Here is a 72,089-nt window from a genome sequence, read left to right on the forward strand (position 1 = left end):
TAGAGAAGGGAGGGTCTAGTAGATTTAGTAGGGTGATTAGGCTTTAAGATAACTTTAGAGTTGTTTATTTGCATGCCTAAGTTGTGATTAGTTTGGAGTGTTGGCACATTAGTATCATGCATTGCCACGTCAGTTGAGGGAGTGTCCAGGTGGCTTTGTGAATGGGGAATTATTGGGTTATTTTCTTTTTCTTTGAGGTTATTATTATCCAAAACCGTGTGCTTCTCCTCTTGTAAGGAAAAGTGGTTTTGAATCAAGATGGGATTCTTCCCAGAATCTTTACTAGTATTAGAATTTTTCTGGGATTCCTTAGATATGTATTAAGAGTTTGTGTATCAATGTACTTACCAGTATTTGCATTAAAGAGTTTTATGGAAATACCTGGTCCTTGGGCCTTATCCTTAGGCGAAGAGTTGCTTACTGGATGTGTATTCACCCATGGCTTCTTACTTCTATTTTTGTTGAAAGAAACCATTTGCCATTCGCCTTGTTGATTTGTCTCTGACTTACATTGTTTCGTAGGTGCATTTTTGTGATGTTGTTGTGCATTCTCCGACTGAAAAGTGCATTGGTGGCATGGGTGTCTCAGACTTCCACATTTGATGCATAGTAGGCCTTCCCCCTCATAATGGATGGCTTGATTGTTGTTGCCTATGAGGATGAAGGATTCAACTGGGGTATTAAGTGGAATTTCTATGCATAATCGTGCATAACGACCCCTAACTGTAGTTGATGTGCAAACATCTATTTTTAATAGTCGTCCGATGGAGTTCCCAGTCTTTTGTAAAATCTTTCCATCATAGAACTCGGTTGGCAATTGTGGAAACCTAATCCATATAGCTGTGGAAGTTAGTTTCTCCGTGGAGGCTACGAAATTGGGCTTCCATTTAATGACAAATAGATGGTATCTACTGATAAACCATGGACCTTGGTGGAGTGCCCTTTCCATGTTTTCATTTTTTGTAAGCTTTATGATAAAGAAATCCTCCCCTAGATCAATTAAGGAGAAAGTTTCCGATGGTTTCCATAATTCCTGTATTTTCCTTTTCAAATATTGGTGTAGCATACGTTTTCCGAAGAGTTTCACAATGATCAAAAATTTCCAAGGCTCATAAATTCTGATTTTATCTTCTTCCGTTAAGTTAATCCATTTAAAGCCTTGGTTTGGAGGTTGTAATAAATTGGACATTGGGATCACTTCCTCTGAACATGTTTCGTTCAACTCGATGTTGCATTGATTTCTTCCTGGGGAGAAGGTCAGATTAGTTGAAGTTGTAACCATGTCCCTATAGGACCGTTTACCTTCTTCTCCTTCATTGATGGATTGAGAAACCAGCTTGATGTCAGGCGGTTTAGGAGGAATAGTTGTGTGTGTTTCATAGGGTTGGGGTTCCATTCAAGCTCGCTTTTCGGTTAGAAAATTATTCACGAGTTCTTTACATACACTATTATTTCATTAAAATATCCATGTAAAAATACATATATTTTCTCAACTTCTAATTTTCCTAATCTCATATAATGAGTAAAAATTTTCGTTTTCTTAAAATGGTAAAAATATAACCTTCTTTTCTTGTGAGAAAATAATTTATATCTTTACAATAAAGAATTTTTTTTTGTACTACAAATTCTCAAAGCGGAAAAAGGATAATTTTTCTTATGATAAAATACTAACTACTCTTATAATAAATAAAACCTCATTTGTAAACTCCCACATGTCATGTATTTAATTTAAAAAATTTCACAACCATATAAAATCGTATCTATAAACTTTATCGAAAATGGTTTACTTTAAAGAAAATACATATCAAGCCAATATATAGTAGTTCCGAAATTCTTCAAACTTATAGGGTCTTACATCCCTATCTTTATGTATAACCTTAATCCCTTCCAACTCATATGCTATTATTTCGACGAATTCTAATGTTAAAGTAGGGGATGTAACAATGAATGTGTGGAATATGAGATACGGCCATGGTTCCATGAATGAAGAATCATATGTATGGTCAAGAGAGCCAATGAAATAATGATATTATGAGTAGTTGAAAGAACTAGTGAAGCTATATGTGGTATGGAAGGTTATGAGATGAATGTATTTGTTTTTCTGTTTCCTTTGCGTGGGATGACGTCCAAGTCCACTACTAAAAAGTAAATGGACACGGTCGCTTACAATATAATTTACCCAAATATGAGTCGGGGTCGAATCCCACAGACAACAATATGTAGGTGATTAGGAATGTAAGAGAATTATCACTTATCGCGCAATGCCAAACACTAAGAATTGATTTGAGAAAATGTTTTATACCTAAATGCGGAAATGTAAACTAACCTAGAAAGCAAGTAAAATAAGCGATGGCTACAAGTATGGATGCATCGGGAATTACACTCAAGTAACAATCCAATGTATTTTACGATTTTACAAGTATGAGCGAGTTTATGTTAATTAGCCACGGATAATAATTCTTAATTAGCTTCTTCCAAAGACTAACAAGACTTCCTACTTGAATTACCCCTAAAACAATTAAGAGATTAAGCACACCCGGAATGGCTACAAGTAGTTCAATCCTATCCCTAGGTAGAATCTATAAAATGAGGGTTAAAACCTCAAGTTTTTGTTAATTAATCTTTCCCAACCCCAAACTATCTTTTCCAAAATTAATTCGGAGTTAATGGGTGAGTCCTAGGGTTAGTTAATCCCTTTGGAAACATTAAAGAACAAGAATAATTAAAGAAACAACAACTCACTTCATAAATAAATGAAAAATCATTCAATACATAAGCACAACAAAGTATTTAATCCACACTTTAAACATAAATATTTCCATAAACAATATTCAAGTGTTGAATAAAATACTACACACTTAGATATACAATACAAAACAAGGAAAAGAAGAAAGAAACATAAATGGATAAGAAATCCTTAACCACAAGCTTGAAATCTTCAAAACCCAAGTGTGTGTGCAAACCCTAGCTTCAAGACTTGTTCTCTCTAGTCTCTTGGAACTGAAAATAAGCCAAAGATATACCAAAGATGTTTTACAAATGAGCCTAGTTGGGTATTAAATGGTTTGGGGCCAAAAAATGTGAAATTCCATAATTGCCCACGCCTGAGGCTCGATTCTCGCATTTGCGAACAAAGGTTCGCATTTGCGAAGTATGGCTATATTGTACACTTTCGCATTTGCGAAGAGGACTTCGCATTTGCGAAGTTTGACTCCCCTAGTTGACTTCGCATTTGCGAAGTCTTTTTTGCATTTGCGGTTACTGCCTAGATCATGTTCCTTCGCAATTCCCATACTTCCCTCGCAATACCCAAGCCTGTAATCTTCGCAATTCTCAGACTTATGTCGCAATTGCGACCACTGAGGGCATTGCCCATATTTTTCTCTTTTTTGCTTCTTTTTGACTTGTTCGACTTGGTTTCTTCAACATCACTTCCAAATCACATAAAACCTATAATATAGAAGTAAATGGCATTAAATACATGATTTTATCACATCAATCATAGCTAAAATACAATCTTAAAGACAAGATAAGTAGGTAAAATACCAACTTATCAGCGTGCAAAATAAAAATGTTTTTGGGAGTATCATTAGAGAGCCGAGGAAGGGTGGGTTGTAATGGCCCACACCTGAAACTACACGTGCTGGTGTAGGGATGGATTGAGATTATTCCTCTTGAATGGGATGAGATTGATGTGTTGAGATTATTCCCCTTAATTGGGATGATATTGATGTTAGCCGTGGATTGGAAGTCAACCCACACAGCATATGTGGGGAGATGACCTAGCCGATCAGGTGGAGATCAGGTGTCATGTCGCGTGCACGGTGGTTCCTACTCTTGGTATCACCTTTTATTTGCATCACCATGTCGATCCACATTGATACGTGGAGAGATGTCTCAGCCGATCGAGTTTGTGATTGGACTTCATGCCTCGTGTATGATGTGATGATCGGATGTTAATGATCTCCCAACTAAAAATATTAATTTGTTATTTTGAAAATTTTTACATTTTAACTTTGCATTTGGGTATCATTGGTTGTCACTTGTTGCTTTCATGATTATTCCCTTTTTTATATTGGCATTATATTTCATGAGAGGATATTTAGCTTTACATGCTAGTACTATTCCATATATATTAATGTCCCTTTTGCCAGGGGCGCTGCATATCTAATGGATGCAAATGGTTCATCAGCGCACAACTTTGATCCTCGTTAGCAATTAATCTCTATTCAGCAGGTTTTGGTTAGCCCTATTCTATTCTGGGCCTTATGTCACATGACATTGTACATTGTTTTTTGAGGTATAGCTAGGGCCTTGTCGCTGACACTTCCATACTACTCTTCTATTGTACTTAAAGGCTCCATAGATATGTTGTGGCTGGTGTTCGATGTTGGGTTGTGAACTAGAAGTGTTGATATTTGGCAAACATATTTCTCCCTCGTAATTATGAAATGGTAATATTTTTTTGGAAATTGTAACTGAAACTCTTTTGAGAAATGGAAAAAGAATGTGGAACACATTACTCTTCTCATGTCTATCTCTTGTTACTAATGCTTATATTGTTCATGGGTAAGGTTAGGTAGAAGGCATCAAGTAGGCTTGCCTGGCCGAGCTATCTCAGTTGAGTTCCGATCGTGCTCCCCGAGGTCGAGGTGTGATAGACAAATCTTCTGAATGTGCGATTGAACCAGATATTGGTAGCAATAGAATACACCTACGTCCAAATTCCCATCTGATTCCCATATGAATTATTCCCGAGGCCCTTGGGACCCCGTCCAAATACACCAAAAGATCCTAAAACATGATACTAACTTAGTTGAGGCCTCAAATCACATCAAACATAAAAAATACGAATCACACCCCAGTTCAAGCTTAATGAAAACTAAGGAATTCCAACTTCTACCATCAGTGCCGAAACCTATCAAATTGTGATGACCCAGCCAGTCCTCTCATGATTTAACGCTCTATTTCCCCCATTTATTCTTCTTATTGCTTTGTCTATCGGTTCTATATGTGATCGGGTTAGTTGGCTCGAGTTCAAAAAGGATTCGGTAAGGTTTGAGACACTTAGTCTCTTTTGAGGAAGCTTAAGTTGGAAAAGTCAACCAGATATTGACTTATGTGTTAGAGGGCTCGGATGTGAATTCTGATGGTTCAGATAGCTTCAGGAGATGATTTGGGACTTAGGAGTGTGATCGGAATGAGTTTTGGAGGTTTGGAGTAGATTTAGGCTTGAATTGGCGAAATTGGATTTTTGGCGTTTTCTGATTGATAGGTGAGATTTTGATATAGGGATCAGAATGGAATTCCGAGAGTTTCAGTAGTTCCGTTTTGTCATTTTGGTTTTGTGTGCAAAATTTTAGGTCATTCGGACGTGGTTTGGTTGGGTTTTTTATCAAAAGCAGAATTCGGAAGATTTTTGGAAACTTAGGCTTGAATCCGATGTGTTTTGGTTGATTCGATGTTGTTTGAGGTGTTTTGAAGGTTGGTATAAGTTTGAATAAGGTTATAGGGTATGTTTGTATTTTTGGTTGAGGTCCCGGGGGCCTCGAGGTGATTTCGGATAGTTGACAGAGAGTTTGGGAGTTTGGAGGAGCTGCAAATTTTTGTTGCTTCTGTTGTTTCCGCACCTGCGGATTGGGGACCGCATGTGCGACGCCACAAATGCAGAAGATTTGGTCGCAGAAGCAGAAGATGATGAAGTTGGCAGGAACCGCAGAAGCGGTTGTGGGACCGCACCTGCGATGACACAGGTGCGACTTGTGCATCGCAGATACGGAAAGTGGGACTTAAGTGAGGACCGCAGATGCAGTGGTCTTTACCGTAGAAGCAGTACCGCAGAAGCGGGAGTTGGGCTACAGATGTGAAATCCCTGGGCCAGAACATATAAATTGTTTCCTTTACGATTTTTGAGCTATTCCACCATTTTTAAGTCGGCTTTGGAGCTTTTTGGACGATTTTGAAGAAGGATTTCAAGGGAACTTCATTGAGGTAAGGATTTTGCACCTAAAACTAGTTCTTATGGTATTATTTCACGGATTAGAGCTATAATTAATGGAGTTGAAGGGTTAAAATTGGGGAAACTAGGGCTCGGTATTGGAGACCTAGACTTGAGGATTTGAGGGACCATTTGTGGTCGGATTTTGGTACTTTTGATATGTATGAACTCGTGGGGAGATGAGGAATCTATTGATGTGAATTTTATCAAATTCCGAGACATAGGCCCAGGGTCGGGTTTTGGCAATTTCGGGATTTAAGTTGTAAATTGATTATTTTCGCTTGGGCTTCGTTCCCTTAGCATATTTTGACGTTGTAATTCTGATTTTGGATAGATTCGACGTGAGTGGAGGCCGATTCGAGGTCAAAGTCATCACAGGCTAGAGATTTGATCGGATTGAGGTGAGTAATGATTGTAAATGATGTTCTGAGGGTATGAAACCCTAGATTGCACATTGTTGTTCTATATTGAGGTGATGCACATGCTAGATGATGAGCGTGGGGTCGTGCACTATTGGAGATTGTGACTTAGTCCATCCCGAATGATTGTTTTACCGCGTATTTGACTGAAAACTATTTGCTATCATCATGTTTTGGGTTGAATGTCATATTTGGGCTTCGTGCCAACTATTTGAACCCTTAGGGGATTTTAATTGATATTTCCTCACTGTTTTGACTTTATACTTGAACTCAGTCATGCTATATTCTATTGTTTTTCATAACTCAACCATGTTTACTCTGCTTTAACACTTAAATGATGTTTTAAATGATATTTTGGGCTGAGCACTATGTCTTACTGTTGCCTGAGTGGCTGTGAGGTTCTGACTGAGTAAGGTCGAGGGCTTATGTTGTGAGGAAACACTTATTATAATTATGAGACCGAGGGCCTGAGATTTATACGCCACGAGATGGCTTGTTGATATGAGGCCGATAGCCTAGTGATGATGCCACGAGATGACTTGATATTGTGCTTGGGCCGTAAGGGGCCCTCCAGGAGTCTGCACATCCCTAGTGAGCGCGGGTACCCATTGTGATGTGAGATATTGCCCGAGGGGCTGGTATTGTTGACATTGTGCCTGAGGGGCAATCCTTTATGTGCTTATCTGTCTTATTTGTCTGTCATTTACCTGCTTAATTGTTAAAAAGGCCCTTTTATGAAGTTTAGACTAAACTGAAGTGATTTTTACATATCTTTACCGATTCACTATTTTACTGGCTTTTTTACTGCTTCATTATAGCCTGTAATGTGCCTTATGTGATTTCTTGCTTTCAGTTTTTATTTATGATTATTACTCACTGATTTGGAGTACTCACTTTACTCCCTACACCTTGTGTGCAGATTCAGGCATTGCTAATCCTGCTAGCAAGAGTTGAGAGCTCTCGGCAGATTTCGGAGTTCACGAGGTAGCTGTTTGGCGTCTGCAGTCCCGTGTTCCCCCCCATCTCATTTCTTTTCCATTATTAGTGGTTTTGTAATAGCTTTGTAGACTTTTCAGACTTGTGTTAGAATTGGTAGATGCTCATACCTAGTGACACCCCGGTATCGGGAACTGCTTACTTTTGGACTATTTATTACGTTTTAGACTTAATTCTTATTGTTAATTGTTTAAAACTGAAATGGGGAAGTGTCGATTGTCCTTGTCTTCACGAGAGGCACCATCACGACCGGGTCCGGGTTTAGGGTCGTGACACAAATCAACTCAAATTTTGCACACAAGTAAATGACACAACAGACCGATTCCAACTTCCAGAACCAAAATCCAAGACCGGCAACCACAAAGTCAACTCTCGGTCAAACTTCTCAACTCTCTAAACTTATAATTTCTAATTTTTCGCCATTTCAAGCAAAAATCACCTACGGACCTCCAAATCAATATTCGGACACATTCCAAAGTCCAAGATTACCATACGGAGCTATCGGAACTATCAAAACTCTATTTCGGAGTCATTTACATATAAGTCAACATCCGGTAAATTTTTTCAATTTAAGCTTCCAACCTTGGGACTAAGTGTCCCAATTCATTCCAAAACATCTCTGAAACTAAACCAATTACCCCCGGCAAGTCAAATAACAACAATTGAGTATACAATAAGTAGTAAATGGGGGAACGATGCTACAACACTCAAAACAACATGTTGGGTCGTTATATGTTCAGGAGTATGAAACCTGACATTCATTTATCATGCCCATTTATTCTTGTATTATCTACTTCCATTGTAATTGTGAGTCTGCCTCTATCTCGGACGGATTGAGATATTGGCATGTGAGTTGTACGTGCGCTGGTGATTGAAAATGTGGGCATGAGTGATGGTAGGCTATAATCTCGTATATTAGTCACTTATTGCACTCTAATTCACTGCGCTTTACTTGTATTGAGCTTTCATTGGTCGTATTTTGCAGTTATTACATAATTTATGCCTTGTAAGAATGATTTTAAGTCATATAGATGTTGTGGAGCTAAATCAAATAATTGGAGCTTTGAAGTCTGAGTAAAAGCATAAGGGATTAAGCCGAGATCATGTTCGGGGGTCGAGGATCACTTCTGGATGTCAAAAATCAAGGAAGAAGCAACACTCTGAAGAAATGCATTAATGCGACGCATCATGCACAGCATAATGCGACGCATCAGTGCATATGTGCGTCAGAAATTTGAGAAGTTCAAAGACTTGTAACTTTTGGGTCTGGCAGAAAAATACACTAATGCTAGGGATAGTGTGTGGCATAGTGCATAGCATCCATACAACATTTTGTCAGACAAGCCAAGTTCAATGAGTTTACAACCGAGAAAATTGCATTAATGCTACGCACCCTGCGTAGCATAGTGCGATGCATGTAAAGTAATAAGTTTGCAAGTTTTCTTATTTCGGCTAGGAAAGGGACGTTTCATCTGGGCCCGACCCTTCTTGGTATAAATACATGGAAAAACATTATTTTTTGGAATTTTGACATACTTTAGATCTAAGGAAGCTAAGGAGGAGATGGAAGAACACAAGCATAAGGATTTCATCATTCCTTCCTCACTCTAGACCCGAGTTTTATTGAATTTATGTTTTTCTATACTTTGATCATATTTGTGATGAATTACTCCATGTCTATGGAGTAGTTCCTTTTAGGGTTTGATGGATCTGGTGTATTGATATTTGTTTTTGGATTATAACTCTAGTTTTATGTATTGATCGTTTTTGGATGATTTAGTTGTTGCATCTATATTCACTTGTGCATGTAATCGAGAGAGGCATAATTGTGATATCTTTGCAGTATATTGTTGGTTGAGTTCATTAGTTCTTCTTAATAATCGGAAAAGGCTAGTTGAATCATTGATTAAACCTAGTTAGGAGGATAATTGAGAGAGGTTCTCCTAAAGACCAATCCACTATGCATTCTTGCATATCTTCACAATGTTTAAATTGGTTCATCTCGTGAGGTTGAGACTAAATCGAGAGAGGAGTTTCTAGTAAATGTTTGAACTAATAATTGAGTGAATTCGATAGACTCACTTGAACATTAGAAGTGATTCAACTAGAGTTAGATCCCGAACAATTATCTTGCACCTATCCTATAAAAACCCTATTTCCTCCTACTGACAACTTTCTTTGCTAATTCCGTTTTTCGATAGTCATTAGTCAATAACTTTAGATTTTTAGTTAATTGTAGTATTAATCATATAAATCTCAACTTTTGATCATCTTGGATAGCAATCAAGCTAGAAACTATGAGAATATTGTTTAACTCAAATCCCTGTAGATACGATATTATATTATAATATCTTTTATTAGCGAGCATAATTTAAGTGTGTATTTTGGACTCGTCAAATTTTGGTGTCATTGTCGGGGATTGGAAATTAATAGCGTTTGAAATCATTTTTGGTGCTAATTCAGGAATTAGGTTTTAATTTATTTCTTTTTTGTTTCCTTTTTTATTTTATTTTTGTTATTAATTAACTTCTTTTCAAGATTTATTTGTAGTTCCTAACAAGTTGGAGAAGATATTGTAGTTATTGAACTGTGAATACTGTGAAGATGGAGTACAACCAGCCTAAGAAAATGGTTGAAGAGTTAGCAGTTGAACATTATCAGTACTCTGTGGTTTAAATACGGTGGAAATCATCTATGGGTTGACTGTCAAGCAGGTATGTATTCTTCCCATGGTTCGTATTTTGAACAGTCTCACTCGGTTTCTAGTTCGTACAGGTATGAGGATTCATATGGGCAAAATTCTGACTCTAGTTGGGATGAATATCCTTATTACGACTGGAATGACAGCAAAGCGAGACAATCACCTCAAGAGGACAATGGTAGTTTAGAAGCGCTTATGCATAGGTTCATGAATAGTGTTGAAGAAAGGTTTATGCAAAGTTATGAAGCCATTAAGAACCTAACAATGCAAGTGAGTCGAATAGTAAGTATACTTTCAGAAAGCTGATGGTATTGTGAGAGGGAATATATGGAGGATATACCATGCGAGAATGAGCCTACCCAAGAGGATGAGCGTCTGCATAGGGAGATTTTCTCGATACAATAGAACTCTGATTCAACTGAGATGATTGAAAATAAGGTTTTGGTTGAGTGTGAAGCAAGGGAAGAAGAGTTCAGACCCCCACACACCTTTCCACATTTGCAACCTTTAGTAGAAGAGAATAAGAAATAAATGGTCTTGGACATACTAAAGGAATATTCACTTGACCTTTTATTTTTGTTTTTTTATTCTAACCTTAATCATGTGGATTTTATTTTTGGGGATTTATGAGAATATGTATGGATTGATCCCGTGAAAGAATGCAGAAACAAGTTAAGGATCACCATGAACGAGAAACTCAACTGCTAAAGATGAGGACAAGAAAGAAAGAAAAGAGTAGGTCTTGCAGGTATCCTCAGAAGAATTGGGCATAATGAACTCCACAAAGAATCTCAAGGAATGAAAACAAGGAATAATTCAGAATTAGGGGTGGAGTTCATAAGATTTTCTTTACCTTATACTTTTTAATTGTGTGTCATGGAGACATGACATAACTTAAAGTGTGGGGTGGGGAATATTTGTATGTTGTATGTATATGTGTTTCTTTTTGATAGTTTTAGTAGTTAGAGATTGAAAAATTGGAAAAAAACATAAAATTTTAAAAAAAATTTATTTTTCCCGACTATGGATATCATCGATAGGTTTCTTGAGGGATTAAAGTCAAAAGAAAAAAAGATTTTATTTTGTTAGGTAGTGTAATAATTCCCTCTTAGTTTTCTTTGTGTCACGATTCTTTTCCAAGTATAGTTAGTTTTTATTTTTGTTAGGAGTAGGAAATCTTGTGCTATGTAAATTAAAGGCAATATCTCTTGACTTTATTATACCTTGATAATAATGAGTGCTTTAGTTGTGACACTTAGGTTCACTTTTTGACCTTATATAAGTGCCTTGAATTGTATGATCTTAACTTTGCTTAACTGTTTTGACTAGAGCGTCTTGATGAGTCCAATCCTGAGTGAGTTATGTGCCATGTGTGTGTGAGGTTTTGGGTATTCTGTGCATTGCAGTTGATGTCTAGAACTTGCCCTGTGTGTTTGCAAAGGGAAGTAGTAGTTTTATTCAGTCTTGGAAGTGATATAGGCATTTCTTTGTTGAGCCAGATATATATTTAACCCACCTAATTATTATGTATCTTAGTTAACCCCTTTGATCATGTAATCCTGTTTCTTTAGAAACCACATTACAAGCCTTACCCATTTGTTTGAATTGACCATCTATTTGAACCTTTTACCTCTCGTGAGCACTTGAATTTGTTATGAATTTTGTAAAAGTTAAAGTGTGGGGTGTAGGGTTGGCTTTTGAGTGGAACTATTAAAATAGGAGAATGGTGCATTGTTTTGAAAAAGTAAGAGCAACTTGAATTGAATAAGAAAAGAAAAATGTATTGTTGTGAAAAATATTCCTTGATAGTGGTAACTCCTGATGTATTTGTGCTTAAAGAAGTAGGAGTTGATGTATATTGATGTGAAGGTGGAGTTATAGTTTGACATAAGTATGGGGTTCTAAACGAGTAATTATGTATTAAAATGCTTAGGAAGGTATAGTCACTCTTATATCTAAATGTCTCATACCCTTCCTGCAGCCTATATTACAAACAATTAAAGTCCTACTTGATCCTTGACTGAATAAGCTCAATTAGTAGAGTAGTACGCTATGGGCAAGCCTATGATATGTCTTTTATGGCATATGAATGTTCTTTCTGAGAGTGAGTGAATTCTTTCTATCTTAAGTTCTTGATTGTTCTTAAATTTGATTGTGTGTGGAACTACTCTCTATTGTTGTGTGAGGGAACTTGATTCACGAAGGAAAGGTAATGTCGTTGACCTCTATGTTAGAGTAAGTGAGCGAGTTGTGAAAAATGTGTGGTGCTTTTGAGTCAAATCTTGAGGTAATGATATTACATTATAGTGCTTAATCTGTTTTAATTATTCTTGGTGTGATGAGTTAGGAGAGTTGTTTAAAAAGGCCGTGTCTATATGAAGTGTAGTTTGATTGCTTGATGACGAGCAATGGTTTAAGTATGGGGTGTTGATGGTACGCTATAATCTCGTGTTTTAATTGCTTATTGCATTCTAATTCACTGTACTTTACTTGTGTTGAGATTTAATTAGTAGTATTTTGTACTTATTCCGTATTTTATGCCTTGTAGGAATGATTCCAAGTTATGTAGATGTTGTGGAGCTAAATCAAATAATTGGAGTTTTGAAGTTTGAGTAAAAGCCCAAGGGATTAAGTCGGGATTGTGTTCGGGGGTCGAGGATCACTTCTGGACGTCAAAAATCAAGGAAGAAGCAACACTCTGAGGAAATTCACTAATGCGATGCACCATGCATAGCACCGTGCGACGCATCAGTGCAAATGTGCATCAGAAATTTGAGAAGTTCAAAGACTTGTAACTTTTGGGCATGACAGAAAAATACGCTAATGCTAGGCATAGTGCGTGGCATAGTGCGTAGCATCAGTACAAAATTTTGTTAGACAAGCTAAGTTCAGAGAGTTTACAATCGAGAAATTTGCACTAAGCACCCTGCGTAGCATAGTGTGACGCATGAAAGTAATAAGTTTGCAAGTTTTCCTATTTCGGCTAGGAAAGGGAGGTTTCGTCTGGGCCCGGCCCTACTTGATATAAATACATGAAAAATATTATTTTCTTGACTTTTGACATACTTTAGATCTAAGGAAGCTAAGAAGGAGTTGGAAGAACACAAGCACAAGGATTTCATCATTCCTTTCTCACTCAAGACCCGAGTTTGGATTGAATTTATGTTTTCCTATACTTTGATCATATTTGTGATGAATTACTCCTTGTATATGGAGTAGTTCCCTTTAGGATTTGATGGATTTGGTGTATTGATATTTGCTATTGGATTATAACTCCAGTTTTATATATTGAATTATTTTTGGATGATTTAATTGTTGCATCTATATTCACTTGTGCGTGTAATGGAGGGAGGCATAACTTGTTATATCTTTGCAGTATATCGTTGATTGAGTTCATTAGTTCTTCTTAGTAATCGGAAGATGCTAGTTGAATCATTTATTAAACCTAGTTATGAGGATAATCGAGAGGGGTTCTCCTAAAGACCAATCCACTATGCATTCTTGCATATATATACATAGCTTAAATTGGTTCATCTCGTGAGGTTGAGACTTAATCGAGAGAGGAGTTTCTTCTAAATGTTTGAATTAATAATTGAGTGAATTCGAGAGAGTCACTTGAACATTAGAAGTGAATCAACTAGAGTTAGACCCGAATAATTATCTTGCACATATCCTATCAAAACCCTTTCCTCCCACTGATAACCTTCTTTGTTAATTTCTTGTTTCGATAGTCATTAGTCAATAAATTTGGATAGCAATCAAGCTAGAAACTATGAGAATACTATTTAACTCCAACCCATGTGGATACGATATTATACTATATTATATTTGATTAGCGAGCATAATTTAAGTGTGTGTTTTATGCTCATCAACGAGGTGTCGTGAGCGTATGATTCCTGATTTGGGACTCGTGACTTGTAATTATGAGATGAGGTATCTCGGAGTAAATTCATTGTGAAACTTATGTTAGTACAACTTGATTAATTGGTTTTTATTTGTTTTCATTATTCAGTTTCAATGGTACTTTAACAGTGTTCTTATTACTTTACTGTTTATATCACATGTTGATTCTTGTTGCCATTTACTGATTCTTGCTTTAATTATTAGCTTTATACTTCTAAATTGCACAAGTTATTTTGACTAGTAGGTGTCTTGACTTGTACCTTGTCAATACTCCACGGAGGTTAGTCTTGATACTAACTGCGCATTGACCTCAGTGTATTCATACTACACTTCTGCATATTTTTTTTCAGATCCAGGTATTGGAGATATCAAACTCAACAGAGTTAGCTTATTGATCACGAGGATTCAAGGTAGAGCTACTTGGCTATCATAGTCCCTTGGAGTCCTTTCTTTTTTATTGTATTGTCAGCCTTTTATTCGAACAATATTATATTTTGAGTTTTGAGATATTTTTATGTATTCAGTTAGAGTTTTTGACTCTGTATTGCCTAGTCTTGGGAGGTTGTTGTGATATTGTCGTGTAGGCTTGTTCACCTTTATTTCGGTTTTTATATTAAACTTTGTTTTAAAATATCATTGTTAAACTGGCTTAAATTGTTGTAAGTAATCGGCTTAACTAGTCTTAGAGAATAGGTGTCATCACAATGCCTAAGGGGGGACTTTGGACAGCTAGCTATCTTGAAACAATAAAAGATAACAACTATTAAAAATCCCCATTGACAACCATTAAAAATCTTTGAGCTTTGAATTTGTGACGACCCGGCTAATCATCTCATGAGTTACTGCTATGTTTCCCCCATTTCTGCTTCTTTGTGCTTTGTGTATCCGTGTTATGTGGTATCGGATTGGTCGGATCGAATCCGGAATGATTTTGGTAAGGTTTGAGACACTTAGTCTCTTTTGAGGAAGCTTAAGTTGGAAAAGTCAATCGGATGTTGACTTATGTGTTAGAGGCCTTGTATGTGAGTTTCGATGGTTCGGATAGCTTCATGAGGTGATTTGGCACTTAGGAGCGCGATCGGAATGAGTTTTCGAGGTTCAGAGTAGATTTAGGCTTGAATTGGCGAAGTTGATATTTTAGCGATTTCCGGTTGGTAGGCGAGATTTTGATATAGGGGTCAGAATGGAATTCCAAGAGTTGTAGTAGTTCTGCTGTGTCATTTGGGATGTGTGTGCAAAATTTCAGGTCATTCGAACATGATTTAATTAGGTTTTTGATCAAAAGCGTAATTTAGAAGATTTTGGAATTCTTAGGCTTGAATCAGTTGTGAATTTGGTGCTTCGATGTTGTTTTGAGCGTTCCGAAGGTTGGAACAAGTTTGAATGAGGTTATGGGATATGTTGGTATATTTGGTTGAGGTCCGGGGGGGCTCGGGTGAGTTTCGGGTGGTCAATCAGACCATTTTATGAAGTTTGGAATTGCAGAAATCCGCTGCTCAGTGTTGCAGACAATTGACCTTCGCGTTCGCAAGAGGGGAGCCGTGATCACGAAGGGTTAGCTGGAGAAGGCTGAGACTTTAGCCTTCGTGTTTGCGAGGGAGTCTCCGAGTTTGTGAAGGGCTGGGAAGCGATTCATCACGTTCGCGAGGTAAGCTCCATGTTCGCATAGAGGAAATTGGCCAGCTGGGTATTGAGCTGTTTTCTTCATCACGTTCGCGGGTGAGGGAGCGCGTTTGCGAAGGGTCAATCTGAGGAGCTATCGTGTTCGCGATGGGCATGTCGCATTCGCGTAGAGAATTTTCGGTCAAAGTCATTTTTGTGCTTCACGAATGCGAGGCGTTGACCGCGTTCGCGAAAAAGGAATTAAGGCCTGGGCAGAATGTTTAAATACTCGTCTTGTCCGCGATTTTGGGGTTTATTTCTTCCATTGTTGGTCATTTTTGGAGCTTTTTGAAGGGGATTGAAGAGGGATTCAAGGGGAATCACTTAGAGGTAAGATTCTTGGACTTAAAACTCGATTCTAATGTGAATTCCACCTAAATAATCATGGAAATTAAGCCAAAAATTTAAGAACTAGGGCTTGGAAATTTAGACCTTTGATTGAGGATTTGAAGGACCATTTGAGGTCGGATTTTAGAACTTTTGATATGTGTGAACTCGTGGGGAGATAAGGAATCTATTGATGTAAAAATTATTGAATTCCGAGACGTGGGCCCGGGGGTCAGGTTTTGGTAATTTCGAGATTTATGTTGTAAATTGATTATTGTTGCTTGGGCTTTGTTCCCTTAGCATATTTTGACGTCCTCGTTCTGATTTTGGATAGATTTGACGCGAGTAGAGGCCGATTCGAGGGCAAAGGCGTCGCGAGCTAGAGATTTGACCGGTTTGAGGTGAGTAATGATTGTAAATGATGTTCTGAGGGTATGAAACCCTGGACTTGCACATCGTTGTGCTATATTTTGGTGACGCACACGCTTGATGGCGAGTGTGGGGTCACGCACTATTGGGGATTGTAACTTAATACGTCCTGAATGACTATTTTACCGCGTATTCGACTGAAATCTATTTGCTATCATCATGAATTGGGCTGAATGCCATATTTGGGCCTGGTGCCAACTATTTGAACCCTTCGGGGATTTTTACTGGTATTTCCTCAATGTTTTGACTTTATACTTGAACTCAGTCATGTTATATTTCACTATTTTTCATACTCAGCCATGTTTACTCTGTTTTAACATTTACATGATCTTTTAAATGATATTTTTGGGCTGAGAATCATGTTTCACTATTGCCTGAGTGGCATTAGGGATTTAAAACCCTAAACTGAACTTTTTCCCTTTAGTCAGCATTAGGGTTTTAAACCCTAAACTGAACTCTTTCCTTTAGTCAGCATTAGGGTTTTAAACCCTAAACTAAACTTTTTCCATTCAGTCAGCATTAGGGTTTTAAACCCTAAACTGAACTTTTTTCCATTCAATCAGCATTAGGGTTTTAAACCCTAAACTGAACTTTTTCCAGCCAGTCAGTATTAGGGTTTTAAACCCTAAACTGAACTTTCCCTTTAGTCAGCATTAGGGTTTTAAACCCTAAACTAAACTCTTTCCAGCCAGTCAGTATTAGGGTTTTAAACCCTAAACTGAACTTTCCCTTTAGTCAGCATTAGGGTTTTTAACTCTAAACTGAACTCTTTCCTTCAGTCAGTATTAGGGTTTTAAACCCTAAACTGAACTTTTTCCATTCAGTCAACATTAGGGTTTTAAACCCTAAACTGAACTCTTTCCAGCCAGTCAGTATTAGGGTTTTAAACCCTAAACTGAACTTTTCCTTTAGTCAGCGAGTCATTAATTTTACTCTCATCATTGCATCCTTCATTAGCATCGCAGGTGATTTATAGTTTTGTTAACACTCATAGATGTTCCCAATATCAAACTGGGGCAGGAAAATTTCTTTGTTTTGTCTGTTTTGTTGTAATCAGGCGCCCACCTGGAGAACAAGGGAAGACAACTCAAGTTTCTAGGGAAAGCAGTGTCGAAGGAAGACAACTCAAGTTTCACGGGAAAGCAGTTTCGAAGGAAGACAATTCAAGTTTCAAGGGAAAATGGTTCAAGGTGCAAGGGAAAATAGTGTCAAGTAACAAGAGAAGATGGTTCAAGTTCAGCAATCAGGCTCCCACCTGGAAAAAAAAGGGAATTCAATTCAGAATGTAATTCAGGTCAGCAACAAAAGAAGCTCGCATCAAGAATGCGAGTCAGAAGTCCTAGATGATCAACAGAAGTTAGTCACAATCCAGAATAACAAGAAAAAAAAAACAAAAAGAAAGACAAGAAGTGAATCCAAATACAGAAGTTAATGAAAGATGTGAGCTGCTCAAGATAGGGCTGAGGTCACAAGCTCTGCATGTCCCGTCTTGGTTTGAAAAGCTGAAGAAGATTGAACCAATACCTGCGACTAATAATCATCAAGATTCAGATCAGGGTCCGCATGAAGAACCAACCAAGACTCAAGATCAAGCTTCAGAAGACTCATAGATAGGTATCTTGTAACTCGTAGCTGATAGGCTTAATTTGTCTTTTTCATTTTTGATTTTGATGCAATAACGGGACCGTGGACCGAAACCTCAGCGGAACGGCACCTCGACCGACTCTCCACCTCGGTACTCCATCACCTCATTCACTTCTGAACTACATGTAACCTGATTCCTTTATAGCCAAAGATATGTAAGCAGCTCAGATACCAGGGCTCGGTCACATTCTCCTTTCTCTTAGTTTTTGGTCTCCTTAAATAAAAGTCGGGTCAAAAAACCTGTCTAATCGTTCTTTGTCTGAAAACTCTTCATGTTTCCAGTCAAAGAGGGGACAGCTGTAGGCATGTGATTTTTGATCGTCCCCAAGATTTTTTATATTTTAGCATGTAAATATTTAATTTAGGCCTAATATAGCTATTTTAATTAATTTGACTCTTTTACTTTATTTTATTACAAGAAAATAAAAATTACAAAAAAATAGTTTCATTAATATTTTTTGTAGTCATTTTTAATCTTGAAAATAGTTTTTGCTTTAACGGTCAGTCTTTTTTCTTTAATAATTTTTTTTTACTTAAGTAAGGCTAATTAATATTTTTGATAGTATTTTTTGTTAAGTAAGCTAATTTGAAGCATAGCTAGTCATAAAGGCCCAAGTTTCTAGCCCATTCCTTAAGCCCAATACCCAATACCTATTAAGCTAATCCTAGGGACCCTTCTAGACTCTTCTTGTGAACAAAAGATAAATAAAAAAACCTAGGGACCTAATACACAAAAGAACTAGGGACTAATTGGCAAAATACACAAATAATTAACCTAAATCTAGACTCTACATATAGAGTAATGCCTAAGAGTTGAAAGGGAGAGGAATCAGAAACGAAGAGGGGAGTAGAAACTCCTAAGAAAATTAGTTGTACTCCTCTTCTTCCTCATCAAGTCACCATCATCTTCACAACACCAAAAATAGATAAAATTTATCTTCTTCCCTACTCATTCTCACCATAAAAATGTAGCAGATCCATCACCAAAATTTCAGCCCGAAATCCCCCCAAAACACCCCAAATTCCAGCTCAAAAGTGACCTCAACAAAGCCCCATAGCTGCTGCAAAATCAGCCATGAAACAACCTTGAAACCAACTACTTTTCCTCCACGAAATCTAACCTATTCTAACCAAAACGGAATAGATCGAGTGAAGCTTTCTGTTAAGCCCAGTTTTTGATTTTCGAGAGCTTCGTTTGAGTTTGTCGACGAGGCTGTCCGGTCAAGTGTTGAAGAAAGATCCATGGCCTTTATTTTCGTTGTATTACACATCCATCAATAAAGGTCCGATTTCTCCATATTTATCCCTTTGTTACGAGTTCCTTTAAGTTGTTCTACTTTTGACCTTGAACAGATGAAACTCTTACTTTGAGTGTTTATTTCGATTTGTATTTGTACCGTCTTTGATTGATGAGTCATTTATTTGTGAATTTTTAGTTATATAGATGAACTTTTTTGTCTTATATGAATACTTTCTGTCGATTTTAAAATTCATGTAGTATACAAAGTTTTTTCTTGGTTTTGAGTCTTAACTTCTTGAAGTAAAAAAAATAATATTTTCCTTATTGTGGCAAGAATCTGAAACTGTTAACTTGGGCCACGGGATTTGCAATTAACTTGGTCTAGTCTGCTTTTCAGCAAGCTGCCTTCTACAATAATAACTTGTCACTCTTCATTTGTGTTTAATGAACAAATTATATATGGTTTGATCTTGTTGGTGATAAATTTATATGATATTCGGATGCTTGAAGTAGCCTCTGGTTACCATTTTGGATTCCAGGAATAATTGGATCTATTATGTGGATCGGTATGGATGTTCTTTGCCATTTCTTGCCATGAAATGTTTTAGTATCTCTCGTTATATGGTTGCTATTTGAAAGATTGAGTCTAATTCAAGATAAACCCTCGAGTGGTAACAATAAGTACATAGATATTAAATAGTGTGTCTTCTCTGTAAAAAGTTTACATAATTTGGGTTGTTAGATAAGAATTAATATGCCATCAGAACTAATGTTGTTGCAAGCCTTCCCATATTCCTTCCATAAATAATATTTAGATAACTCAAATGCGCTAGTTACTTTAAGCGCGTTAATTAAATAAATTATCATGGCTACGGGTACGGTTCCCGTGACGTAGTTGTGATTTGTAATTGCTAAAATTCGGGTGTGCATTTATGTGACCCAAAATCCAAATCTCAATAACGTTAGATAAAATGTGTCGTGGACCGCGGGTGCATTTATGTGACGTGGTTCAAGACGTGTTTTAGATGAAGTTCAATGTTTCTTCTAAAAAATAATTAATTAAAGCGGTTATAAAGTTAAAATTGTACCATAGGTTAAAACATGTATTAAAATCAGACAATAGGCCAATTATAATAGTTGAGCGACCGTGCTAGAACCAAGGAACCCGGGAATGCCTAACACCTTCTCCCAAGTTAATATAATTCCTTACCCGGATTTCTGTGTACGCAGACTGTAAACAGAGTCAATATTTTCCTCGATTTGGGATTTAAACTGGTGACTTGGGACACCATAAATTATCCCAAATGGCGACTCTGAACTTTAAGTAAATAAATCCCGTTTTGATTGTCACTTAAATTGGAAAAACTCCCTCATACCCCTTCTCGGGGTGTAGTAAAAAAAGAGGTGTGACACCCGTCCGTCTGAGGGTGAAAAGCTGTGCTCAACCCTACCTGAGTACCCAACTCTCGCTGCATAGACCACCAAAACTGCGATGTAAACTGAGTGCCCCTATCTGAAATGATGGAAACTGGGACACCATGCAAACGAACAATCTCTCGGATATAGATCTCTACCAACCGCTCTGAAGAATAGGTAGTACACACAGGAACGAAGTACGCAGACTTGGTCAGCCGATCCACAATCACCCAAATAGCATCGAACTTCCTCAAGGTCCGTGGAAGTCCAACAACAAAGTCTATAGTGATCCTCTCCCACTTCCACTCTGGAATATCCATCCGCTGAAGCAAGCCACCCGGTCTCTGATGCTCATATTTCACCTGCTGACAATTGAGACACCGAGTTACAAATCCCATAATGTCTTTCTTCATTCTCCTCCACCAATAGTGCTGCCTCAAATCCTGATACATCTTTGCGGAACTCGGATGAATGGAATACCGCGAGCTATGGGCCTCCTCCAGAATCAACTCCCGAAGCCCATCCACATTGGGCACACAATCCGGCCCTGCATTCTCAACACCCCATCATCACAAATGGTCACATCTTTGGCATCATCGTGCTGAACTCTGTCCTTAAGGACAAGCAAATGCGGATCATCATACTGGCACTCTCTGATGCAATCATATAAGGAAGACCGAGAAACCACACAAGCCAATACCCGACTGGGCTTCGAAATATCCAACCTCACGAACCGATTGGCCAAGCCCTGAACATCCACTGCAAGAGGTCTCTCCCCAACTGGAATATATGCCAAACTCCCCATACTCACCGCCTTTCGGCTCAAAGCATCAGCCACCACATTGGCCTTTCCCGGATGGTACAATATAGTAATATCATAATCCTTTAGCAACTCCAACCATCTCTGCTGCCTCAAATTGAGATCCTTCTATTTGAACAAGTGCTGGAGGCTACAATGATTAGTAAACACCTCACAAGACACACCATACAAGTAATGCCTCCAAATCTTCAACGTGTGAACTATGGCAGCCAAGTGTAAATCATGAACGGGGTAGTTCTTCTCACGGGGCTTCAACTGACGAGAAGCATAAGCAATAACTCTACCCTCCTGCATCAATACACAACCAATACCAACTCTTGAAGCATCACAATACCCAGTATATGAACCTAAAGTTGATGGCAAAACTAACACTGGAGCTGTGGTCAAAGTTGTCTTGAGCTTCAAAAGGCTCTCCTCACACTCATCCGACCATACAAATGAAGCACCCTTCCGAGTCAACTTGGTCAAGGGAGATGCGATAGATGAGAGTCCCTGAACAAACCAGCGATAATAACCCACCAAACCAAGAAAGTTGCGAATCTCGGTGGCTGAGGACGATCTGGGCCAACTATGACCCACCTCTATCTTCTTCGAATCAACCTGAATACCCTCGCTGGACACCACATGCCCTAAGAAAGCTACTGAACCGAGCCAAAACTCACACTTGGAGAATTTTGCATAAAGCTTCTCCACCCTCAGTCTTTGCAACACAACTCTCAAATGCTCCGCGTGCTCCTTCTGATTATGGGAATATACCAGAATATCATCAATAAAGACTATGACAAACGAGTCAAGATAAGGCCGAAACACACTATTTATCAAATGCATGAACGCTACTGGGGCATTGGTCAGCCCAAAAGACATCACCAAGAACTTATAATGACCATATTGGGTCCTAAAAGCTGTCTTAAGAATATCCAAGTCCTTGATCTTCAACTGGTGATAACCTGAACGGAGATCAATCTTGGAGAACACCCTCGCTCCCTGAAGCTGGTCGAATAAATCATCAATGCGAGGCAAAGGATACTTGTTCTTAATTGTTACCTTGTTCAATTGCCTATAATCAATGCATATCCTCATAGTGCCATCCTTTTTCTTCACAAATAGAACATGCGCACCCCAAGGTGACACACTTGGTCGAATGAACCCTTTATCAAGGAGTTCCTGAAGCTGCTCCTTTAATTCCTTCAACTCCGCTGGTGCCATACAATACAATGGAATAGAAATGGGCTGAGTTCCCGGCACCAAGTCAATACCAAAATCAATATCCTTGTCCGGTGGCATGCCCGACAGGTCTGCAGGGGAAAATCCCTCACAACAGGAATAAGATCAATATTGGGAGTCTCAGCACCGACATCCCTCACAAAGGCTAGATATGAAAGACAACCCTTCCCAACAATACGCTGGGCTTTCAAGAATGAGATCACTCTACTGGGAACATAATCAGTCACTCCTCGCTACTCGATCCGTGGCACACCCGGTATAGCAAATGTGATTGTCTTAGCATGACAGTCCAGAATAGCACGACACGGAGATATCCAATCCATGCCCAAAATGACATCGAAATCCACCAAACAACATAATAAAAGATCCACACGGGTCTCCAGACCCCCAATAGTCACCACATACGACTGGTATACACAGTCTACAACAATAGTATCGCCCACCGGGGTAAATACACGAACAGGTGAAGCAAGAAACTCACGGGGCATACCCAAATAATGAGCAAAGTATTATGACACATATGAAAATGTGGAATCAGGATCAAATAATACAGAGGCATCTCCGTGGTAGACTGAAACAATACCTGTAATAATAGCATCTGAAGCAATAGTATCGGGTCTGCTCGGAAGTGCATAGAAATAGGCCTGACCACCACCTGATCGACCTCCCCCTCTGGGGCGACCCCTAGCTGACTGGGCGGGTGGTGGTGAAGTAACTGGCGCTGAAGACAATGACTGATTCACCCGCACGCCTCAAACTGGAACCAACATAGCACATAACCGTGCAATCGACTAATTAATAGTAGACTCCCCCACTTGGCTCGAAGCCATAGACCAAAACATACATAATAACTCATAACGCATATACTTTATTGCTTCCATAATACCATAGTGAGATTAAACTCAATCCTTCATAAGTTTATGGAACACAAACCATCTGGTACTTTATATCTTCTGCAAATCTCACATTCACTCTCGTAGTAGTCAAGCCTACTCTCTTGAGCAACCCAAATTCAAATTGTAAAACATATATTTCCCTTGTAACAGAGATCTTCCAATAAATAACACAAGGGATTACGCAAACTTCAGAACAATCCGCAGGAGATAACCCCACCTGCTTTGCCTCAAACTAACATTTCTGTATACCTTCCACCGTCATAAACATTACTTAGTCACTTAAACTTCCTGAGTCTGAACTCGAACCGAAACATGAAATTTACTCTACTCCCAACTAGGAAACATGGAAAGATTCTTCACACAACCATAACTTGGAGCTATACCTCAAATCAAGATAAAAATTGAGCACCTAATAGTCCTTCTATCCTCCAAAAGACCCTTCTCGTCACTTCCAAATCACATGAATACAGATCACAGTCACATCACACTCATCAAGTAACTATCCAGTCATCACCTCCCTTAATAGGGACACAACAAAACATATGGATCCATAAACACGCGCTCACGAAATAAACAGCTCAGAAAATCACATTACGCCCCTCGATCAAGGAATCATAAGCCATCGAAGCATATCCGATACCGAGCGCTCATGCGTGCATACGAACGCGTGGAAGGAATTCAAAGAGTTACTTTTCAAGCTAAATCAAGGACACACGATAAGAATTCAAGAATGTGAAATTTTTCCTAAATGTTCTGCAGCCTCTCGAGGATAAATACAAACGTCTCCGTACCAATCCACAAGACTCTACTAAACCTGCTCATGACTCGTGAGACCTATGTGACCTAGGCTCTGATACCAACTTGTCACGACCCTAAACCCGGACCCGATCGTGATGGCGCCTCTCGTGAAGACAAGGCTAGCCGACACTTCCCATATCCAATTATTAACAGTTAAATCATAAGAAATAAATCTAAAGCATGATAAGATAATCCTAAGTTAACAGATAATAGCATAATTCACGGAAAATAACCCAACACAGCCCGATACCGGGGTGTCACTAGTCATGAGCATCTAAACAATCCGGAATACTCCAAATCAAACTACAGAGTTTAATACAGAAACTAAGAACATGAAGAAGTAAGATAGGGAAGAGCTCCGGGCTGCGAACGCCAACAGCTACCTAGAGACTCCTCGGATCTGCCTGAGCCAGAAATGATCAGCACTCGGGAGCGGGATTAGATACGCCTGAATCTGCACACAGGATGCAGGGAGTAAAGTGAGTACTCCAACTCAGTGAGTAATAATCATAAATGAAGATTGAAAGCAAGAAATCACGTAAGGCACAAAAGCATGCTATAATGAAGTAATAAAACCATTAAAATAGTAAACCAGTGAAAGATAGGTAAAAATCCTTTAACTCAAATTTAACTTCATGAAAAGCCTTTTTCAATAATTAAGCATGGTAATTGACAGGCAATTAAGAAAACATAACACATAAAGAACCGCCCCTCGGGCACAATACCAATAGAATCAGCCCTCGGGAAATCTATCCATCATTTTGGCGAGTGGTGCTGATGATAAGGCTCTTTACGGAGATGGCTAGGCTTGAATTCACGCTCAGTCACCTCGTCAGGTTGTACCGGCCCTTCCATCACCGAGGCCTGCTAACCCTGTGGTGCCGTTCGTCCATGCCCTTTGTTGTTGATGACAAAGAAGATGGGGATCGAGATTGGGCCAGGTTGTTTGTTCGGGTCTGGATGGTCGACATTATCACTGTGGAACATATGCCATTTATCGAGGGATGGAATTATGCACGTGAGTGGAGTGCGTAGCACATTCTCAGATTTTGCTTATAGCAAAAAATCAGTTGAGTAATTGTGTTTCTCCCTTTTTGCAGCAACTTCATGGGCACCGGGTGGAGTTCTCAATCTGCCCGGCTGGGTCCGGAGGTTGGTGACCCATTCGACCTTTGACGAGCATAGGTGGCAAGTTGTGTCCCGTAATAGATGGGAAGAGAAATACCAAGGTATACGTGTACGATGCCTGACCCTGGTGTTCATACATTTGAGATTACACTTTCCTTTTTCTTTTGCACTAGTATTGCTATTGTAGGCATCGAGCGGCTCCTTAGGGGGAGGATGTGCTCTTCCGGAGAGGGAAAGGAATTGTCGGCCTCCGAGCTAAGGGACGATGGCGACAAACGGGATCCGTACCCACAATATGACAGCTTTTAGTGGGGTTGAATGGGCACGTGTCTTCGAGGAGAGGGCATCACCTGAGCCTGCCATTCCTGGAGTGTTTTATTCTCGGACGGTGGATTCTCTTAGTGAATATGCTCTGCCCGTGGGGCCGAAAGGGAAAGATAAATAGGAGTGTGCTCCGACCTCAAGGAAGTCCTCATGGTGAGTTTAGGCGTAGTTCTTCTGTATTTTGTGTCGTCCTTTCTTCATCGAGTTTTCCTTTTGCAAGCCTATGATCGGCTTAGGTTTGAGCTGCTCCGTCAAGGGGCCAAGCTTTGGAAAGTTTTAGACGACGGTGAGTCCCTTAGGCTCCTTAGCGAGGAGAAGGAGGTTGAGTCGCTGCATTGGCAATATGAGGTGTACTGGAGCTCGAACTACGAGAGCTATTTGATGGAGCATGTAACCTTTTGTAGCACGTTCTTCGCTTTTTTTTGGCCCTTAAGGTTAACCCCTTTTTTCAACATTAGCTGCAGAAAAAGACGGAGGCCTTGGAGTAATTCAAGGGCGACACCGACCGCGCCAGGAATGCTTGTGGTAGGATAAGGGCTTAGGTGCAAGCTCAAGCTTTTGAGGAGAGTGGTGTTTTGGCCAAGGTTCCTTCCATCGAGGCCTAACTTCGCTTGGCTCGTGAAAATGCTATAGTTCAAGCGGATATGATCGGGAAACTCGAATCTAATCTCTCGAAGATCAGAGCTGAGATTATCGGTGCCCGAGCTGAAGCGGCATTAAGCGGAACCAAGGCTGATCAGGAGATGTCGATTCATGTGAAGGACGCTGCTGATGCCCAAGCCGATTGAAGTGGGCCCTCGACAAGGAGAAAAGGATCGAGGAATAAGTTCATTATAGATCCTGAATAGAGGTGCTCGAGGAGATCGGCGCAAGGGGTTTCGTTCTCTCGGATTAATTGGCTCGAGCAAGGGTGGACGAGTGTGACGCTCGGTCACTTCTTGATAACGTTATGGAGAGAGAATGTGTGGCCGGTTAGCCTTAGACTTTTGGAGTGGAGTGTAGATTTTCCCATAATTTATTTGTTGTTTGCACAACATGTTTGTAGATGGAGAGCACGCCTTTCATGCATATATGAAATAAGAGAAAACTTGAAGCTTTACCTCTTTTGTATCTCTTTCCATATGGCTTTTGACCAGGTGGGCTGGTTTCGGTGTTTGGCGGGAACCTCGTGGGTCCAGAGCTAATTAGGTAGGCTTGGAGGCTTTTGAGTGTGATCTTTGACGTGAGCAGGCGTTGGGGCCTCCGTGCTTTGCCCAGCTGTTTAGGCTTATTCTCCGAGTCAAGCCTTGACTCGAGCTTGCCTGACCTTCAATCTTCTGTGCCCATGTGGGCGGATAGTAATCGTTCTTATTTCTTGCCCTTGGACATTTGTTGTTTCATCTATTTTGGGTCCAGTCTTCGAGTCGCATTGCAATTTGAGCTTTAATTGACCATTATATCCTTTCCTGCCTGCATGGGTGGACGACAATGACCTTTTGTGCTTCGGGTCGAAGTGACCTTACAGGTGCGTGGCCCGGAGGCTCATTTGGCTGGCAATAATATCTTTTATGTCATGCCCTTAGGAATATTGTAGTTAACTATTTTGGATCCGGTCTTCGAATCGGGTTGCGACTCAAGCTCATTTTAATCCTCAAGTTGTCAATTTTCAAGCTGGCGACAATGGCACTTACACTGTTTGGTTGTTAAGACCTTTTAGTGTGAGGCCCGGAGGCTTTTTTGGCTGGCGGTAATGGCTCTTACGCTTTTGCCCGTAGGCATTATATTCCCCTTGTTAAGGTCTTTTTGAAATAGGTTTGCTTGACCCATCGTCGGTTCGGGAAGAACCTCGATTTCAAGTCGTTAGCGGCGATATTTGAGCACCTTGTAAGGTTCATAGCTCATAGGCTGAGTAGGTCGAAACCTTGTGATTTGGAGTTGACGTGGTCGAAGCTCGTTTGCCTGTTGAGGGAAGCCTGTTTTAACCGGTTCTTTTCAAAGAATATTCGAAGTAGTGGCCTACGATTTTGTTAGCGATGGTCGGGTGTCCCCAAGTCGCATTATTTTGGCTGGATCAGCCGTTTTGACCGTATTCACATATGTTTGGCTGGAGCCAATTTTTTTATCCCAAGTGATAGTTTAGGTATCTACACTGAGGGTATGCCCTTTCAGGATTCTTACAAATGCGGCGTATAGCTTAATCTTCGGGATTTTGAGTTTTATGCATGTAGTAAGGTCTTACAATTTGTCATTCCTTTTGAGGTCTTAAAGTTTGTCATGCCTGTTGAGGTCTTACAATTTGTCATGCATGTTGAGGTCTTACAGTTTGTCATGCTTGCTGAGGTCTTATAGTTTGTCATGCCTGTTGAGGTATTACAGTTTTTGTTGCTATGTAGAATAGATTTGGTTATATCGAGTCTGCCCGCTCGGGGACTTACCGTTTTGGGTTTTCTAGTGCATGGCGATTGATGATAGTCTCCGAGTCATCGAGTTTGGTTGGGCTCGAAGGCCGGTATTCGTGACCTCGGAGTTGCCTTGCTGGGGCTTTATGAGCCTGGAGTTCCAACCCTGGGGTCGTGCGGGTGACAACTTTCTGACGCTAAGTCTCCAAGTATTTCGGGATGGATTCGGTGGAGGGGTCCCTTCCGAGAGTATACTGAGATTTCCTTGTTTGGCATATAAGATGCTGAAAAGATATTCTTTTATTGCTTGGCATAAACACATATCGTTTCATTGTTGTGAGCTCGGCCCGCGCAGGCACGGCTCGTCGGACCATCTGGTCCAGTACATGATTCCTTATTGAAATCGATTCGGTCGTTCCCCGGCCCTTTTGAGCAGTCGGCGCTTTTCAGAGAGTGAGGGGGGTACCCTTCATCGTTTGATTGCATAAGGAAGGATTGCGATCTTGTCGGATCCTCCTCAAGGGGTACGCAGCTCCGCTAAGAACCTCGCTAGCGAGACCCTCTTTAGGGCGGAAGTACAGTCGAGGGAGAAGAGTGCGACGGGTCCTGTTAAGGCTTTGGGGTCCCCGGGTAGAGTTAGCACTTCCAAATGCCCTGGACGGATGCCTGTACATAGATTAGTGGAAAATAATGAAGGAGAGAGGTAGTTTTTCTTTACCGTGGGGTGTGTAGGGGATGCTTCGAGGTCTGATATGTTCCTGCTTCTTCGGAGTGTGGGTTCTAGTTCAGCCCTCTGCCGCGTTTCATCAGACATTGCCGAAGATGTGGTTCGCTTACCCATTGATTCTTTCAAGAGTGCAGATGTTGGTGCTGGCGGTGTGTCAGGTAATGCGGAATTTCCTTTTGCTACGTATTGCTTCCTGCTCACGATTTTAATTCCATCCCTTGCATAGAATTTCATTCTTCGAGGGAAGTGGGGGCGGCGCTGTCTTCGTGCGGTGTGCTCGTGGCCATCTAAGTACGACGTCCGTGCCTTGCATCTCCTTTATCGGTATGGGATTCGGTATTCCCGTCCGATCCAGTCGTGCTGTATCGAGAGAATAGTCTTTCTTCTTGCTGTAGGGATCACCGTCTGGAATCTGTTAAAGGTTCAAGAGGTGGTTGTGTTTTGACTCGGCGGTCCGAGACGCCCTATTAACCTCAGCCCGACAACGTCAATGTGTTGATCGAACCACCTGAATTCATGAACACATATTTTATTTGAAATAGATCAAATGAGAGAAAATGTTACCAATGCTTCAGTGTGTGGCTGAGGCAAAGTATCAATGTCTTTTTTGCTAGATTTAAGGACGTCTTACGGAACGTATCCCCGTAGCCGCCTTTTCTTGGTAAAGAGCGTTTTTACTTTCCATTGTATGAGTCCTTGGAAGGTGTCGCCGCTCCTCCACCATCATGGCAATACGTCGCGGCTCATTTACTTCATTCTTCCTGGTTGGCTTCCTCCCTCGGGGCTGAATTCGAGCCTGATCGCTCGACGGTACTTGACGGCAATTTTTATTGGGTTGCATGACTGTTTTCCACCTGAGTTGGCAGCCATTTTCGACCCCGTGGTCGTGCATGTCATGCAGTTCCCGCGCTAGTTTGTGGTTTCTTTGAGGGGGATTCGGTCGTATAAGGCTGAGCCGTTTGGTGTCCCTGGTTCCGCTTTTGGTGAACATGATGTTTGTATAGTGATGATGAAATTGTACTGTGATGGACGAGGTGACCCTACCGGCCATGCCTCGTGGAATCTGGCTTTGTTGAAGATTCCTTGAGGATGATGCCCTCGGACCATTTCTCGATCGTTGAGAGGTAGATTATGTCTCAGGATGTTCCTCCTATCCGCGTTGTACGAGTGGTACCTCCCTCTGTTTGGCATTAGTCTCTTTGCTGGGAACCTGCTTGGGTACATTGAGCCCGAGGAGGCTCCCAGATGGTCGTCCACGATCCTGATTCGTGACAGGTGCCGGGTACGGGCATTCGACCAGATCTTGGCTGGGTACTCGACCAAGTTTTGTTTGAACTACCCCGAAATCGTTGGGCTTGGTTTGTTTAGGCTTTGGGCGAAGGCCTATGCTGTCAAATCATCCAAGACCGGGGGAAATCTCATTCGTTCTATCAGGGAATGTGTAAGGCCCCGGAATATTTCGCTAAGCAACCTAGGATTTCGTGGTGCCATGTAGGCTTATAAAACTATTTTATGTGTTATTAACATGGTGGGCATCAATTGGATTAGGTAAATATGTGTTCAAGTCTTATTGTAAGTAATTTGGGGTCCAAGGAAAGTCCTAAGTCTAAGGAAAATTGGAAAAGTTCATAATAGGCTAAGATTTCAAATGAGTTCACACAAGCCCCCACTTTAAACGAGCGTATCTAAGTATATATAAGGTTTTATGTTATGAACAACCTATCATATGAAGCTCTTTGAGTCTAGTTTCTAACGCTTCAAACCGTTAGTCATTTGGACATTCCTACACAAAGTTATGATCAAATTACCAATGGCTGGAAAAAATGCGATCCTATGTCAAATCTGCAACCGCAAATCCTATCGCATTTCTGACTTTGTGGTAGCATTTCTGTCGCAAACTAGGACAGTGTAGCCCAGTTTTGGGCGTCGATTTTGCGGTGCATTATGCGGCCAGCCTTCTCGTTTTGCGGTCCATTTTGCTATAGCAGACTAGACATCAGAGGGTTAATTTTCCTATTTTTATAACCCGACCCCATTTTAATTTATAGTCTTTGGGGATTCATTTGGAGTCATTCTCTATTGATTTTAGAGAGAGGTGAGAGCATTTTAGAGAGAGAAGGAGGAACCCAACATTTAAATCATCCAAATCTTGCATCAATCCTCAAGAATCAAAGAACCCAATCATAATTTCTTCATCTAAGAGGTAAGGTTCAATACCCTAGGTTTTAATTTCGAGTTTGGAGTATAAGATGGATTATTGAGGTATGATTCCTGGGTGTTTTAGTATTGTGTATACATGCATGTACAACTTAGGTTTATTGGAAGATTTTTTAACATAAATAAGTAAAGATTTGGTTGGGGAATGAAGGAAAACCTTGAAAAAGAGATTTGAAATCAAGATGCTCAACTAGAATTTGATAAAATGCTCAAATAAGCTAGAATAATGAATATCTTTCTAATTTGTGTTCAATTTTGTTATGTCTCGAAGTAGATTGGTATGGCTAGAATTTCCGGAACGTTGTAGTAACTTAAGGAAAAACTCTTTGAGGTATGTATGGCTAACTTTAACTCTTGTAGAATCCCCTTGTTATGACGAGCATACGGTATGCGTACCTTTTATGAAAATATGTGAATTGATTGACTTAGTTGATTTCCGTACCACCAAGTTATATGTGATTGTGAGAAGTTATTTGATGTGCCTATCTTATTATGTGCAAAGTTTGTAAATGGTTGAGCATGTTGACATGGAAGTATGTGTTAACGGATGAAAGAATCTTAATGTGTCCTAACGTGGGAATGTGTATAGTGGCATAAATAAATGGCAACAAACCAAGTGTGTGTGTGTGAATATGGTTATGTGGTAAGAGCTGTGTAACAAATGATAGAAAAGAAATCGTAATTGATGCAATTGAAACAACGGTGGTAAAATCATCGGTGACTTGTTGTGGGCAATTATCGTTGTGACTTGAATTGTATACGGGTTATTGTATATGATGGAATTGGTATTGATGTTTATGAAAATTCTTGTTAATTGTTGTTGTTGAGAAATAATATTCTGGATGGCCCGAAGCCATGTGATTGAACTGTGAACTACTGTTGTTGTGTGAAATGTAATTGTCCGGTGGGATCGGGTTGTGCACCGCAACACGAAGTTATAAGGTGTGGGTTGTGGTGATAAGGGTGGCCGAGGTAATAAGGGTGGCCGAGGTAATAAGGGTGGAAAGTGATCGAAATCACTATTGAAATGAAAATATGAGAAAATTATGAAATCATTGATGTGATAATGTTGAAGGGGAAGAAGAGAGATTGTGAAACTTGTTTGTATTTGATTGTTTCTTTCACGTGCATTTGATCGTTGATTCTATTGATGTCTGTTACTTGTGTGTTATTTGATTTTACTTGGGGTGAAGTTTGTTTATACATACCAGTACAATTCAAATGTACTGACGTCCCTTTTGCCGGGGGCGCTACATTCGTGTTATGATTGTAGGTGGTTCTATAGCAGGTACTCCAGTCCACCGATAGTACCACCTTATCCACTTCCCGTCAGCTGTATTGGTGAGCCCCTTTCCTCTCGGGGCCCTGCGTGGCTCATGCCGTTTTTCTTCTCGGAGTCTTATTTTGGTATTTGTGTAAGGTATAGCCGGAGCCTTGTTGTCGGCATTTCCATATTATTCTTTAGTTGTAGTTAGAGGCTCCGTAGACAGGTTGTGGGTAGTGTCGGGCATGGGAATTTAAAATAGAAATATTGATGTTTGGCAATGATGTATAAAACTTGTAATACTTTTAATATGGCGAATGAAGTTGATAATGAAAATGAAATGGAAATCGTTACTGATATGTTTATAGAATTTGATTAATGGAGTCCATCTCCAATTTATTCATGAGTTAGTTTGGGTAGAATGAGGTCTAACAGGCTTGCTCGGTCGGGTTTACTTGGTGGAGCGCCGGTCGCGCTCCTCGGATTTTGGGGCGTGACAAACTTTGTATCAGAGCCTAAGGTTTTAAAGTGTCCTAGGATGTCTCGGAGCCGTGTCTTGTAGAGTCCCTCTTATCGGTGTGTTGTCGACCACATCTATAAGTTGGAGGCTACATGGGCATTTAGGAATGTTACCCTTCTTCAACACTCCAGATCATGCAATAAAGCTTGACTATGAGATTGTCTTCTAACTCGTGCGTTGAGGTTCAAGGTAAGTTTAAATGCTCTTTCGTCTATTTCAAGTAACGTTGTCATATGGAATGACCAATGGGCAAAGGCCTGAATATTAAGGAGATGGCACATGTATCATGTTGAACAAATTGTACGAATATATGTGGTACGTACATAGTACCAGAAGCATACTTTATTCGAGAAAGTGTTAAAAATGATTGTGACCTCCAAAGAAACATTGAATTGATAAGTGATATGTAAGCTTGAATAACACATATGGGTAGTGTGAGAAGTATGTAAATGATCCTAAGGTGTGAAGGAAAATTGGTAATATAAGCACGTGATATATGGGAGACATGACCAGGAGATTAATGATGAGAGTGCAAGTCTCTCCTAGGAGACAAAAAGTTATGAAATGAGAGTCAATTAAACCCACGATGAGAAGACCCCTATACTACGAACTTCATAAAACTCCAGAAGTGTACAAAGTGATGTTACACTCCTAAAGGATATTGATATTTGGAATTGGAATCCCAAGCCCGTGTGGCCGAATAAGAGTAGAAAACTTATGAGGTTAATACCATGATGACTTAAATTTCCCTAATAGTCGAACATATATATGAGGGATAGAGATATGAGACATATGTCCCTAAAGTTGCTAAATTCAAGACTTGTGTCAAAATCCGGGACATTCTCCCTAAGTGGGGGAGGAAAGGCCATAGTAAGGCCACTTAAATACAATGAAACAAGAGTAAGATCATGTAGATATGATGTTTGAATATTTTGTTGAAGACATGCATAGTCTAGAAAAGTGATAATGGATGACGTGATTATCTGAAAGGATATGCTAATGCTAGACCGCTAGTACCCCCAAGAAGGTTGAAGGTTAAGGAAGGTAAATTCTTCATACAGGGCAATGTGAATGATAAGGTCAACGATCCTAGAAACTAAGAGTACGTTTGTAATGGGATCTTATACTTGTTAGAGGGTCAGGAACAATGGAACCTAACGAAGTACTATAGGTAAAATGTGGAAGGTTGTGGGATTTAAGAATGGGTTAATCATAGATTTGTGATTTAATCAAAGTACCAAGGCGTTAAGAAAGGTGGAACTAGTGGGAGAAATAAATATGATGCTATAATAACCCAAGAGGGTATTTGGGCTTGATGGAGAGCCTCTAAAGAATCTTACAAGCAAAGAAGTGTTAAATGATATGCGGATGAGCACACTTTCCCATGGATATCCTAACAAGAGTTAAGAGGTGAGCAGGGATGAAATAACTAAGGGAAAAGACCACGTAACATGTGGAAGGGTGCATGGCTATTCACTGGCTAGGAATTATGAGGCGAGAAGAAATGTGAAGAAAATCTATAAATTGAGATGTCCATGGTTATCGCAAAATAGTTCATATCAGAGTGGTGGACTCGCCTGGAGCACAAGTGTTAATAGAAGGTATAAAGGACTAACCGTAATGCTACCGACTTGGGTGACACTGAATGGTAACTAAAGAAGCTAGAGACAGTTCGTGTCTACATACAATTGAAAGTAAGGCTACTGGAGGTGAAATTGTGGTATGATAAACTCACTAAACCAGCCACAATGATATTATAAGTTCACGGGAGGCAGACAAGTGCGGGTCATAATAAGGCTATCAATTATGCACTATGAGCAAAATAGAATGGGGATGAATGTTCTAATTAGAAAGAAAAGATGGTACCAGCATATTGTCCCGGCCAAAGGGCGATCAAAAAGGAAAGACAACACAATCTATCAAAGGGCAAATGAAAGGTTCAAAATAGATTGAAAGAGGATGAACACTTGTTACAGACCAGACATGTTTAACATGGTAACTCTTAAACCGCAATATCAGGAAACTCTATTGGTTGCTACAATACGGGGAATGAGGTGAGTTACTCATCGAGGATAGAATCAGGTAGACTAAGTCTTACACTTAAGAGTAAAATAAAAAGTTGTTGTTGAAGAATTGAGGAGGATCTCAAGTTTCAGAGAATGCCCTTCTCGGGCCAGTGACTCTTCCGAAATTGTATACATATAAAGGGTGATGATATGTGTTTTGGGAAGTGTTGAACAATAAAGAGAGATCGTGAGAATATTCACAAGGGAAGTAGAGTGGTTTCTTAAATTCTATAAGTCACGTAAGGGGGAAAAAGGTTGATCAGGAAAGGTCTGAGCACAATGTTACATTACATTTGATGCAATGTCGTGCATGTTGATGATGTGAAAGTGTGTCCGAAGTCTAGAAGATATGATTTCTTTGAAATAAAAGGTCCTATAAGAAAACTCATCCAATAATGTCTTTTGTTGAGAATTTGGAAGAGCAAGTTGCATATATTCAAAAAAGATTGTAACCATATCAAGGAAATTATTGAAGAACTCAAATCCTAGGAGGTCAAATGTCAGAGAAATGGGACATAGATGGTCCACTATTGATGCAACATGACCAGGTGATCGCTTATGCTTCAAGGCAACCCAAGAATCATGAAAAGAACTATTCGACACATGAATTAGAACTGGTTTTTGTATAAAGATTTGGCGACACTATGTGTATGGGGTCCATGTTGATGTATTTATGAACCACAAGAGCCTTCAATATATTTTTTAAACAAAAGGAGTTGAATCTAAGACAGAAAGGATGGCTCGGGTTACTTAAGGACTATGATGTTGAGATTGTCTATCACCCGGAAAAGGCCAGTGTTGTGGCGGATGCTCTTAGCCAGAAATATATAGATAGTTTAGCTCACTTGGAGATATGTCAAAGGTAATTGGCCATGGAGGTTCACCAGTGGCTAGTTTGAAAGTTTGTCTTGGCATGTCTGGTGAAGGTAGGGAAATTGTGCAAAAATAGGGTTGAGTCGTCGCTTGCGGCGGAGCAGTATGCTCAACTGTATATCAAAGAAATAGTCAAGTTGCATGGCACTCCAGTCTCAATCATTTCAGATCGAGGGGCTTAATTCACGACAAACTTTAAGAAGAAATTTCAGCAATGTTTGGGTACTCAAGTAAATCTTAGTATAGCCTTTTATCTACAAACTGATGGGCAGGCAGAGCGGACCATTCAGACGCTTGAGGATATGTTGTGTGCTTGTGTTCTTGAATTCAAAGGTAGCTGGGATGAATATTTACCCCTCATAGAGTTTGCTTATAGCAACAACTTTCATGCTAGTACTCAGATGGCACTATTTTGAGCATTATATGGTAGGAGATATAGATCTCCTATTAGGTGGTTCGAGGTTGGAGAAGCTGAATTGATAGGGCTAAATCTTGTGCATTGGGCTAGGGAGAAGGTTAAGATTATTAAGGAGCGGTTGAAAACTTCTCAGAACCGTCAAAAGTCCTATTTGAATGTTCGTCGAAGAGATGTTATATGAAGAATTCTCAATTGTCGTTCTTGATAGGCAAGTCTGAAAGTTGAGAAATGAATAAATTGCCTCCGTGAAAGTGTTATGGAGAAACCAACAGGTTGAGGAAACCACTTGGGAAGCTAAGTAAGAAATGAAAAAGAAGTACCCCTCGTTTGTTTGAATAGCAATGAAATAGTTCTATGAAGTTGTTTCACATAAATTTTTTATCGCTTGTTCAGCAAATGTAAGAGCATTCATTTCCAATTATATGTTCATTATGGGACTACGGTTGGTGTTGTTTTATGTTTTGTTGCGTCATTTGATCACGTATATGTTGTTGAGGTGTGTTTCTGGGGCCCTCTGACAGGTGGATAGTCCTAGTTACAAGGGAAACTCTGCCGAAATTTCTAAAACATTTGGGAGTTAGTCAAGTTTTGGGAGTTAAAGATGTGTGAGAAAGGAGATAAGTTACTAAGTAATTGTGGATTGACTCCAATTATCATTCGAGGACGAATGATCCTAAGGGGGGGAGAATGTAAGGCCCCGGAAAATTTCGCTAAGCAACCTAGGATTTCGTGGTGCCATGTAGGCTTATTAAACTATTTTATATGTTATTAACATGGTGGGCATCAATAATATTTGGAAAATATGTGGACAAGTCTTATTGTAAGTAATTTTTGGGTCCAAGGAAAGGCCTAAGTCTAAGGAAAATTGGAAAAGTTCATAATAGGCTAAGATTTCAAATGAGTTCGCACAAGCCCCCACTTTGAACGAGCCTATCTAAGTATATATAAAGTTTAATGTTATGAACAACCTATCATATGAAAGCTCTTTGAGTCTAGTTTCCAACGCTTCAAACCGTTAGTCATTTGGATATTCCTACACAAAGCTATGATAAAATTACCAAAGGCTGGAAAAATGCGATCCAATGTTAAATCTGCGACCGCAAATCCTATCACATTTATGACTTTGCGGTCGCAATTCTGTCGCAAACTGGGACAGTGTAGCCCAGGTTTGGGTGCCGATTTTGCGATGCATTATGCGGCCAGCATTCTCGTTTTGCGGTCCATTTTGCTATAGCAGACCCGACATCGGAGGGTTAATTTCCCTATTTTTATAACCCGACCCCATTTTAATTTATAGTCTTTGGGGATTCATTTGGGGTCATTCTCTACTGATTTTAGAGAGAGGTGAGAGCATTTTAGAGAGATAAGGAGGAACCCAACATTTAAATCATCCAAATCTTGCATCAATCCTCAACAATCAAAGGACCCAATCATAAGTTCTTCATCTAAGAGGTAAGGTTCTATACCCTAGGTTTTAATTTCGAGTTTGGAGTATAAGATAGGTTATTGAGGTATGATTCTTGGGTGTATTAGTATTGTGTATATATGCATGTACAACTTAGGTTTATTGGAAGATTGTTTAACATAAATAAGTAAAGATTTGGTTGGGGAATGAAGGAAAACCTTGAAAAAGAGATTTGAAATCAAGATGCTCAACTAGAATTTGATAAAATGCTCAAATGAGCTAGAATTATGAATATCTTCCTAATTTGTGTTCAATTTTGTAATGTCTCGAAGTAGATGGGCATGGCTAGAATTTCCGGAACGTTGTAGTAACTTAAGGAAAAGCTCTTTGAGGTATGTATGACTAACTTTAACTCTTGTAGAATCCCCTTGTTATGACGAGCATACGGTATGTGTACCTTTTATGAAAATATGTGAATTGATTGACTTAGTTGATTTCCATATCACCAAGTTATATGTGATTGTGAGAAGTGATTTGATGTGCCTATCTTATTATGTGCAAAGTTTGTAAATGGTTGAGGATGTCGACATGGAAGTATGTGTTAACGGATGAAAGAATCTTAATGTGTCCAAACGTGGGAATGTGTATAGTGGCGTAAATAAATGGCAACAAACCAAGTGTGTGTGTGTGAATATGGTTATGTAGTAAGAGCTGTGTAATAAATGATAGAAAATAAATCGTAATTGATGCAATTAAAACAACGGTGGTAATATCATCAGTGACTTATTGTGGGCAATTATCGTTGTGACTTGAATTGTATACGGGTTATTGTATATGATGGAATTGGTATTGATGTTTATGAAAATTCTTGTGAATTGTTGTTGTTGCGAAATGATATTCTGGATGGCCCGAAGCCATGTGATTGAACTGTGAACTACTATTGTTGTGTGAAATGTAATTGTCCGGTGGGATCGGGTTGTGCACCGCAACACGAAGTTGTAAGGTGTGGGTTGTGGTGATAAGGGTGGCCGAGGTAATAAGGGTGGAAAGTGATCGAAATCACTATTGAAATGAAAATATGAGAAAATTGTGAAATCATTGATGTGATAATGTTGAAGGGGAAAAAGAGAGATTGTGAAACTTGTTTGGCTTTGATTGTTTCTTTGACGTGCTTTTGATCGTTGATTCTATTGATGTCTGTTACTTGTGTGTTATTTGATTTTACTTGGGGTGAAGTTTGTTTATACATACCAGTACAATTCAAATGTACTGACGTCCCTTTTGCCGGGGGCGCTACATTCGTCTTATGATTGTAGGTGGTTCTACAGCAGGTACTCCAGTCCACCGATAGTAGCACCTTATCCACTTTCCGTAAGCTGTATTGGTGAGCCCCTTTCCTCTCGGGGCCCTGCGTGGCTCATGCCGCTTTTCTTCCCGGAGTCTTATTTTGGTATTTGTGTAAGGTATAGCCGGAGCCTTGTTGCTAGCATTTCCATATTATTCTTTAGTTGTAGTTAGAGGCTCCGTAGACAGGTTGTGGGTAGTGTCGGGCATGGGAATTTAAAATAGAAATATTGATGTTTGGCAATGATGTATAAAACTTGTAATACTTTTAATATGGCGAATGAAGTTTCTAAGGAAAATGAAATGGAAATCGTTACTGATATGTTTATAGAATTTGATTAATGGAGTCCATCTCCAATTTATTCATGAGTTAGTTTGGTTAGAATGAGGTCTAATAGGCTTGCTCGGTCGGGTTTACTCGGTTGAGCGCTGGTCGCACTCCTCGGATTTTGGGGAGTGACATAATGAGGTGCAAATTCCCGTGGCATTTCACTCCCCCTTTGTTAGGCCCTGGATGTGTTGGGCTCTCTCGTTGCTGCTTCGATGACATTGGCGCATGTTTCTATGGAGGAATCTGCCGGTGTGGTAAGCGAGTTTACGAAGTCGGGTGCTAAGTCATGATGCCACATCATGGTTCCCTTTGAGAGTGTTTTCTCCAACCTCTCTAATAAGACAAGCTCGAACTCATCATCTCGTGGGTCGTTGCCTCTTCCCGCACATGTACAAGCGGTGATGTGATTGTCGGGATCTGAGGTCCTGTTGTACTTAGGGAGTTTTGGCATTCCAGACTTCTTTGAAATGGGTTCTGGGACCACTTCCTCCGGGGACGGCCATTACATGGACTTCCACGAACCTGACTCGATCCTTTTGGAGAGATCCCCAAGCTTTTTTGCTACGGCAGGGTCAGTTACTCGATCCGTTGTTGCTTTATCTCTCAGGCACTCATTTGGGGTGGGGGATGTTTCTGGCGCTACTATGCTAAGAGTCTCCGGATGGGTTTGCAGTTGAGTGATAGCCAACTGCTGTATTTGCAACATTTCAAAAATAACATGAAGACTAACTTCCTGTTCTTCCCGGGCTGGGGCTTTTTGCGCTTCCTATCGGTCGCTATGCCGTATGCTCTTGTCGGTATGAGAAATTTCGTCAACCTGTTATGCGTCCTGCGAATCCACATCTGCTAGAATCGGTTCGGGCACATTATTGGGATTCAGTGGTGGCGCTCCAGCGGCCGGGACAGCCATGACGTTTTCCCCATGGTTTTGAGGTTGTCGTTCTTGACTCTATTTATTGAGCCAGACATTTTGACCTGAAATCAAGAGATCTTGGACAAGAAAAAGTAAGAAAGCGATAAATATTAAAGAGTCCTCGGGCTAGTGAGAACGAGCAAGTTAGAAAGAAGAGGGAGAGAGACAGATATTATCGATCTTGTAGAGAGAAAGTTGTAGCAACATCAGCACTTTACAAGGTGGCGCGGGTTCCCTTTATAAAGGAGAGGAACCGGCTATAGTACATGGGTATTAATTGTAAACTATGGAGATGTGATGGTTAAATGCGACGCTTTGGCGTATGCTATGGGTAGGTCGGCCCTATCAGACTTAGCCATGTGCCTAGTGAACTTCCCCTTCAGTTCTAGCCTCGTCTTTCGTCTTCTTTGAGTCGGGCCCAGACGAGCCCCGAGGGAGGGAACTCGTTCATGGCTTGATGTCCTCGGGTCTGAATGCATTCTTCTGAAGTGGCTCGATAGCGAAAAATTAGGTCTTCTGATTTCTCCGCATACATGGCTCTTACTCTTTGGGTCGATGCGACCTTTTATGTGGGCTGGCGACACTGGCTCTTACACTTTGGGTCGATGCAACCTTTGTGTGGTATAACGACAGAGGCTCTTAGAGTTTGGGTCGATGCGACCTCTGATATAGGCTTTATGTTTCCCTCGATAAGGATTTTTTGAAATAATGTTTGCCTGACTCTTCGACGGTTTGATAAAAAATATCGATTGTGAGTCATTTTATGGCGATAATCAAGCACCTCGGGTGGTTTGGCTCGGTGGCTGAGTATCTCGAAGCCTGTATTTAGGAGCTGATGTGGTCAAAGCTCTTTTTCCTATGTCGAGGGTAGCCTGTTTAACTAGTTCTTTTTGAAATATATTCGAAGTAATTGAAGGCTTGTGATTTTATAGCAACGGTCGAGCGTCCCCTAGTCGAGTTAGTTTTTCTGGTACAACCTTGTGACCGTAGTCATTTATATTTGGCCGGAGCCTTTCAGTCCCGAGTGAAGTAGTTTCGGTGTCTATATAGAGGGTATGCCTTTTTAGGGGTCTTACAAGTTCGATATATAGCCTTAACTTTGAGATCAAGTTTGTGCCTTTAGTAAGGTCTTACAAGTTTTACATGCCTTTGAGGTCTTACAGTTTTGGATACTTGGTACAAGTGTGGTTCATGCCTTGGTTGAGGTCTTACAGATATTGTTGTTGCCTTATATAGGCCTTACGAGACTGAGGCTACCCGCCTGTGGTCTTATGGCTTCGGGTTTTGATAAGTCGATGTGGGTGGCAATTGGCGGTAGTCCCCGAGTCATCGAAGGTTTCTTGGCTTGGGAGCCATTACTTGTAAACTTGGTATTGCCTCATTGAGGGCTTGTGATTTTGAAGTTTCCAATCCAGAGGTCATATGTCCTTGACTTTTTAACGCTAGTCCCTGAGTGTTTGGGACGTTTTTGGCTCTTGAGCTGTTTTGTGATCTTTATGTTGCCTCATTGAGGTCTTATGAGTTAGGAGCTTCGACCCGGGGGTCACATTGTTTTGAGTTGTGGACGCCAGTCCCCGAATGTTCGGGACATTTTTGGTAGCTTAGCCATTTTGTGATCTTGATATTGCCTTATCGAGGGCTTACGAGTTAGGAGCTCCGACCCGATAGTCGCATTGTTTTGAGTTGTTGACGGTAGTCCCCGAGTGTTCGGGACTTTTATGGCAGTGGAGCCATTTTAGCAAAAATACCAAGCTTCTTTGGAACGCAAAATGCTTTTGGAAAGTATTCTTTGATTACATGGTACAAGCATACATGCCTTTTGCTGTTAAGGGCTCAGTCATTCTATACGGACATGGTTCGTTCGACCGTTTGACCCGGTATATTATTTTCCTATCAAGACCCCGTTTGGCAGATGTTGGCTTCTCCGAGTAGGTGACCTTCCGGGGGGATGCCCCCCAGTATTCGAGGTTGATTGTAAAATAAGCCTTGAATACTTTTTGAGTTTTCCTTAGGCAGTATATAGATGTTGCCTTGTTAAAAACCTTGCCGGTAAAACCCTTCTTGGGATAAAAACTTGGTCGAAGGAAAAGAGTGCAACGCATGCTTTGAAACCTAAGGCCTTCGAGTTGGGAAGCGTTTCGGTCATTTTGATCGGATACCTGCATACAGGTTAGTATAAGATGTAACTGAAAAAAGGGGAATGGCCATATGTTAGTGCTGACGGTACCTCGGATCTCGATATAGTTCAATCGCTTGTTACGAGGACTCGGCACGGTCCTTTACTTTGTTTAGTCTGGCTTAGCCGAAGACATAGTTTACTATCACTTTTTTACTATTTGATTACCCTTTGTCTCCTTTGAGGGTGGAGGTACTAGTGTCGGTGTCACATTGTGCACTGCAAACATTTCTTTTGCTACATGTTGTTCCCCATAGACAGTTTTAATCCAATCCTTTGCTGGGAATTTCATCAGTTGATGGAGGGTGGATGCTACTGCTCTCATGCAGTGTATCCATGGCCTTCCTAGCAAGGCGTTTTACCTCATACCTCCTTCGATGACATGGAAATTGGCATTTTGGGTTGTACAGGACACGTTGACTGGGAGGGTGATTTCTCCTTTCGTTGTTTTGCTCGCCATGTTGAATCTGTTGAGGACTCGAGAGGCGAGTATGATTTGGTCAAGCAGTCCAAACTGCTCTACCACCCTCGACTTGATAATGTTGGCTGAGCTACCTGGATCCACAAGTACACGTTTAATTTGAAATGTATTCACAAGGAAAGAGATTACCAATGCATCGTTGTGAGGATGAGACAAGATCTCGATGTCCTCGTCGATGAATATGAGGGCATCCTCACGTATGTAACCCCGAGTTTCCTTTTCTCTGGTGATGGATATTTTTGTTCTTCTCATCATGGACTCCTGTGGGGCATCGATGCCTCCCAAGTCCATGTCGATGACATGTTGTGGCTCATTTATTTCATTCTTCTTGGTCATCTCTCTTTCCCGGAACTGATTTTTGGCCTAGACACTGAGGAATTCATGGAGGTGACGTTTACTAAGTAGTCGGGATATTTCTTCTCAGAGCTGGTGGCAATCCTCGATCCTATGGCCGTGTGTGTTGTGAAATTCACACACTAAGTTATGATTTATTTACAAAGGATCTGATTGCACAGGCCTTGGCCACCTGGCTTCTCTAATTTAACTGATGGAGAACACGATGTCTGATACGTCGACATTGAAGTTGTTTTCCGACAAGCGAGGTGCCTCCATTGGTCATGTGTGCCTATCGAATCTAGCTCTGTTGAAGAGTCCCCGAGGATTCTGGCCTCAGTCCATCCTTCGATCATTGCGGGGTATATTGCGCCGTGGAGCATTTCTCTTTTCTTCGGTGTATAGCTGGTACCTTTCTTTGTTTGGCTTTGGCTCCTTCGCCAGAAGCCTACTTGGGTATACCAAGCCCGAGGGGGATCCTAGTTGGTCGTTCTTGACCCTGATCTTCGATTGATACCAATTGTGAACGTCCGACAAAGTCACGACGGGATATTCAACCAGATTTTGTTTCAGCTTCTTCGAAGCCACCGTGCTTCGTTCATTCAGACCTTGAGTGAAGTCTTGCACTACCCAGTCGTCGGAGATTGGTGGCTATTCCATTCTCTCTATTTGAAAGCGAGATACGAACTCACACAGCATCTCATTCTCCCTCTACTTGATCTTGAAGACGTCGGATTTCCTTGTTGCTACTTTGATTGCACCGGTATGTGCCTTTATGAAAGAATTTGCCAGCATGGCAAATGAGTCTACAAAGTTAGGAGCTAGTTTGTGATACCACATCATGTCTCCTTTCGAGAGTGTTTCCTCGAACTTCTTTAGAAAGATGAACTCAATCTTGTCGTTCTTTAGCTCGTTGCCCTTCACTACGCTATTGTAGGCAGTGATATGCTCATTGGGGTCCGAGGTTCCGCTGTGCTTCGGAAGCTCGGGCATTCTGAACTTCTTCGGAATGGGTTTTGGGGCCGCTTCCTCCGGGAACAGCGTTTGGACAAACTTCTTCGAGTCTACCCCTTTTAGAATCGAGGGTGTGCTCGGAATTTGGTCGACACTGGAGTTATAGGTCTCAACCTTCTTGTCATTGGATTCTATCTTCTTCTCCCTCGATTCGATCCTTCTTGTAAGGTCCTTGACCATCTTTATAATGGCAGGGTCGGCTGCCGATCCGTTGTTGCTTGATCTTTCTGGTACCTGCTCGGCCAGGGGAGCCATCCTCGGTGCTACCATGCTAGGAATTTTCTGTTGACATTGTAGGTGAGCTGTCAGGACCTAAACCGATGAGCCGCAATGGGAACCCGGTACCTTACTCGACCGAGTACCAACGTAACGTATCTTTCTAATTACATCATCATATACATGTGACATACGGGCATAATAGGCCAACATAATCATTTATAAACTCAAAATATAGGCCGTCAAGGCCGTACAATCTTTCACATATACGACATATGTCTAGAAGCCTCTAAGAGTACATAAATGTCATAAAGGTTGGGATAGTCTCCCGCCATACCAAACAATATACGTCTAAATCATACTAACCAAACAAGCAACTCCGAAACAAATGGAGCGCACCAACATCTTCCGCTGAGCTAATAGCCTACTTAGAGGGCTCTCAACCTGTCTATCGGTACCTGCGGGCATGAAACGTAGCGTCCCCAGGCAAAAAGGGACGTCAATACGAATAATGTACCGAGTATGTAAGGCACATAAATAAGTACATACGAGACATGGAAGAAATATAGAGTACATGACTCAACCTGTAAGTCTGAATAACTTTGTAAATCATAAATTACTTTTAGCGTCATGTATATACGTATGAATGTCATGTCATGCATAGGTACATGTTTCATAACATCATCAGCCTCTGAGGGCATCCCATCATATCATATCGGCCACTGTTGGCAAAATCATCATCGTATACCAGCTGATCAGGTGGTGGTGCGTATATAACGCCATAACCTTTCCCATATCCCATATACATATATATACATATATATATATATATATATATATATATACCCATATCTAACGCCGTTTGAATCATCTTTCAGCTATTGTGGGCAACATGATCATCATATACCAACTGATCAGGTGATGGTGCAGATATAACGCCGTAACTTTCGTATCTATAATTTAGTTGTTGAAGCCAGCCCCTTTGTAGGGAAACTTTCGTATGTATAATTTAGTTTACTTTATCGGAGTCTCTTACTTGTTTCTTTATACTGTGGTATCAGAGCCAACCCATCCTTTCGGAGGGAGGAATAGTTTACTTAATATGTCTGAGTCATTTCCATCATCCTCTTCCCTAGAAAAAATGAATATGTCTCCTACTCTATATAAAACCTTGTCCAAAAAATATGATTACCTCTATGAAGTAGATATCCTGCCCGATGAACAAAAAGTATCCTCAACTGAACTACCCCTCATAAACCCCTACTCAGCTTTTTCCAAAAAATTGTTTGCACCTTGGACCCATATTTGTTCCTTAGTCCAACACAGACCAAAAGGAGTTAAAGAATATGTTGCTGCCTCAAAACTTTACCAGCATCCTATTCTTGCCACTCGAGAGGAACAATTTATCACCTCTCAAATCCCAGATGATTTTCACAGGCAATGGAGATATCATGGTTTTAACCATATCCATTTTGGTGCTATCCGAATCGCTTTAACATATCACGGATGAAAAGGTCAACCTATTGTAGCTCAACTTTCTCTTCTAGATACAAGATACTTGGAGTACCAACATGCAAATTTGGGTACTGCAGAAGCTACCCTAAATTCTGGGACTGTCTTCATAACTATCTTTCCAAATTTCAACATGTCCCTTTATGTTCCATACTTAACCGAAGCACTAAAAATCCAAGTCCAAATCCAAGGTGCCCCTCAAGCCAAAGATTCCATACAAGCTACTCTTCATCACCAAATGCCGTGGCAAGTCCAAAATCATGCCATGGATCTTTGCCTTGCCAGAGGAGAAAATGCTTTACTCTTAAATATTGATGCTACCAAAGGAAACACCATGTGCACCCAAATACCCAGACAAATTTCCACAGATGAACTTGTAAAAATTCTTCATAATTCCTGGATCACAAATTATGAAAATTTAAGAGAACCGGAGGAATCTCTGCATTTGGTGAACCAACTTTTACAAAAAAAATGACAAAACCGTCTACATAAGCTTTGACCATTCCTATCTCAAAAAACCCAATAAAACCATCTTTTCTTGCCAAATGATTCAACCCAAAGATACAACAGATGCATACCCTGAATCTGATGGAGAGTTCTTTTGGAATATACAAAGCATCATGGAAGAACATGACTAGTGTCAAAATTTTGACAGAGAAGGAAAAAGGGCTTGGTGGTTCAAATGCCCCTTTACCGGACACTGCCTTGGGATCTTGACTGCCAAGACTATTTGGAATATCCAATTGGAGAATATGATGAACACCACCAGTGTCATTGGGAAAGGTTCGGCCTCAATAAAACCAAACCAAAATCCAAGAAAAAGGGGAAGACCATTGAAAAACAATTTCTAGCCAAATATGAAAACAAAGATCCTTCAATTGGCTCATTAAGCCGTCCAGGTAAATATAAATTTCTTGTCAGTTACAAACCCCATGAATGGCCAAAATTACCAAAAAAATTCACTCCAAGCTGGGAGGATAGTGAAAACACACCCAAACCCAAATCACTCTCAGCTCATACCCCAGAATCCAAAAAGCCACCTTAACCTGAAACTTCAGCAACTCAAAAAACCACAAATCCCACACAACCTTAGATATTCATGCTAAGTCCTTCAAGCCATAGTCATACCCTAGATTTTCCTTTACTCCAACCTTTTGAAAAGGAGGGTATAAGCCATGCTCCAAAAATTCCTAAGAAAAACATAGTGCTACCTACTGGAGAAAAACCCCAACAAGTGACATCGAAGCAATAATGAACTGGCAATCAGAAAAATCCATCTGCCAAAACAAGGTGTTGAACAACATTGGCAACACGATAAAGAACGTGGCCCATACACACAAAAAATGATGAGCAAAGTTGAAACAATTGATAAAAGGATGGAGAAAACATCGTCTCACCATGCCGGACTAATCAAAGCCTTGGAACTGAGGTTGACAAATTTACAATACGATATTTGTCCTCCAAGAACTTCACTTTTCCAATTTTTTCCAACAACAACAAAAGGAGACGATTTCCATCAGAGAACAAATTCAATTTTTGAGAAATGACCACTTTGAGCCACAAAAGACCCTCGTTTTCTCCTCAAAACCTACCTTCTTCCCTATGTCTTCACATGCATATTCCCCACCTAAATTAGACTACACCTTTTCTACTTTTCCATCTACCTCACAAAATCCAATCACTTTCACCCAACCCTTAAAAGAAGAACATAATTTTGATATTGCAAAAATGGTTTGGGAAAGGAAGGACGCTCTTGCGGCGCAAAAACAAACAAAGAAAAGGTGAGACCAAGGAGAAAGTTCAAAATGATCGAACCCCGAAAATCTGATACTTTTTTACCAGAAGGCTCCAGACCTCTATGTCTCCCAGCTAAGATACATATTAGAAGAAGATACTCCATGGTCGGAATCTCTGACTTCATCAGACGATGAAACAATGGAAGATATCTCTCAATCAAGCAATGAATCCACAACAAACTCTTCCGAAGATAACAATCCCCTAATATTTGTAAATCAGCCAAGAGACCCAGAAGTATCTGAAGTAGATGAGGAACAAGAAGGCATGACAGATGAACCAATCCTAGAAATAAGATATGAGCCCATGGCGTCAAAACCAGTTGGAACTGGATTCCACACTTTCACCTTAGATGATGTCAAGATTTCAAGATAGCCTCAAAGGATCCAAGACTTCTATACTTGGATGGTGACAAAAAATTTTGTGGAACGAGAAAAGTATATCATCCTGTCAGAACTCACTTCACGGTTCTCCGGAATTCTCAGAGATTGGTGGAACTCACTTGGAATTAAGACAAAAATACTTTTCTTACTTCCCAATATTTTGCCTTCAACATCAGAATCCTACATAAAGTTTTCTGCGGAGATACTGACCAAAGACAGGAGAAAATGCGAAGACAACTCTTCGAGAAGAAGTGTGTATCATTCGACAGAAATGACATTGACAAGCATTTTCAAAAAATGGCGTAGATATACTTCGAGATCGGTGGAGAAATCAATCTAAAGCAAGTCTTTGTCTCTTCCCTTCCAAAGTTGTTGGCAAGCCAAACCATGACCATCATTGAAGAAAAGTTTCAGTCTATAACATACCCTCAAATTGGTAATATCAGGCAAGCTATTTTCGTCACATTAGATGACATTTGTACGAAGCATTCTTCCCTAAAACAAATTATCCAACACAATCCAGCGCTTGACAAAGCATGCCGCAAATCTGACCTATTCACCGGGTCAGGATGTTCCTTCCACACATCTAGGCGACGGAGAGAATTTAGGAGGTTCAAATGGCCAAGAATTCTGGACGGAAAATCAAGGTCCAAGAAATGCACAAAATATGTCAGACGTAGAAGGCCAGGAAATTTTTACAAGAAAAATAGATGTTTTATTTGCCACAAGATTGGACATTTCGCTAAAAACTATCCCTAATAGAGAAGATCTATCACACTCCTTGAAGAGATTGAAGATTACTGGCATACATCTCGGAAAAGAGGAGGACCTTGAATCCATATTCTCTGTGGATAATGAACCTAATGAAGAAACTTAATTCTCTCTTGATGTCTATGAAGAACAAGGCAATGATCACTACAAAATTTTAGAACCAGTGATCGAAGCCCGAGAGGAGATCAACGCTCTCATAGTCGTTCCTCAAGTAGAACTCAAGGTCTATTCATCCAAATAGGATAAACCAACTGGAGTTATTGCTTTCATCAACATCGGAGCTGCTTCCTCGCTCATAAATTTTGTTGTTCTCCCTGAAGATCAATGGGTGCCGCACTTTAAGGATTTTAACACTGCATCAAATGGAATCGTGACTACAACCATCATCACAAAGCATCCAGTCACAATTGAGTTCTTTCTAGGATTGAAGTACAGAACCAAGCTGATAGGGTCTGATGTACCAGGAAAAGATCTTATTGTTGGATTCGACATTTACAGACAACTTAGGGATCAACTCCAGATCAAGGCTAACGGGATAGCTTTTAAAAAGCAGTTCAAACTTTATTTTGAGTTTCCAAGGCCATTCCAAATCACCAATGACGAACAAATCAAAGAGATTGAGCAAAATCTCATTGCACATTCATGTGTTGAATTCCACAAGGATTTCATGAAGAAAGGGAAAAGCCCATTATGGAACAACCAAGAGTTTTTTATCAAGATCCCTTTTAAGAAAAATAAAAAATTAATCCGACAAAAGCCAGTCATTCAGGCATGAATCCAGATCATCTTCAGCTTGCAAAGAAATACGAAGAACTTTTGGAATTTGATCTGATAGAGCTGTTGGATGCACAATGGGCATGCGAAGCATTTTATGTCAACAAAAGGTCTGAGCAGACAAGAGGAAAACTCAGTTAGTTATTAATTACCATCCACTTAACCATTTCCTCCAAGATGATAAATTCCACATCCCAAATAAACTCAATCTTTTCTCCCACTTAGCCAGGTCTAAATATTTTTCCAAGTTTGATTTAAAATCTGGATTTTGGCAATTGAGAATCAACCCTGAAGAACGACCCAAAATGGGATTTTGCATCCCCGATCATCACTTCCAGTGGAAAGTCATTCCCTTCGGGTTGAAAACTGCACCCTCCTTGTTCCAAAAAGCCATGATAAAAATCTTCCAACCCATCCTCCACACCTCCTTAGTTTACATTGATGACATCCTGTTATTTAGTGATACATTGAAAGAACATGTCAATTTGCTTCTTCAATTTGAGGCATTGGTAACACATTACGGGATCATGCTTTCAGCAAAAAAGATGATTCTTGCTCTAAAAGTAATCAATTTTCTCGGAATATATTTTGTTCATGGTGAATACAGTCCAGGACCACATATATGTCAGAAATTACTCAAATTTCCGGATACCAACCTCACAACAAAGATGATCCAACGGTTCTTGGGTGTAATAAATTATGTATGAGATTTTATCCAAAATATCTCTACATACATTTCACCGCTCACAGAAATGCTCAAGAAAAATGCTCCATTATGGGGAGAGAAACAGGATGAAGAAGTTCGAAAAATAAAAGAGATATCTTAAAATGTCAAAGTCCCTCTACATCTCTTCGGATGGAAAGAAGATACTGCAAACTGATGCCAGCAATAAATATTGGAGTGCTATTCTATTTGAAGAAAAAGATGGCCAGAGGAAAATATGTGGATACGCCAGTGGAAAGTTCAAAGATGCCGAGCAACATTTTAACTCCACTTTCAAGGAAATTCTTGCAGTAAAGAATAGAATCAAGAAATTCAATTTCTTCCTTATTCATACAGAATTTCTAATAGAGATGGATATGAAGGCCTTCCCAAAGATGATCCAGATAAATGCAAAAATTATTCCCAATCCTCAGCTTCTCAGATGGGCTCAATGTTTCTTTCCATACAAATTTCAAGTCAAGCACCTGAAAGGAAAGGATAATATTCTCGCGGATTTTCTGTCTCGACCGGAAGAATTCTCAAAAAGATTTTTCCCAGCAAAACTGAAGTCAAAGCAAAAGCTAATTAGCCACATCTTCATGCTTTCAAATATACCAGGAACAAGTTTATTAAAGCCAACAGATCATCCACTGGAGTTGTTCAACCTCATGGATCTCTTTGATCCGTCATTATTAAGGAAAGAAGAATTTATTATAGTTTTTCTGCATTGATTAAAGGATTCTTTGTGCCTCGATATATTTATCCTCCATTGATAAAATGAACATGGGAAATTTCCACCAGAATGATGCCTCTGCTTGCGCCTGGACTTTTCCATTAATAATCATTACTGGCCTGTGGAACATGAATACCTTTGCTATGTAGGAATCACTGAAACATTTTATACAATATATTCTAGGTTTGAACCATAGCATAAATACTTTAAGGGCTAGTGCAATGTTATCAAAATCCTTGAAGGTGTTGCATTTTAATTCCATGAAAATATGATACTGATGGCATAGGTACTTGAAAAACTATAATAGTTCTTGTGGGAAATCCTTGGCTTGAACTATGAATATATGGCAGCACGGATATTTTGGATTGACCCCGTATGGCTTGAGAATGGATCCTCCATGTTGCAGGAAAACTTGGAGCTCATAATAAGTTCTTTTTTCCATATTAATTGACAGATCAAAGGGATCCATGAGGTTGAACAACTCTAGTGAATGATGTGTTGGCTTTAATGAACTTGTTCATGGTATATTTGAAAGCACGAAGATGTGGTTAATTAGCTTTTGCTTTGACTTCAGTTTTGCTGGGGAAAATCTTTTTGAGAATTCTTGCGGTCGAGACAGAAAATCCGCGAGAATATTATCCTTTCCTTTCAGGTGCTTGACTTGAAATTTGTATGGAGAGAACCATTAAGCCCATCTGAGAAATTGAGGATTGGGAATAATTTTTGCATTTGTCTGGATCATCTTTGGGAAGGCCTTCATATCCATCACTATTAGGAATTCTCTATGAATAAGGAAGAAATTGAATTTCTTGATTCCATTCTTTACTGCAAGAATTTCCTTAAAAGTGGAGTGATAATGTTGCTCGGCATCTTTGAACTTTCCACTAGAGTATCCGCATATTTTCCTCTGGCCATCTTTTTATTCAAATAGAACAACACTCCAATATTTATTGCTGGCATCAGTTTGCAGTATCTTCTTTCCATCTGAAGGGATGCAGAGGGACTTGACAATTTTAGATATCTCCTTTATTTTTCTGACTGCTTCATCATGTTTCTCTTCCCATGATGGCGCATTTGTCTTGAGCATTTATATGATCGGTGAAATGTATGTAGAGATATTTGGGATGAAATCTCTTACATAATTTATTGCACCCAAGAACTGTTGGATCTGCTTTGTTGTGAGGTTGGTATCCAAAAATTTGAGTAATTCTTGACATATATGTGGTCCTGGATTGTATTCACCATGGACAAAATACATTCCGAGAAAATCGATCTCTTTTTGAGCAAGAATCATCTTTTTTGCTGAAAGCATGATCCCGTATTGTGTTACCAATGCCTCAAATTGACGAAACAAATTGACATGTTCTTCCAATGTATTGCTAAATAATAGGATGTTATCAATGTAAACTATGGAGGTTTGGAGGATGGGTTGGAAGATTTTTATCATGGCTTTTCGGAACAAGGATGGTGCAGTTTTCAACCCGAAGGGTATGACTTTCAATTGGAAGTGATGATCGAGGATGCAAAATCCCGTTTTGTGTCGTTCTTCAGGGTGGATTCTCAATTGCCAAAATCCAGATTTTAAATCAAACTTGGACAAATATTTGGCCTTAGCTAAGTGGGAGAAAAGAGTGAGTTTATTTGGGATGAGGAATTTATCACCTTGGAGGAAATGATTAAGTGGCTAGTAATTAATAACTAACCTGAGTTTTCCTCTTGTCCGCTCAGCTCTTTTGTTGACATAAAATGCTTCGCATGCCCATTGTGAATCCGATGACTCTATCAGATCAAATTCCAAAAGTTCTTCGCATTCTTTCTTTGCAAGCTGAAGATGATATGGATTCATGCCTGAATGACTGGCCTTTATTGGATTGGTGTTTTCATTTTTGTTGATAGGGAGCTTGATAAAAAATCTTGGTTTTTCCATAACGGGATTTTCCCTTTCTTCAGGAAATCCTTGTGGGATTCAACACATGAATGTTCAATGAGATTTTGCTCAATCTCTTTCATTTGTTCGTCATTGGTGATTTGGAATAGCCTTGGAATCTTAGAGTAAAGTTTGAACTGCTTTTTAAAGGCCATCCCGTTAGCCTTGATCTGGAGTTGATCCCTAAGTTGTCTGTAAATGTCGAATCCAACAATAAGATCTTTTCCTGGTACTTCAATCTTGGAAAGAACTCAATTGTGACTGGATGCTTTGTGATGATGGTAGTAGTTAGGATTCCATTTGATACAGTGTTAAAATCCTTAAAGTTCGGCACCCATTGATCTTCAGGGAGAACAGTAGGATTTTTGAGTGAGGAAGCAGCTCTGGTGTCGATGAAAGCAATAACTCCAGTTGGTTTATCCCATTTGGATGAATAGACCTTGAGTTCTACTTGAGTAATGACTATGAGAGCGTTGATATCCTCTCGGGCTTCGATCACTGGTTCTAAAATTTGGTAGTGATCATTGCCTTGATCTTCATAGACATCAAAAGAGAATAAAGTTTCTTCATTAGGTTCATCATCCACAGATAATATGGATTCAAGGTCCTCCTCTTTTTCGAGATGTATGCCAGTGTAATCTTCAATCTCTTCAAGGAGATTGACAGATCTTCTCGATTGGGGAAAGTTTTTAGTGAAATGTCCAATCTTGTGGCAAATAAAACATCTGTTTTTCTTGTGAAAATTTCCTGGCCTTCTACGTCTGAAATATTTTGTGTGTCTCTTGGACCTTGATTTCCCGTCTGGAATTCTTGGCCATTTGAACCTCCTAAATTCTCTCTGTCGCCTAGATGTGTGGCAGGAACATCCTGACCCAGTGATTAAGTCAGATTTATGACATGCTTTGTGAAGCGCTGGATTGTGTTGGATAATTTGTGTTAGGGCAGAGCGTTTCGTACAAATGTCATCTAATGCGACGAAAATAGCTTGCCTGATATAACCAATTTGAGGGATTATTATAAACTGAAACATTTCTTCAATGATGGTCATGGTTCCGCATTCCAACAACTTTGGAAGGGAAGAGACAAAGGCTTGCGTTAGATTAATGTCTCCACCGATCTCGAAGTATATCTTCGCCATTTTTTGAAAATGCATGTCAATGTCATTTCTGTCGAATAATACACACTTCATCTTGAAGTGTTGTCTTCGCATTTTCTCCTCTCTTTGGCTAGTATCTCTGCAAAAAACTTCATGTAGGATTCTGATGTTGAAGGCAAAATCATGGGAAGTAAGAAAAATATTTTTGTCTTGAATTCCAAGTGAGTTCCACCAATCTCTGAGAATTCCCGAGAACCGTGAAGTGAGTTCTGACAGGATGATATACTTTTCTCGTTCCACCAAATTTTTGGTCACCATCCAAGTATAGAAGTCTAGGATCCTTTGAGGCCATCTTGAAATCTTGACATCATCTAAGGTGAAAGTGTGGAATCCAGTTCCAACTGGTTTTGACGCCATGGGCTCATATCTTCTTTCTGGGATTGGTTCATTTGTCATGCCTTCTTGTTCCTCATCTACTTCAGATACTTTTGGGTCTCTTGCCTGATTTACAAATATTGGGGGATTGTCATCTTCGGAAGAGTTTGTTGTGGATTCATTGCTTGATTGAGATCTATCATCCATTGTTTCATCATCTGATGAATTCAGAGATTCTGACCATGGAGTATGTTCTTTTGATATGTATCTTGGCTGGGAGACATAGAGGTCTGGAGCCTTCTGGTCAGAAATCATCAAATTTTCAGGGTTCGATCCTTTTGAACTTTCTCCTTAGTCTCGCCTTTTCTTTGTTTGTTTTTGTGTCGCAAGAGCATCCTTACTTTCCCAAACCATTTTTGCAATATCAAATTCATGTTCTACTTTTAAGGGTTGGGTGAAAGTGATTGGATTTTGTGAGGTAGATGGAAAAGTAGAAAAGGTGTAGTCTAATTTAGGTAGGGAATATGCTTGTGGAGACATAGGGAAGAAGGTAGGTTTTGTGGGGGAAAATGGGGTCTTTTGTAGATCAAAGTGGTCATTTCTCAAAAGTTGAATTGGTTCCCTGATGGAAATCGTCTCCTTTTGTTGTTGTTGGAAAAATTGGAAAAGTGAAGTTCCTGAAAGTCAAATCTCGTATTGTAAATTTGCCAACCTCAGTTCCAAGGTTTTGATTAGTCCGGCATGGTGAGACGATGTTTGCTTTATCTTTTTCTCAATTGTTTCCACGTTTCTCATCATTTTGTTTTGTGTATGGGCCACGTTCTTTATGGTGTTGCCAATGTTGTTCAATCTTATTTTGGCAGATGGAATTTTCTGATTGCTAGTTCATTGTTGCTTCGATGTCACTTGTTGGAAGGGGGGGGGTTTCTCCAGTAGGTAGCACTATGTTTTTCTTGGAAATTTTTGGAGCATGGCTTATACCCTCATTTTCAAAAGGTTGGAGTGAAGGAAAATCTAGGGTATGACTGGAGCTTGAAGGACTTAGCATGAATATCTGTGGTTGTGTGGGGTTTGTGGTTTTTTGAGTTGGTAAAGTTTCAGGTTCAGGTGGCTTTTTGGATTCTGGGGTATGAGTTGATGGTGATTTGGGTTTGGGTGTGGTTTCACTATCCTCCTAGCATGGAGTGAGTGTTTGAAGGATCTTTATTTTCATATTTGGCTCAAAATTGTTATTCAGTAGTCTTCCCCTTTTTCTTGGATTTTGGTTTGGTTTTGTTGAGGCCGAACCTTTCCTAATGATGTTGGTGGTGTTTATCGTATTCTCCAATTGGATCTTCCAAACAATCTTGGCAGTCGCAATCAAGATCCCAAGGGTAGTGTCCGTAAAGGGTCATTTGAACCACCAAGCCCTTTTTCTTTCTCTGTTAAAATTTTGACACCAGTCATGTTCTTCCATGATGCTTTGTATATTCCAAAAGAATTCTCCATCAGGTTCAGGGTATGTATCTGTTTTATCTTTGGGTTGAATCATTTGGCAAGAAAAGATGGTTTTATTGGGTTTTTTAAGATGGGAATGGTCAAAGCTTATGCAGACGGTTTTGTCATTTCTTTTGGTAAACGTGTGTTCACCAGATTGCAGAGATTCCTCCGGTTCTCTTAACTTTTAATAATTTGTGATCTAGGAATCAGGAAGAATTTCGACAAGTTCATCTCTAGAAATTTGTCTGGGTATTTAGGTGCACATGGTGTTTCCTTTGGTAGTATCAATATTTAAGAGTAAATCATTTTCTCCTCCGAGAAGGCAAAGATTCATGGCATGATTTTAATCTCGCCACACTATTTGTTGATGAAGAGTGGCTTGGATGGAATTTGTGGCTTGAGGGGCTCCTTGGATTTGGACTTGGATTTTTAGTGCTTTAGTTAAGTATGGATCATAAAAGGACATGTTGAAATTTGGAAAGATTGTTAAGAAGACAGTCCCAGCATTGGGGGTAACTTCTGCAGTACCCAAATGTGCATGTTGGTACTCCAAGTATCTTGTATCTAGAAGAGAAAGTCGAGCTACAGCAGGTTGACCATTTCTTCCGCGATATGTCAAAGCGATTCGGATAGTACCAAAATGGATATCGGTAAAACCATGATCTCTCCATTGCCTGGGAAAATCATCTGGGATTTGAAGGGTGATAAATTGTTCCTCTCGAGTGGCAAGAATAGGATGCTGGTAAAGTTTTGAGGCAGCAACATATTCTTTAACTCCTTTTGGTCTGTGTTGGATTAAGAAACGAATTTAGGTCCAAGGTGCAAACAATTTTTTGGAAAAAGCTGAGTAGGGGTTTTTGAGGGGTAGTTCAGTGGAGGATACTTTTTTTTCATTGGGCAGTATATCTACTTCATAGAAGTAATCATATTTTTTGGACAAGGTTTTATATAGAGTAGGAAACATATTCATTTTTGCTAGGGAAGAGGATGATGGAAATGACTCAGACATATTTAGTAAACTGTTCCTCCCTCCGAAAGGATGGGCTGGATCTGATTACATATCCCATATATAATATTTACATATATACGCGTATATAACGCCACCTGGTCATAGGTCCATGCACATTAATGCAATGCATGAAAAGTACATTAATAAAATCTTTCGGAATTTCATAAGACCATTTTGTCTTTGAGCAATATCATAAAGTGAACTTTTTTTTCTCAAATTTCATATTTTTTTGAGACCCATGAACAGATGATAAAACATTATGATGCATGAAAATTCATGAACATAGATATCTCTAATACTTCTATGAATATAGTCATTTATGGAACTTGTGTATTTGCACGTTTCATTCGTATCATATGGATCATGCCAAAAGAAAGAAGGGATAACCTTAATATACCTGGAGTAGGGAAAAAATCCATTACGATTACACAGTGTAACTTCATGCGAATTCTTTTGCTGAAGCAATCACGTTTTCCATCTCATATACTTGTGAATTTTGAGACATTTATAGCTAAGCCAAGATTCCTCTCAATGGTGCCATAACTATTTCCTATTTTCTAAGTTATATTTGTTATGAAAAAGTATTTAAAGAATGTCAACGAAATTTGAGAATGTGAAATCAAAGTGATTGGAAAGAATAAGAACAATGGTCTTTGGTTTGTATGGAAATCTTGATGTCTCTAATTAAGTATTTGTGAGACTTGGTTCTAAATTCTAATTCCAACAAGCTCCTATAATTTCGCATCTCAAATTATATACATATAATGAGCTCTTATCTTAAGGAGTTGTGGGCCCCACTTTTGGGGTGACTTGGCCACCAAAATCCCTTAAATTTGCCACCTAATTACATGAATTCAAGAGTCATCATATTGAAATTTGGGGGCTGCCACGTTACCTCCTTTGGTCTTTATCGAAAAGACCTTAATAACCCATTAAATTCTTGATCAATTAGTTAATCTCTCATTAACCAATAAGTAATCAATTACCTACATAATTAAGAATTATCTCAAATTATTTAAAATACTACTCACTTTTGACATACCTTATACACCTTACTCTCATGGCCATGTGGTACCTTGTATGGCACTAGTCCATAAATATCGGGTATTTTAGCTCGGGCCGTATTTTATTCCAAAATGTCAAAATTCGACGAAAATTCATTTCTTTTGACTCGCTTCCCATCTCGCCTTCACGAGTTTGCTCATCACTTGTTTGAAATAGCATAATAGGACCGATGTCAATTACCATACGACAAATTCAACATATAATACTACAGGGTACAACACTGTCATAACTTAAGATTGCAAAGCGTGACATCACCGTAATGTAAAACTGTAAGGAATAACATCATCGTAATATAATACTGCAAGACGTAATATTAACGTAATATTATGGGGCGTAACATGAGCATTCTCCAGCTGTTATGCCTGCAACATTTCAAAAATAACATGAAGGCTAACCTCCTGTTCTACCAAAGCTGGGGTTTTCTGAGCTTCTTGTTTGTCTCCTTGGTGCACGCTCCTATTAGTGTTGGAGCTTATATCGACGTGTTGGGCATCGAGTGAGAAAGCGTCCATAGGAATTGGTTCTGGTGCATTCTCAAGGTTTCGTTGTGGTACACCAATTTGTACGGTAAAATCGGAGGGTCCAATTCCTCGTCATCGAGGCACCTCAAAAGATCGCTTCGAAGCCTCGAGGCTACAAGGCTATGAACTAGTTTCCTCCCTCGAGGTTCGTCGATGCCCGACCTTGGGACAATGTTGACCACGTCTATGGTAAAAATGGAAAGTTCCCAAGGTACACGGCTAGGACTAACAGAGCCTAATGGACTACCTTGCCCCCGAATCAGGGTGTCACTTAGCTGTCCTATCTCGGCTTCTTTGTCATTAATGTATTTTGTAATATGTTGGGATTTCTCTCCAATATAAAGGAGATCCTTGTTATTTTTTAAACCCATGTTGTTTCTTCAGTTGCTCCACATGAAATATACAATAACATTTGCTTTGTTATCTAACACATTCTCTTGATATTATTGCTTCCATTTATTATCTTCATTATTGTTCATCATTTATTGCTTATCGTTGGCCATAAAAAGCCTTCGATGGTTTTACTCGAGGCCTTGATTGTTAACCTATCGGTTTGGTTATCACCTTACTCCTTAACTCTCATTTTGTTTCTAAGTCTCTCATACATATCATCAACTGCTTAACAACTAGCATAAAAGTAGATCACCTATTTTTAGAGCCTCATAATCAAATTTAATTGTTATTTCCATTTTAATGGTAAACAGTTTGGCGCCCACCGTGGGGATAAAAATAATAGCGATTATTTTCTTGCTGGTTTTACTACGTAATGCAAGTTATCTTTCAGGTTTTCTCTTGTCCAAAATCTTCGATTTCAGGTCGAAATTTCTAACTCAGTGAATAGAGGTGAAAACAACTATCTTGAGGACCATGGAGAAAATGGTGTGGCTGCTCTAGGTGTTAGTGTTCCACCAAGAGACCTTGGGAATGAACCAGAACCAATCCCCGTGGATGCGGTCTCACACGATGCCCAACACATCGACATAAGCTCATACACTAACAGGAGTGTGCACCAAGGATATCAACAAGAAGCCTAGAAAACCCCAACTAGGGATGAACGAGAGCTTAGCCTTTATGATATTTTTGAAATGTTGCAGGCACAACAGTGGGCTATTGCTCAGTTGCAAAGTCACCACAGAACTCCTAGCATAGTAGCACCGAGGACAGCTCCCCCGGCTGAACAAGTACCGGAGATATCGAGCAATAACAGCTCAATAGCCGATCCTGTCATCATAAAGATGCTCGAGAACCTCACCAGTAGGATCGAATCGGGAGAGAAAATGATAGAAGCCAACGATAAGAAGGTCGAGATCTAAAACTTCAGGGTCGACCAAATTCCGGGTGCACCCCGGTCATGAAAGGTGTGGTTTCGAAGAAGTTCGTACAAAGGCCGTTCCTAGAGGAAGCGGCTCCGAACATCATCCCAATGAAGTTCATAATGCCTGACCTCCCAAAATACATCAGGACCTCAGACCCCAATGAGCATGTTACTGCTTACACTTGCGCAGTGAAAGGCAACGACATAAAGTACGACGAGATCGAGTTCGTCTTACTAAAGAAGTTTGAGGAAACACTCTTGAAGGGGGCCATGAGGTGGTTTCACAACCTAGCTCCTAACTCCATAGACTCATTTGCCATAGTGGCAGACTCCTTCATAAAGGCACATGCCGGTGCCATCAAAGTAGCAACAAGGAAACCTTACGTGATCAAGATCAAACAGAGGGAGAATGAAATGCTGCAAGAGTTCGTATCTCATTTTCAGATGGAACGGATGGAACTACCGCCAGACTCCGATGACTGGGCAGTGCAGGCCTTCACTCAAGGTCTGAATGAATGAAGCTCAACGGCTTCAAAGTAGTTGAAACACAATTTGGTCGAGTATCCCGATGTGACCTGGTCGGACGTCTATAACTGATACCAGTCGAAGATCAGGGTCAAAGACGACCAGCTAGGAGCCCCCTAGGCTCAGTATACCCAAGCAAGCTTCTAGCAAAGCAGCCAAAGCCAAATAAACAAAGATATCTGCCATACACCAAAGATAGAAGGAACGCCTTAAGGCGAAACCTACCTCGCAACGATCGAAGGATAGGCCAAGGATAGAATCCTCAGGGACTCGTCAACAGAGCTGGATTCGCTAGAAACGCAGGGCCAACTAAGGTACCTCGCTTATCAAAATACAACTTCAATGTCGATGTATCAAACATCGTGTTCGCTATCAGTAAAATCAGAGATGCTAGGTGGCCTAGGCCTATACAATTATATCCTTCACAAATGAATCATAACTTATTGTGTGAATTCCATAACACACACGACCATAGGATCAAGGATTGCCACCAGCTCCGAGTAGAGGTATCCCAGCTACTTAACAAAGGTCATCTACGAGAATTCCTCAGCCACCAAGCCAAAACAGTTCCGGGAAAGAGAGGCAGCCAAGAAGAATGAAACGAATGATCCGCAAAATGTCATCCACATGATCTTAGGAGGCATCGATGCCCCACATGAACCCGTTATGAGAAGGACGAAAATATCCATCACCAGAGAAAAGCGAACCCGGGGATACATATCCGAGGATGCCCTCACATTCAGCGAAGAGGACACTGAGACCTTGTCTCAACCTCACAATGACGCATTGGTAATCTCTTTCCTCGTAAATACATTTCAAATAAAATGTGTACTCGTGGATCCAGGTAGCTCAGCCAACATTATCAAGTCGAGGGTAATAGAGCAGCTCAGACTACTTGACCAAATAATGCCGACCACTCGAGTCCTCAACGAATTCAAATCGCAAGTGAAATAACGAAAGGAGAAATAACCCTCCCAGTCAACGTGGCTGGCATAACCAAAAATGTCAAGTTCCATGTCATCGAAGGAGACATGAGGTATAACGCCTTGTTCGGGAGGCCGTGGATAACCTACATGAGAGCAGTACCATCTACCCTCCACCAAATGATGAAATTCCCGACAAAGGATGGAATTAAAACCGTCTACGGGGAACAACATGCGGAAAGAGAAATGTTTGTGGTGCACGATGTGGCGCGGGGACCAATACCTCCACCCACAAAGGAGCCAAAGGGTAATCAAAACTACATCTTCGGTTAAGCCCCATTAAACAAAGCAAAGGACCGTACCGCATCCTTGTCACAAGTGACTGGGACATATCGGACCTCGAAACATCGCCGGCACATCCCACACTAAGGTCTAACCATATCTCTTTTCATTTTATATTTCAAACTAACCCTTATATAGGCGCCCGACTGAAGCAGTCAAAATGATAACCCAACCCAAAGTCCTTAAGGTTTTAAAGCATCCATTTCACTTCTTTCCCACGACCGGGTTTTTATCCCAAAGAGGGTTTTACCGGAAAGGTTTTTAATAAGGCAACATCCACATGCTACCTAAGGAAGACTCGACAAGTATTCAAGGCTTCTTTTGCAATCAACCTCGAATACAAGAGGTCCTCCCCTTGGGAAGGTCATCCACTCGAAAAAGACAGGAAACACCAAAAGGGGTCCCGATAGGAAAACGATGTACTGGGCCAAACGGTCGAACGAACCATGTCTGTATAGCTGGGACTGCGACGGCGAAAACATGTATACTTATATCATGTAATCGAAGAATATCTTTTATCAAAGCATCTCATACTCCAAAAGAAAGTCTGCACCATTACAAAAATGACTCCTCTAACCAAACGTCCTGGGCACTCGGGGACTGGCGTCAACAATTCAACACCTGAATGACCTTTGGGTCTGGACTCCAAACCCATATGCCCTCAGCGATGCAACATAAAAATCACGAAACGTCTCCAAGGCCAAAATTTTCTCGAACACTCGGGGATTGACGCCAAAATCTCAAAAATCGCATGACCTCAGGGTCGGCATCGCCAAAATCGTAATCCCTTAATGAGGCAATACCAAGTTTACAAGTAATGGATCCTGAGCCAAGAAACCCTCGAGGACTCGGGGACTACCATCAAGCGCCACCTCCATTGACTTATCAAAACTTGAGGTCATAAGGCCACATGCAGGGCAGCCTCGTTCTTGTAAGACCTACTTAAGGCAACAACAATATCTGTAAGACCTCAAGCAAGGAATGAACATCACTTGTACCAGGTATCCAAAATTGTAAGACCTCAAAGGCATGTAAAACTTGTAAGACCTCACTAAAGGCATAAACCCAATCTCAAAGTTTCGGCTATATATCAAACTTGTAATACCCCTAAAAAGGCATAATCTCAATATAGATGCCGAAATGACTTCAATCGGGACTTAAAGGCTCCAGCTGAACACAAATAACGTTGGTCACAAGGCTGTACCAGCTGAACTAACGCGACTCGGGGACACCCAACTGTCGCTACAAAATCACAGGCCTTCAATTACTTCGAATATACTTCAGAAAGAACAGGTTAAATAGGCTACCCTCGACATAGGCAAAAGAGCATCGACCATGTCAGCTCCAAATCACAGGCATCGAGATACTCAGCCTCCGAGACAAACCTCCCGAGGTGCTTGATTATCGCCACATAACGACTCGTAATCGAGATTTTTATCGAACCGTCGAAGATTTAGGGAAAATTATTTCAGAAAGTCCTTAACGAGGGAAAAATAAATCCAATAAAAGGTCGGTTCGACCCATGGCATAAGAGCCATTGTGTCCAGCCTACACTAAAAGGTCACTTCGACCCAAGGCGTACAAGCCATTGTCGCCAGCCCACACAAATACAAAACTTGAGGTTGAATGAGCTCGAGTCGGAACCCGATTTAGATACTGAACCAAAAATAGTTAACTAAGTATGCCTAACGGCAAGGCATAAGAGACATTGTCGCCAACCCACACAAATCGGAAAACTTGAGGGTCGAGTGAGCACAGTTCGAAACCTGACTTGGAGACTAAACCCAAAATAGTTAACTAAATATGCCTAAGGGCAAGGCATAAGAGCCATTGTCACCAGCCTAATGAGCCCCAGGGCCACACATAAAAGGTCGCATCGACTAAGCGCGTAAGAGCCTACAGGCCAGCCTAATGAGCCCCAAGGCCATATCACAAATATAAGCATTCTTACCAACTCAAAGACCAGTTCACCTGGCAAAATTCGAGACAGAAAGAGATACAGAAGAAATAAAGCCACAAGGTTTTTTTATACACATATACGAAAAAACGCAAACTCCATCTACAAACATGCTTTGAAAATTCTATATACAAATGGTGAAATCTACGCCCCCAGAAGCAATGGCCTGCTGGCCTTGTACTCGCTTTCTTCGGAGTCGGGCAGAAGCAATCGAGCATCACGCTCGTCTGCCCTCGCTCATGCCAACTCTTCTAAGAGGGCGAAACCCCTATCACGGATCTCCTCGAGGGTCTTTCTTCAAGATTTGCAATGAGCATATTCTTCAATCCTCTCTTCGCAGTCGAGGATCCTTCTTAGCTCAGCTTGAGCATCGGTAACATCCTTTAAATAGATCGCCATCTCCTGGTCAGCCTTAGTTCGGCTCATTACGGCTTCAGTCGGGGCATAAATGATCTTAGCCCTAACCTTCGAAAGCTCGGACTCGAGCTTCGTAATCATATCTATTTGAACCAAGGCACTGTCATGAGCTGAGCAAAGTTGAGCCTTAAAAGCGGGAACTTTAGCTAGAGCACCCTTTTCCTCTAAAGCCTCAGCCTCCGCCAAAGCTTTTAGCTCATCATGCTCATGCTTGGCTCGGCCAGCTTCATCTCGAAGGTGCTCCAGGGCCTCTATCTTTTTCTGCAACTGAAATAAATGAAGAATTAGCCTCAAAATCTAGAAGGTGGAATACACGCTCACCCGAGACAGAAAATTACCTGCTCCTTCAAGTAGTTCTCGTAATTCAAGCTCCGGCTCACCTCATACTGCAAGAGTACCAACTCGATTTCCATCTCATCGCAAAGGAGCCTGAGGGATCTCTCCTCATTCAGAGTTTTCCACAGCCTGGCTTCACGATGAAGCAGACCGGACTTAAGCTTGTCGAAGGCCTGTAAAAGAAAACCCAATAAGGAAGGGAAGGCACGAAGCTTGAAATGCCTGTGCCAAAACTAACCATGAAGTGAAGCCTCTGGGTTTCCTTGAAGGTCAAGCACACATCTGCCAACCCTATTCTCTTAGCCCCGAAAGGGACGAATCTGGTCGAGTCACGGTCACTCGGTGTATGCAACCCCAGGTTTCTAGTATCCCTCAAAGTACTGTCGATGGAAAAAGGAGGCAACATCAACGAGGAAACTATCTTTCCAGAACCAGGAACCACAGACGCGGCAAGCTCGGACGATGCTTCCGCTCCGAATCCCTGGTCCCGTTTTGCCTTGCTTCGAGCGATGTCGCCCTGTGAAAGCATCTCTCGCTTATTGTTGTTGTTCTGTATCCCGGAAGTTAGCAACACTTCCCCCTCTCCAGAGGAGCATGACCTCACCTCGGAAGGCTCTCCGATGCATACAACAGCAAGATTATTACGCATAAAGGGAAAATGCCTCTCCAAATAAAGGAAAGGAAAGGAAAAAAGAGCACAACACGCAACATGATGCTTTGCTTCCCATTTGCCCAGGGACGAAGCTCGCCACTTGCGCTCATCACAAGTCGAGTGGGTCGCCAACTTCTGAACCCAATCTGGCAAATTAGGAACGTCGTCGGCGCTAATGAAATCGCTATAGAAAAAGAAAAGAGGGAACAATTTTGAAACCACCTTTCGCCATAGACAAAATTGAGAACGCATGGAATGCACCACTTACGTGTATAGTTCCATTCCTCAGGGAATGGCATAAGCTCCACAAAGGTAATGTTAGTGGTCCGCACTCGGAGAAAGAGACTCATCCACTCCCAGTCTCCATCTTCCTCATCATTAACAACAAATAGCGGGGTCGATCGGCATCACAAAGGTTAGCAGACCTCGATGGTAAAAGGGCCGGTACATCATATTAAGATGACTGAGCGTAAGTTCAAGCACCGCCTTCTCAGCGAAAAATCTCATCACTAACACTGTTCGCAAAATTGACGGGTGGATCTGCGCCAAGGTAACCCGATACTTTAAACAAAAGTCGAGCACAACCCTATAAAGGGGGCACATTGTGAAAGGATGCACGTACACATTCAAAAATCCATTGACACGATCCGTGATGCCCTCATCTGGAAACACTACTTTCTCCCCCCATCCACAGTCTATTCTCACTAACTCAAGATGCTCTTCTCCTATCAAAGAAGTAGTCTTCAAAGTATAATCTTGTTGGTCCTAAATACCGGAGGCGGAACTCTCCCATCTCTACCGGATAGACCCAAACGTAGTAACCATGGCTATGGCAAAATTAGACTACTAAAGTAGGAATCAGTGCAAGTGCGTTAGTACTGATGTAATGAAAGGCTTAACACAGAAAAAGAAGGGCAACTACTTAAAATGGTGGGATCTTCAAAGGAGCAGAAACAACCCTATATATGGAAAAAACAACAACCACCGCCTGCATAAAAAAAGCCTTTGGAAACACCACCAGTCCCGAGGTAGTACCTGACCATGAGAACCTCTGTCAAAAAGAAGTTAGGCTCCAGGAAGCCTTTGACATCATCGCCAGTCCCAAGGTGGTACCCGACCTCGAGGACCTCCATCGAAAAGAAGGTAAGCTCTAAAAGGCCAACGGCATCATCACCAGTTCCAAGGTGGTACACAACCTCAAGTACCTCTATCAAAAAAAAGTTAGGCTCTAAAAACCTAACGGCATCATCGCATGTCCTGAGGTGGTACCCGACCTTGAGGACCTCCATCAGAAAAAAGGTTACGCTCTAAAAGGCCAACGACATCATCGCCAGTCCTGAGGTGGTACCCGACCTCGAGGACCTCCATCAAAAAGAAGTTATGCTCTAAAAAGCCAACGGCATCATCACAAGTCCCGAGGTCGTACCCGACCTCGAGGACCTCCATCAAAAAAAGGTTAGGCTCTAGGAAGCCAATGACATCATTACAAGTCTCGAGGTGGTACCCGACCTCGGGGACTTTCGTCAAAAAGGAGTTAAGCTCCAAGGAAATAAGCATTTAAGCTTCACCCAGATTGGCTTGGTCCCGGGGTGCCATCTGAATTTGGGGAAACCTTCTTTTGTGATCTATCTACAGCGTCTTAAGGCTATCTACGCTAAGTTCAAAGCAAGTTTCCAGGTGGTCCAGAATTGAACGAACCTTCACTCGGGGACTGCCCTCGAAAGCTCAAAGGCATCCCCTATCCTCAGGCCTCCGAGAAAATCTCCCCTCAAAGATTACCGTGGAGCCTAAGTGATAAATCACAGACTCAAGGCTCGTAGCGTTACTTTAATTCAACTCGAAGTAAGAGTCCCTACGACCCGAGTTTATCAGTCCAATCGAGGCTCAATCTAAGGAATGACAAATGGTTCCACGATAGGCCATATAAGTCAATGAAAGGTCATGAAAAATACTCATACCCGGGAGCGATATTGGCAGCAGCCGATAAAATCATGCATTAAGAGTCTCCACAAATGCAAATAAAAGGGAATATAGAAAACATCAAAGACAAAATTGAAGAACATCTAAACATTCATAAAAATTTGTTTACAAAAGCCTGCGAGGGGTCCACACATATGATTACAAAAGACTACGAGGGGTCCTTACATAGAAACAAAGAAGCAAAGGGATACGCATATAGTAAAAGCCTAGAGCCTAGCCTATCCTCGAGGGTGCATCCTTTAGGGAAATATCTTCAAAATGCCATCTCCTTGGGAGTCTTATCTCGATCCTCCAGAAAGGCATCTTCAAGAGGTTAGATGATGAAGAGTAAAGTGATGGATAAGAGCAAAGTGACGCAGAAGAAGCAGAAAGAAACGAGAGGTGTCTAGGTGAAAAATCTGGCTAGTATGGATTTCGCCAGCACTACTATTATGAAGCCACTTCTTGAGGTGTTACCCCGGCGCACGATGCAAAAGTTAGTAGATAGTACCAACTCACTCCATGGAAAGCAAAGGGAGTGAGGCATCGCACCGGGTAGTCGGGGAGGTGAGCAGCGGAGTAGAGTCTGAATACCCTCCTGAGCAGTGGTGTAGAGTCCAAATACCCCCCTGAGTAGCGGTATAGAGTCCAAATATTTCGCCGAGCTAGGAGAAATCAGCCCTCTGCGTCGTCGTCCCGAGCCAACGACAACAACAACAATAACAATAAAATGATGCAGTCTCGCTCGACAAAAGAAAGTCTAGGGGACAGGTCGTGGCATGGAAGATAGAAATACTACTGTATCATCTTAAGGCCATGGGCATTCAACGTGGTAAACGACAGTGGATAAAGGTGGAGAGAAGAGAGGGATGGATAGACATGGGAAGACACGTGGGTGAAAGGTTGATCCCAGGAGGATCCCATTTATAAAAAGGGAGGCAACGTAACCGACGCCGCCATTATTGCCCTTGAAAGACGTAACGACATGCACATTTAATGCGTCATTGGGAGCTGAACTGATGGCGACATTATAGAATTGAAGAATGAGGAACCGTAATTCATTGAATGATCCTAGAGAAGTGAAATGACGGGACATTTCAGTTATTACAGAGGCTTGCATCATCTACACGACATCATCGCGGGAAGTTCGAAGAGTCGAATGTCAAAATTGTTTCTTATCACTCCCCTCTAAGAAACACGGGGACTATCTGTGTACGATGAAATTAGAGGTTCCAATTCCTCGTCATTGAGGCACCTCAGAAGATCTTCTCGAAGCCTCGAGGATACAAGGCTATGATCGAGTTTCCTCCCTCGAGATTCGTCAATGCCCGACCTTGGGACAATGTTGACCATGGCTATGGTAGAAATGGGGAGTTCCCAAGGTACATGACTAGGTCTGGCAAAGCCTAGTGGACTACGTGTAAGGCCTCGGAAAATTTCGCTAAAGAACCTAGGATTTCGTGATGCCACGTAGGCTTATTATCATATTTTATGTGCCATTAACATGGTGGACATCAATTTGATTTGGTAAATAAGTGTACAAGTCTAGTGGTAAGTAATTTGGGGCCCAAGGAAAGGCCTAAGCCTAAGTCAAATTAGAAAAAATTCATAATAGGCTAAGATTTCAAATGAGTTCGCACGAGTCCCTAATTTGAACGAGCATATCAAAATATGTATAAGGTTTTATCTGATGAACAGCCTATCATATGAAATGACTTCGAGTCTAGTTTCCAATGCTTCAAATGCGATCCTGTGTTAGATATGCGATCGCAAATACCATTATGCGGTCCGCATATTCGATATGCAATCGCAAATCTGGTCGCAAACTGGACCAGTGTAGCCCAGTTTTGGGAACTAAGTTTTGCGACGCGTTTGCGGCCATCATACCCATTCTACAGTCCATTATGCGACCACAGACCCGCATTTGGAGGGTAAATCTTCCTATTTTTGTAACCCAGCCCCATTTCAATATATAGTCTTTGGGGATTCATTTGGGGTCATTTTCTACTGATTTTAAAGAGAGTTGAGAGAATTTTAGAGAGACAAGGCGGAACCCAATATTCAATCATCTAATCTTGCGTCAATTTTCAAGAATCTAACAACCCAATCGCAAGTTCTTCATCTAACAGGTAAGATTCTATACATTAGACTTTAATTTCGAGTTTGGGGTATAAGATGGGGTATTAAGGTGTGATTCTTGGGTGTAATACTATTATGTATACATGCATGTACAAATTAGGTTTGTGAAAAGATTGTTGAACATAAATAAGTAAATATTGGGTTGGGGAATTAAGAAAACCTTGTAAAAGAGATTTAAAATCAAGATGCTCAACTAGTATTTGATAAAATGCTCAAATGAGCTGAAACCATGAATACCTTCCTAATTTGTGTTCAATTTTGTTATGTCTCAAAGTAGATTGGGATTGCTAGAATTTTTGGAACGTTGTAGTAACTTAAGGAAAGCTTAAACAAGAAATGTATGGATAAAACTCCGTCTTTTAGAAATTGAGCTCTATTGATGTTTGTGTAAATGTGGTAAGACTGAACTTTGGATTATTGCTTTGATTGATACTTTACATGAATTGGTGTTGTGACCCTATATTTGTGAAAGATGCATTCCAATATGATCAATGCGCTATTCTTGATAACTTAAAAAGGGTGCAAGGAATATGAATCATGTATTGAAATGCTAAGACCTTAAATTGAGATCGGAGCTGCATATATTATGCCAAACTATGTGAAACCCTCTATGTATAGAGATGTTTGAAGTAATCAAATGAATTTGGGAAATAGAGTGTGGCCAATGTGCCGAGAACTTGAATTATAATTGTACCTGGTGATGCCTATGACATGAGAAAATATGAAACAGATTATGAAATGAGCCTCGACTTTGCTTTCCATAAATGACTTCAATAATAAACTTCCCTAAAGGCTTTATACACAATTTATGCCATAAGTGGCTGTTCGAGATAATGTCTTGCCTTATGAGTACATCTAATGTGATTTGAGTTGTTACATACTTAGATATTGAAATTGTATATTGTCATGATTGGAAAAGAGTAATTCAAGAACACTTGATGAAATTGCTTGCTTATGCCTTTGATGTATGTTTTTATTATGGTTTGGTGTATCCCCTCCTTTTTGGAAGAACCCGTTGTGTTTAAAGTTCTATTGTTAATAAACTTGAGGTGTATTATTTCTGAAAAATTGTATATGCCCATGGTTCATGATTCCTCTCATGTGTACTTGACATCTTGAATTGAATAGCTTATTTTAGAAATTGATATTGATGTGAAATATGTGGAAATGATGTGAAATATGGGAAAGAAGAGATTGAGTTATGAAATGTGGCCTAGTGCCAAGTATGATGTGATAAGTTATGGCCCCAAGTGCCTATGAAATGATATATGTGAAATGAATTGATTAATGAGAAGGGAACAATGCCTTGGTAAGGTAGCCTAGCTGATCGGGCCGAGATCAGACTCCGCTCAAGATAGCGGTGGTATTGTGAATGAATTCATGAAAATAAGGAAAATGAGATTGTGATTGAAGCATATGTCTCAAATGAGGCGACCTAGCCGATCGAGTTGAGATTGGACTTCGTTCACAATAGAGGTGATATTGAAAACATATGATGAATAGTATGGAATACCCCAAACTAAAAGCTATGGAAAAATGATGTGGAAGTTGTATGATTCTTTTATTTGATGATGTGATGATAGTTAATACTTTTGATTGACCTATATGATTTCTTTATTCTTGTTTGATAGTTCTTTCTAATGAGAAGGTGTTTATGATTTCTTTGTTCTTGTATGATAGTTCTTTCTAACTAGATGGTGTTTGGTTATACATACTAGTGCTATTCGATGGCACTAACGTCCCTTTTGCCGGGGGCGCTACGTCTTTAATGGATGTAGGTGTTTCTATAGCAGACAGTGTTGGTCGCAGCTAGTGCCGCATCATCCTTTCAGCTGACTTGGTGAGCCCCACTTCGTTTCGGGGTCCTATTTCATATATTCATCATGTACTTTGTATTTGAGGTATAACCGGGGCCTTGTTACCGGCATTTCCATATTACATTACTCTTCAGCTGTGTTTAGAGGCTCCGTAGATAGGTTGTGGGTAGTGTCGGGTGTTGGAATTAAAGTAGAAATATTTATGTTTGGCAAAGATTTATAAAACTTGTAATATTTTGATAATTATGATTTAAGCTGCTAATGGAAATATAATGGAAGTTGTTAATGAAATACTTACTAAGTATGATTAATGGAGTACATCTCCTATTTATTCATGAATTAGTTTGGGTAGAATGAAACTTAACAGGCTTGCTCAGTCGGGTTTACTCGGTTGAGCGCCGGTCGCGCTCCTCAGATTTTGGGGAGTGACACTACCCTGACCCCGAATCAGGGTGTCACCTAGCTATCCCATCTCCGCTTCTTTGTCATTAATGTATTTTGTACTATGTTGGGATCCTTGTCGTTTTGTAAACCCCTGCTATTGCTTTAGTTGCTCCACACGAAATATACAAGAACATTTGTTTTGATCTATAACACATTCTCTTGATATTATTGCGTCCATTTATTATCTTCATCATTGTTCATCATTTATTTCTTATCATTAGCCATAAAGAGCCTTCGATGAGTTTACTATAACTATTAGCCATACTTCGACCACCTTCAATAGCTCCAAGTCGAGCTACGGAATTGACCTCGAGGCTCCCGAATCGACAAGCTCGAGTCCCCTATTGTTAACCTATCGGTTTGGTTATCACCTTACTCCTTAACTCTCATTTCCTTTCTAAGTCTCTCATACATAGCATCAACTGCTTAACAACTAGCATAAAAATAGATCACGTATTTTAAGATTCCCATAATCAAATATAATTGTTATTACCATTTTCATGGTAAACAACCAACACCT

The 72,089-nt window shown here is 40.4% G+C and overlaps 1 long non-coding RNA gene across 2 annotated transcripts; it reads left to right on the top strand.

The window, feature by feature from the left end:
- The first annotated feature begins 18,772 nt into the window (after positions 1 to 18,772).
- LOC142181634 (uncharacterized) lies at positions 18,773 to 39,470 on the top strand. Of its 2 annotated transcripts, none has more exons than XR_012710439.1 (2): positions 18,773 to 19,362; positions 39,110 to 39,470. It is a non-coding gene; the product is annotated as an uncharacterized LOC142181634 (long non-coding RNA). The 2 variants fall into 2 exon arrangements; XR_012710438.1 differs by lacking the exon at positions 39,110 to 39,470 and adding an exon at positions 32,521 to 32,870.
- Positions 39,471 to 72,089: the final 32,619 nt, after the last annotated feature.

The sequence above is a fragment of the Nicotiana tabacum genome, chromosome 6 (genome assembly GCF_000715075.1).
Source record: "Nicotiana tabacum cultivar K326 chromosome 6, ASM71507v2, whole genome shotgun sequence".
Classification (NCBI taxonomy): domain Eukaryota; kingdom Viridiplantae; phylum Streptophyta; class Magnoliopsida; order Solanales; family Solanaceae; genus Nicotiana; species Nicotiana tabacum.